At 41.5% G+C, this 72,089-nt stretch overlaps 1 protein-coding gene across 2 annotated transcripts; it reads left to right on the top strand.

Moving 5' to 3' along the window:
- Positions 1-40,405: 40,405 nt before the first annotated feature.
- On the top strand, positions 40,406-60,583 carry LOC147446681 (secretory carrier-associated membrane protein 1-like). 2 transcript variants are annotated; one of them, XM_086525872.1, is made up of 13 exons: positions 40,407-40,828; positions 41,330-41,395; positions 56,079-56,180; positions 56,302-56,364; positions 56,962-56,995; positions 57,081-57,203; positions 59,027-59,089; positions 59,262-59,355; positions 59,429-59,474; positions 59,657-59,724; positions 59,850-59,898; positions 60,031-60,096; positions 60,183-60,583. In XM_086525872.1, exons 1-13 carry the CDS (start codon positions 40,754-40,756, stop codon positions 60,255-60,257), a joined length of 924 nt encoding a protein of 307 aa, XP_086381998.1. In that variant the 5' UTR covers positions 40,407-40,753; the 3' UTR covers positions 60,258-60,583. The 2 variants fall into 2 exon arrangements, with proteins under 2 accessions (XP_086381999.1, XP_086381998.1); XM_086525873.1 differs by lacking the exon at positions 41,330-41,395 and having other exon boundaries at positions 40,406-40,828.
- Positions 60,584-72,089: the final 11,506 nt, after the last annotated feature.

Genomic DNA, 72,089 nt, shown 5'->3' on the forward strand with positions numbered 1-72,089 from the left:
AGACTATTGTAGACGAAAAACCATTTACAGAAATTAAAAGTACACAGTAAAGAGAAGTCATTAAAAACTCATTGGCAATTGAAGAAGAGAAGGAAATACTGACAATAGTTAATTTCTTCAATTTAAGCCAAAAAGGATTACAAGGGAGGCAGGAAGTAATTACGAAGAGGCAAGAAAGTTTACAACTCATGAAGATCCTCTAATATATCGTCACATAACCAAGTATCACAGGCGCCGCACATGTTAGGACGCTCACCCTCTGGAATGGTTCTATGAGAAACAGCTTGAGCAATTTCTTGGGTATGAGCTGAGAAGAGAAAAGGACCTCTAAGAGGAAGACTCCAGATGCTATCGTCTCGTTGTCCGCATGGCTTCTTTGTCCGTCTTGCTTTTTCTAAATTATTTTTCTAGGCTGGAAAAGTTCCGAATGGCTCTAGGGTTTAGGGAGGGACCTTACAAACTCCCCAACAAAAAGAAAGAGCTCTCCTCAGCTCGGGACATGCTTTAGAGAGTAGACAGACTCAATCTTTTGTCAACTTATGATCGAAGATTGTTAGTAGCTTTAGGGTATTTAGATTAAAGAACAGTGAAGCTAGTATGGACCTTGAATGATACACTTTTCTTCCATTTTTAGTGCTGACTCAAAAGTCCGAATCATAAAGAAGACTTAATGACTCGGGGTTACTTTAATTACTGAGTGTGATCTTACTCAACTAGGTATTTTTCCTTTGGTGTGATCAGATTGTGTTTCTCTTGTGAGGTTTGAAGATCATTTCTTCACTTCGCTCTCTATCTAGTTTCAATATTCTTTGTAAAAATCTTACCATTCTTACCTTGACTTTAACTTTTTTTGTTTTAAGCGTTGACTCGTTTCACTATTAATATCATCCAGCTGATACCATGTTCTTGACAGTTAAAGGATTTCATATTGATCTTTCAATTAATCTTACAATATCTCCTCCCATGTGTTTCCAATTTTTATATCCTCCATCCTTTTTTTTCTCTTTTTTCTATAGCTTATTGTCTCATCTTTCACTTGGTAATCATATATTTCACGTATCATAACAATTAAACTTGTAAAACACCATAGACAATTTGAATCTCAAAAGAATTGACTGACTTGAGATACTTGAATTCCATAATATGACAACTGATTTCATCCACATAAAAATTATATCAAAAGTGTCATCTATATCTTGAAGAATAATTCTAAGTTGTTCCGAAGAACCAACCAAAATATGATCAAGGGTTTGGACAAAAAGGGAGATATTGATTTGATTGCAAAAGGTCCACAATATCTGAATGCAAGCTTATGGAATTTCCCTAGCTTTAAGGAGTTGTGTTTGGGTTTAACTCTGAGGAAAACTTGTTCGTCTTTGCTATAGCCTCTAGCGGAGTGGTGAAGATCAGAGTAGCTCTTCTGCCTAACACTAGCTCTCTTCAGGTTGTCTCTAATGACTAAAAGTTGATGATCTATCTCTTCTAGGGTAGACGTAGCGGCAGGAACATGAAGAGCTGGGTCGGCTAATCAAAGAGGGACAAAACATTCCTGACCATACAAGACTTTAAAGGGTAACATTCTGAGGCTGTGATGGTGAGAAGAGTTACAAGCAAACTCAATTGGGAAAGAAACTTGATCCATCATTGGGGCTGTTGGTTGCAATATGCTCGAAGCATATCTTCAATGACTTGATTCACTCACTCAGTTTGACCATCAGTCTCCGGATGATATGTTGAGCTGAGATTCAGTTAGGTACCCAGAGATGGAAACATGGCTTGCCAAAACTTAGAAGTAAATTTGGTATCCCGATCGCTGATGATTCTTGCAGGGATTCCATGTAATCTTACTACCTCTTTGACAAATACTTGGGCTATGTCGATGGTGGCGGTTGTCTGCTTGACTGGAATTAGATGATCCACCTTAGTGAGCTTATCTATTATGACAAAAATAGAATCATAGTTTCCAATTGTCTTTGGAAGACGAGTGACAAAGTCCATACTCAGACAATTCCCACTTCATCTGAGGAATATCTAGGGGCTGAAGCTTTCCAGGTAGTAAAGAAACCATCTGCTAAGGTATAGTTAGTTAAGAGTTCCCATGGGTTCTGAGCTTGAATCTCTTGCAGAAGAGGCCTAAAATAGGGGTCTACCTGAATTTCTTGTCGAACTTCCTCGGCTAAAGAAGAGCTAAGGAGTGAATTTTTCAGGGTTGATGAGGACAGGACTGCTGGTCAAGAGGTCTTTGAGTCTATTGAAGGCAGCATCCATTGATACCACTTGTGAGGGCCATACCCAGACTCGACCCTACTCACCTCCCTCAGTCCTCCAGACCGTTCCAGGGAATGATGTAGATCTATCTGCAAGTATCCCTCCCAGTTGGGATCGACATTCAGACAGGACTCCGGCCTATCTCGAATGCCAACCCAAGAGGGTACATCCCTTCATTCAATGATTCTATCCAATTCTCATAATCAATCTGTCCTTGACAACTTTCCGCACCCAAAATCGTGGTCCTTAGTCTTAATTCTCTTGATCTTTAACTTGAGTATTTTCTCTTGATTTCTTGTTCATAGTGATAACCCCTTTTTCCTGACAAGCAGGCACGGTAGTTATCACTTTCCCCTAAGAAGAGGGATCTTGCAATCCTACCTGGTCTCGCTCGTCCCTGGTTACCCATTTTTTTCTCGCGTAGTCTTAGCGTTTAACATAAAAGTTTTAAATCAACATCCGGCCATCTGACCCTCCGGATCCGCCCACCCACCGAACCATTTCATGAAAATCCCTTCCCAAGGTAGTACTTAACTACTAAAAAATGAGGAAGACAGTAGTCTATCAAACATCATCAAACAACAAGCAGCATGCAATCTGTTGCATACCCTCGTTTAGGGAAATTCATTTGGTTGTTCTCACCATATCTTTATTTAGAAACTTTTAATCCATTTCCTTCATTTATCTGCTATAATTAGCTTGTAACTAGTTTCCTAACTAATCATGCAACACATTTAGTTTCAACCAATTCATCTTACCTCCCCATTCAGGCCAAGATAATCGGTTACAAGCCATCAATATGGCATCACCTTCACAATATTTCCCAGAATTAAGTGTTTGGGAAAGGCTCATCAAGTAATTTAATCATTCCTTCCAAAGCATTTTATTTCAAGAGGTATAGCCCCATCTGGTGACAGATGCACAGGATAGCCCCTAAATTCCTAGCCTTTCCAGTTCCTTTTTAAGCAACCAAGTCCAACAAATTTCCTTAATTAGATTCACATCATCCTCCCTGAGTATAACATTCTCATCCAACTATTGGCATCAAGCCATACCCGGATTATGGCCAATTTCCAATAAGATACCGCAGGTACTTCACCCTGCCGGGCAAAAATAAAACAAACCCATTCATCCCTTATCCCTCGGGCATGAATGACCTAGGTATAACAACTTGCCGGTTACGCTGCCCTAGCCAAAAAGGGCCAATCTCCGACAAGTTTCCCAAGAGAATCCTCTCAATGGGCCGGCCTTTCAATCAAATTGACCCCAAGAAGATCCATCTTGGTTCCCAGTCATTTTCAGACACTCTTCAAAACTCCTAGTTAAATGTATGTTTTGCAATGGGCTATCCCTATCACCTCTCAAGATTCCTTTTTAACTCCTAGTTGGTAATTTTCAGGTTCATTCATTTCTCAACCTTAATTCCTACTTTCATTAATTATCTACCAGCCAAGTTTATTTAGAAAATACAAGCGAGTTTTTGCCATAGGCATTTGATGGTTAATGTCTCTTCGAAAATGCCAACTTTTTAAGTTCAATCCTCGTTTTTGTCGATTCCCAGGTTTTTTGCAATCCTTTGCCATCCATGGGGCATCTCCATGGAAGCTTGTAGAGTTTTCGGTTCAAACAACACGGAGATCAATTCCGTGAAGTTATCCCCTATCTCCCCCATCCCGTATTTGCAAACAAACTTGAAATTGAAAACTTTATAATTACTCTTCAATACCAAAATTTTGAACTACTTCTATCGAGCTTAGGCAACTACTCTCTCTTATAGACTATGCAGAAATTACATTGTACATACTTCTATGGGGAAATCACCTTTTGAGGTTAAAGAGGGAAGATCCAAAAGACACTTACTACTTAAAGTACATGGGAAGATCTTCAAGTGCTGATGAATATAGCCAAGACTCACAAGAATCTTTCCAAAGATTGAAGAGGTTATATCCATCTCAAAGCAAAGGCAAAAAGGGTTGCTGCTACTAAGCACAAAAGAGCCTTAGCCTTTAAGTACAATGATTGGGTCTTGCTAAAGTTTCTCAAGGCTCATCTAAGGCATACTACAAGCAAAAATCCTATGGGACACCAAGATTATTATGCTAAACTAGCAAAAAGATACTATGTTCCTTTTTAAATTCTTAAGCCAATCAATGAGATGGCTTATCAACTAAAGTTTCCCCAGCCATTGGCTCATGCACAATGTTTTCCATGAGAACCTACATAAACCTTACAAAGGAGCACCACCAAAAGAAGCAATAAGTTGTTGTAGACCCTCCAAAAATCAAAGATCAAGAAGAAGTACTTCAACCTGAGTCCATCCTATGACATGAAGACAAGGTATTAAGAAATGGTAAGATTATCTGACAATATCTTATTAAGTTTAAGAATTATTCTTTTAAAGATGCTAGATGGATGCAAGGAACCTAGCTTAAGGATAATATGAACCTTGCCAATGCTTACAATGCTACACTAGAGTAAGCATATGAAAGTGTATTTTAAATGAAAAGTGTTTTTGTCTTATAAGACTAGTTCTCTCTTTATTGTGCACAAATTTAAGTAGTATGCATACTAAGAATCATGTTTGTGATGACGACGTCTCTCAAACACCATGTAGAATTTGTCACTCTACTTGGGAGGATGAAATGGACTAAAGAGCAGACATGCTTGCGGCAGCTATGTCTCCCAAGCACCAAATGGACCAGTCATCCATCTTGGAATGATGTCGTAGGGTAAAAAGGGATCCTCTACCCGCTAAGAAACATGGACTAATGACCAGACTTTATCTTCTCTACCTCATAGTTGAGACCAACTATGACTTCAAGAGAGAGGTAATGTCATAAAATATAATATCTAACTTTACCAAATGGTTTTTCATATTAAATTGATCATTTAATGTGGGAGAATAAACGGGAACAACAGTTAGAATAGAGACATGTGCTTATAGACCTATCTCAATACGGGACCAAAAGGAGAGATGGTTGCATCTCAATAGGGGTCCGGTCTATCAAAGAGCAATGTGCAATAAGTGCTTCTAAACTTACCTCAGCAGGGGACCAAGAGGAGAGATGGTTACATCTCAATAGGGGTCCAAAAGGAGGTAGTCTATCAAAGAGCAATGTGCATTTAATGGAGCTTAAAGGACCTTAGGGTTAGCTTCATTAGAGACCTCCAATGGTTAGTGTTAAAAGTCCTTTGACCTTAGGCAAGCTAGGGATGAGCTTGAGGTGGGAACCCGACCTAATCTTGAGATGCTTGTCGTGCTTGATGACTAAGGTGCATGCGTGATGACTAAGGTGCTTGAGGTGCTTGTCATGCTTGATGACTAAGGTACTTGAGGTGCTTGTCATACTTAATGAGTAAGGTGCTTGAGAAGCTTCCCTGCATGGGGGGTAAGGTGTTTGAGTCAAAAAGACCCTACAAATTTAATGAGGAAGGTGCTTGAGAAGCTTCCCATGCATGGGGGGGTAAGGTGCTTGAGTCAAAAAGAGACCCTACAAACTTAATGAGGAAGGTTCTTGAGAAGCTTCCTATGCATGAAAGTCCCAAAGTTAGGGGAATCTTTGACTTAACCTTCCACTCACCCAAAGGGAACCCCTTTTCTCAAAGGGCATATGAGACACATGTCAGACTCTCCCTATGCTTAACCACATGGTGTGCTTGAATGCTATTGGCTGGGCTAAAGAGGGTCCAATGAGCTTCTAGTTCCATCCAACAAATATCTAGATATTTTCAAGCTCTCTTTCTCTAAGGGGTAAGGAGGACACTTGTCCAAAGACTACCCATGTACTTGAATGCATGCTGCATGTGATTCGCTAGGGGGGAGAGGGGTCCAATGAGCTTGAAAGATGTGTAAAAGCTACAACTCGCCCCAAGCAAGAAAGGGGGGTGTTGGGGGGGTATACACCACACACACACTCATTTTGTGGATTCATTCTCACTTGGTGAAAGTTGAGGAACTCCACCTCCTTTTCCAAGCTTGTGAGAAGTGAGAGCCTACACCAACACTCTTGGCTATGGAATGCAAATCCAACCAAGAGCCATGCTTCAATGCTTAACCTCGCCATCTTCTCCATTCATTACTAAGCTATTATGTATGCTAGCAAGAAGAGTGATGATAAGTGAGGAACTATTTCTTTCTCCTATGGAATGTTTCTTCTTCCTCTTCCCTACCCTCATTCCCCGCTAGCTCTCTCCACCTTCGAAGGTGTTTGAGGCCTTGGGACTAAGTCTTGGGATAGTTAATGCTTTCTACAAAGGTTATGTTATGTTTGTGATTCATGAAGCTTTCCATCTTCATTGCATCACCTAGGTCACAAGGAACACAAAGATTGTATTGTACCAAGTCTCTCTTGATGGGAGAAACTATAATACAAATGCCTATTGGAGGGGGGACCGGCTCCGTATGAATCCGGTCCTCAACTATTGTCATGTTCTCTAAACTCTCTCTCTTGCAAGAGTATTGTTCATACCAAGTTAACTAAGTACCATGTTTATGTTGCTACCATCGATTAAGTTCACCCACTATTCACACAAAGTAATCTCACAAAAGTGCTTCATCTAATTTCCTAATTCCGCTACTCTCAAAGTTCATAGGCCATTTCCATTACATGTTGAAAAGCTATTTTCAAAAGTCCTACATCCGGACGAAGACCTCGCACTCGAGCTTCAAAGGCTACCTATTTCAAACTCTTTGCATGTTGCCTACTCAAGTGCTCTTAATATTTTGAAGGTATGTGAGCTGCCTCCAATCTACAATGGGTATGTGTTATTTGAGCTTCCCCCTGCAGCTTCAGGATCACCAATGCAAGACATGGATCAAAGGTTTGATGGGCATGCTTGGGTGGAATACACGACATGTACTCAAGAAAGCTTTCATGGCACTGTCAGATTAAGCCGATGTGCAGGTTACTTAAGATGCTATAATGTGAACTGTTCATTCCTTGAACGAGTAGGCTATGTTAACGAAATGTAGTGGAAATGTAAAGCAAAGAAAGTTCTAAGTGTGGGTCCATTTACTGAGTAGAGTGGGTATTTGAGCTACAAGCATTGTGGTGAGTGACCAGAGTGTCTTGTAGGGTGTGGAGCCTTCATTTACTATTGCCTTCCTTACAATAGAGAGCACATATTAGATGTGCTATTCATATGGGAGAACATGATCACCCTATTGAAAGTGGTATTTCAAGATTAAATAAACAAAGCATAGAAAGCATCATCAATATGAAAGCAAAGAGTGCCCCTTATGCGTCATGTAAAAATATTGAAGTCTCAGTGAAAAAGGATATGTTGATGTTTCTTGCTAAGGATGGAGCGGAAACGGAAGACCTTGATAACAAAAAGTTGAATGAGTTTCTGCAATCTTCGACTCTTCATGCCGAAGAAGACGCCTTCAACAATATGTTCAATATGCAAGAAAGGAGGTTGCAAATGGAGATGGAGGGCTAGATGCAATTTTGTCATTGAAAAGAAAATGTAATTATCCATATATTCAAAGCATCCTCTTTCGTGGATAACTAGTAGAGGACATTCAACTTCATGTTTTTAAGATATCTACAGTTGGCCCTGGTTCTGGTTTAGATCTGGCAAACAAAACGAGACAAAGTGGAAGTCTTGGTGATATGTGGGTACATTTTGACCACATTAAATGCATAAAAGGTTAGGTTACAATGGGAGCTCACGTGTATGTTCCTTTTATTAGAGAGTTTCTCACTAGCAGTAAGTGACTTTAATGTTCAAAACACTCATGCGCTCAAGTGCAGTTTTGGACAATGTTAAATGGCCAAATGCTAAAAAATGGATACGAGAAGCCTGAATTTAGAGGCTTTATGGCAGAAAAGGCAAGAGCAAATTGGTTGGCCATTAGGATAGTGTATAATGGAGGCCCAAAAAACAAGATGGAGAGTAGCAAGAATCTTGCATCTTTCATTGGGATAAAATCATGGTGGAACATATAAAACGTTGTATAAAGTCTCAGTTTCAAGAACATAAATTTTGTGTCGAAGATGGAGAGATTCAACAACAGATAGTGCGACTAGTGAGTGGAAGGCCAAATTGATAAATTTTTTGACTTCAATACATGTCAAGGATGGTGGACTGCCTGCTTTGCAAATGTGGTTAGCTTTCTTTGAGATAAGAGTTAGTCAATGGAGTGCTCTCTTTTTTACTGAGCAAGAGGATGTGGGTTTTGTTCCAACAGTTAATTTGTCATAAAAAACAAGCATTTAAGCATGAGAGCAAGTCAAGGTGTTTGAAAGTATTGCGCTTTGTATGAGGCAATTGCAACAGATTTGGCAATGAGTGCTTTGCAAAGTGCACACTATTTTGCATACATGTCAGGTAGGCACATAGGCAATGGCCTTGATTTAGATATTTTACAAAATTGACTATTAGTTGGATGCTCTGGTAAGGTTGAGCAGAAGGAGGTGGTGCACCTAATTAAATCTATCTTGGAGTAGGTAGGTTTGAACACTCCAAAAATGCATGCAACAATGACAGAGCCCATAATAGTGAAATGAAATAAGGGGAAGGGTTTACCTTGCGAGGAGAATGACCTTGATACCCATCGACCCAAATTTGTGTCAGTGACAACAAATAGAGTCCTTGGAAAGAAGAGGGATAAAATTAAGGTTGTGGATCATTCAATTGAGGTGGAAGTTCATGATGTTAATTGGGCTATTTGCAAGATTGAGCCACGTAGCATTGTCACCTGCTTTGGATACCTTGCAAAAAATGGTGGCCGGTGTGGTCTTCTTATAAACCCTTTGGGCACATAATCTACATGTGGGGTCCGTGCTCCATGCTTTCGTGGGAGAAGAAAATATGCAAAAGGCATCAATGAGCAATTGTGTGGTTCTGTAATAACACTGTCACACACAGTTAGATGTACATAACAGTGTTGACTGGCAATGCACCGGGGGTATGGAAGGTAGCGCTAAGCAGAGATGAGGTTGCAAACTTGCCAAGAGCAGGATTTGTGCTTGAAGGAGTGGGCCACAACGTCATGCCTTCTCTTGCTAGAAAAATTCAACATACTATTCCCTTGAGTAACACAAGGCTCGCAATGGAAAGGTTGTGAAGTGGCGTTCAAAGCTAACAAAGAAATTTTTAGCAACGATAGAAAGTGCAAGGATAGAGCAAATACATGTCATGAAAGAGCATATAATTATTGTTAATGAGGTACATGTATTCCATGTTAGAACACATGGCTCTAAGGAAAAGGGTATCACTTACTCAGTGACCCTTTGTGACTTTCTCAAATGTTCACGCATGGATTTTTCACAGAGAGAAGCATGTAAGAAACCATTCATTCCTTGCAAACATATGTACTACATCTACATTATTGTGCTTGGGTTGAGCGATGTGGTTCATACTTTTATACACCAAGCTTCACTTAGCAAGGTTGAACTATTTCAAGCATTGAAAGGGAGAAGAAACATCACATAAATGGTACGTACAAGATTTCATTTTGGTTATGTAGACCTAGCTACGGGGGTTTTCTTTAGACGATCTATTATATAGTATGTCAAAAGCTGTATTCGCTGAAAAGTTTGCCTTGGATTCATTTTGCACATCAGAATGTGTTTTGTAATTGGTGAAAGTTCAAATTATGCTTCAAGGAGAATTATACTTATGATTTGCTTTGTGTTTCATTTTGGCTTCTATTAAAATCTTATCAAATAACTGCTATTTGTGTTATATCCTTAATAATTAACCATTGAGGAATTTCTTAATTTTGGTATAGTTTTCTTAACACTTTATCAATGAAGAAATACATGTTGGAGAAGTTGGGGTCCTCATGAAATTGTTGCTTCTATGTGTGATATTAAGGTTGTACAACTAATTTATCATGAAACTCCCATCAAATAAGACTAATAATTTTGTTTTGTGTTTATTGGATAGGTAACAATAATATAAAAACAAAATCAATTAATTTTGACATATGCTATTATTGACATGGATTCATTTTGAGCCTTTACTCTTAGTTTGCTCATATTCTTTTGCTCGCTTTATTACATTGCTCGGTATGTGATGCTCGGTATTTGGTAATCCTCCCTTATAAAGATAACTTGGGTGTCAAAATCACAAAACTCATTTCTGGTGAGAAAATTATCTTCGACGTGCCTAAGATAATTTTTCCCTTATTTCAATCTATTTTTGCCCAATGTGACTTGTGTAGGTTCCTACATGTGATTCCAAGCTTGTCCAATGAATTTCACAAAGTTTGGATTGTTTACCAGTGTTTTGTAACCCTTTTTGGTCTCGTGGCAAAGGTTTCGGGCTTTCTTGGTGTTTTTTGCCCTTGTACAACTCCAAACCTGTTCAAACTTTCTCAAGAGAGGTAATGGTTTAAGCATTGTGAGTTGGAAATTTGACAAAATTCACCCTCTGGACGGAATTCTATCTTCGGCACGCCTAAGATAAATCTTCACCAGAACTTGATCTTTTGCAATTTTTACTTCACAGATTGATTTTCCCACAAGTTTTAGGATTTATCCATACCCTAATTTCAATATTTAGCCAAAATTGACTTTACTTTTGTTAATTTTCTCATAAGTTGGCGGTTTTGTTCAGATTTGGGCTTGACCAGGCCTTTTAGTGATCCAAATATTTCCAAAATCAATGGGAATGGTCTAAAAAATGTTGGTCTACCACCTTGCAAGTTCAATTTCTCAATTTCAATCCCAGAGACCCCATGTCTATCTTAGGCGAGCTTAAGATAGATTTGGCAATTTTTTTATTTTCTTTAATGCACCCTAGATCAGATGCAATCCTTATGGCTTTCTACTTACCCTACGCCTACTGAACATGAAAAAAGAGTGCAAAAAGTGGAAAATTCAATTTTCAATCTCAAATCTCTACTTTCTACTTGGGTGATACCCTTACCGACAACTAGCCAATCTCAAGGACCCTTCACCTAATCCGTCCTACTAAACTAATGATAACGAGGTCCTTACTGAGTATCTCTATTCTTAAGCACCTCTCAGTCATGATAAAGTCAAAAAATGTGTTACTCTTGCCAAAACTAGAGGAAGTAAATGAAGATTCAAGTGAATGCTTTGGGTTTTTCCCTAGTCTAGGTTGCCTCGTCCCCAGCAGCGGTGCTAAAATGTCGGCTGGCTACCAAGCCTCACCATATCGATGATAGCAAAGCGAGAACCACAGACATAAAATGTCGATCCGTGGGACATAGCTGACCTGACTCGCGCATGGAGGCTACAAGAGATATCTAATCTCTTGGAAAACCCAAGTCTAGTGTGATCTCATCTAGATTGGTCTTCGATGTGTGTCAAATATCAAAAGACACTTTCCTTATCGCAAGCTTAACTCGATGAATTTGTATAGCTACAATGCTCTGAATGCAATGAAACTTACTACCTAGAATGTGCAGAATCCTCATCATCCCCATGCTCAAAAGTCATTTCTGACACTCATGCAAAATCACGTCTAAGATACACTGCATAATTTGTGTAGGTCAATTTCATCCTCCAAAGCACTCTACAACTTCCTTAGGACGTGTTCTATCTATCCCTATAGTCAAATATTGTCTTTTATACGTTAGCCAAGGTTTAAGAAATGGATTCCTAGCTAATTGGGCTCGATAATAAGGCTTATGAATTGCATTTACACCTTTGGAAGCCCTCAGTCCCTTTACACTCTTTGACAATCAATAATAATACAATAGCTTTGGACTTTTACATGATTTCTCATTAATACATGAGGTTGTGATACAATCAGTGGGGATAAAAATAAGAATGATGTCCTTTTAATGTTTGTATTAGCTGAGCAACTAACATTGACCCTCGTGATAATATCCTTATGCCGCAAGTAGAGGTAGTTGTAGCCCCAATCTTGCACCATTTTAAGTTGACACATAAATGGTCACCCCAAAATGACGTCAAAGTTGTTGCTCTTTCCAAATTCTACTATGGCAAAGGTATGCTCGTACTCAATTCTGCATGAGGATACTATGATCCGCTCTAGCATACCCAAAGGTCTTTCCACAAATCCATCTGCAAGTTGCAACTTCATTAGTATTTTCTTAAGAGCTGGTCTCCCCCACTGGTCTTCCCCTCTTTTCCCATATTATTTTTGTAGCTATGGCCACTCTAGCCGTGCTATCAAGTATCACTATGGTTTTCTCTCCTTGATACACTAGCAACAAGGTGGCGTTCCCCTCTTCTCCTTCGTAGTAATCACCCACCTTGTTTACAGGCACAGGTTTTTCCTTTGGTTCCTCTGATGAACTTTAGCGCCATCTCCAAGTTTTGGCCCACCTCATCCCATAAATGCGGTCTAATTTACAGAAGTTTTGAGAGAGTTATGCATATTGTATAGGCATTGAAGTCAATTCATGGAGGCTCTTTTTGTCCATCATCCTTGGAGCTGGCTTCCATTGAGATGACACAATCTTGACCTCTAATCTTTTTTTGTGATCTCCTACAAAAGATGGTAGAGTCTTTAACGTTTTAGGCTTGTTCTTTGCAAATACTTTAGTTCCTGCACCGTATAGCGATTATATGTCCCTAGGATAAAACTCATGATCCATGTTGGTCTTTGTGATAGGTGCAAACTTAAAAGTTGCACTACCATCTTTGCAATTCCAAATCGTTTCCCATAAGGCTTGTGACCATGGCTCTTCTACTTCTGGAATAGGCATCACTCCTTATGACTTGGCATCATTAGTGGTGTTTGCCACTACCATTGTGTCCAATGGTGTTCTGATTTTAGGTCTCTTTTGGTCAATCACTTCATTTTCTTTGTGCTCACGTTCCCTATATTTTTGGTGTATCATCACTTCTTGGATGAGGATGTTTGATTTTTTTGGCTACATTAGAGCTTGAGCAGTCTCTATGAGCCGTTTGTACATTTCCAATCTTTTTGTTTCAAATTCAGGATGTGGGTATGTGAACCATCTTTGCTCTAAAGTCTGGTTGGTCTTTAGTCTCACTTTGTATGCTTGCAACAAAGCCACCAAGGGTTCTAGCACCTTGTCCACTAGGACAAAACCACCTGATGAAATTTTGAAAGACATCACTTTGTCTGTCCTTTCCTTGTTTTCCTTTTCACGTTTAAGCTGCTCCTAGTTTGTTGCAGCTCTGTCTCCAAGACCGTCTTTTCTTTCAACCTTTTAGCTCTCATTTTGACTCTTTTCGTTTCTAGGATTTTTCCTGAGTCTTGACAGTTAGGCTCTCATATTCAGTTTGATATAGTAGTTTTGGCTTGTCCTTGACCGGTGCGTTTCTTGCGGCTTCCTAAGCCTGAGCTCTAGTTACCACATTGATAAGAATGTTGGCTCGATTTCAAATCCACTCAAACAAATCAAAACTCCAATGACATTTGAGTGGATTTTTCTTTGTTTTCAGGATTCTTGGGGTAGTTTGGTAGTACATGGTCTATAGTACAACCCTCACAAAACCCAAAAATCTTTGTTTGTTGGCACCATTTTAAATCCACTCGAACAAGCAAAACTCCAATGACATTCATCATCGCTTTTCCTTTGTTTTTAGGATTCTTGGGGCAACTTGGTAGTACATGTTCTATAGTACAACCCTCACAAAATCCAAAAATCTTTGTTCGCTCACCCTTCTGTGGCACAAACTCTTGCCTAGTGATTACCTCCACATTCATAGCAGGGATCTTCCGGCTGAGTGGCTTGTTGTGCCCCATTTGACTATCTAGTCCTAGGAGGATATCCTCTAGGTTTGTAGTTCTGGTTCGCTATGAACATGAGCGAATTTTTATCCAATGTATAATGATTTTTTGTTGGCTAAGCAATAGGTGAAGGTTTTGTTGTCTCATCTGCGCTTACCCAGGAAGGATAGTTCTTGTCCGCATATGCAATTCCTTCTGGTTCTCTCCCATAGGTTTCCAATGGCTCTTCATAATACGAGGTTGGTGAAAATGTTTTTTGACTCGTGAGTGCTTCTACCGACTGTGTATATTGAACAATTTCCCTGTTGTCTTGAGGTAAAGGAGGGTGTTGGCCCAACACATCGAATGAGGCTTGTCTCCCCCTTGTGATGTGTTATTTGGGTCTATTTGGTATCTCGGTGGTGGCGGAAAAGTTTGCACCCCAGGAGGTCCATATAACATTTTCCTCATGTAATTTATGTTGTACAGACATTGGCTTGCCTCACGATTGGTATAATTCTACTCAATCACACACCACTTCAAGGCTCGTGGTACATTTGTTGCTAGTGGCGGTTGTTGTTGTATTTAGATTTTGTCGATAGCTCTGGTTCATTCTTCTGATCACTTCCTCAACCATTTGATCAACATTTGGTGCATTTGAAGTAGGAGCACTATGCATAGTTGATGGTTCGCCTATGGTTGAATAGGCACTACTAGTAGTTTTGTCTGCATCTTCTGATACCTCTCCATAAACCCTGCAATTGCCAACTAGATACAACGCTTCTCTGTTAAAATGTTGTGCACACTTTCATGTGTAAGTCCTTTTTAAGAGTTTTGTTTCTTGAGCCCTCTATGAAGAGAACTGACAGTCTTTTGTCTTGCGGTATCTCTCTAACATGACATCTCTCGATATACAGCTTGAAGACAAGTGAAGCTTCCTTCACCTTTTTCTTCTCTTTCTGCTTAAAAGCGTAGATTTGGGAAACCATGTTATGCTTGATTCCCCTCTTTGAGAATTCCTCTATAAACTCTTGCAAGAGTTTCTTGATATTTGAAAAATATTTACTATTAAATGGTTGGAACCATGTCAATGTTGTTCCTTCCAAAGCTAATCCAAATTCCTCGTATTGAGTGTGGAAATCCGCTAGTTGTTCAACTCTCAAGACTTGCTTAAAGAGTGAAATATGTGCATAGGGATCCCCCATCCCATTGTATTTTTTGTCCAAACACTTTGCCACTTGAGATGGTCGCATCCATTGATTCTTAGCTACCAATCTCATCACTCTAGGTTCTCCCAAATGACATCTCTCGTTTCATACCCAGCATTAGGAACTTTTTTTGGAGTTCTTTTGGTGGTCTCTCATCTTGTCACACACCTCTTGCTTCAGTCCAAGTATTTGGAACTCGGATTGTGCTTGGAGCTTCATTGACCTCGTGTGTGGTCATTGGAACCCTTGAACTCAAGGACCCGTTGGTCTTGGTACTGAAAATTATAGTCGACTGAAGGAGTCTTCCAACTTGGTTCTAACAATACTCACTCTTTCTGTTTCTGGCCTTGCCTCTGAGAGAGTAGGTATCAACGTGCTAGGAGATACATAATATTGATGGAGTGGTCCTCCAAATTATGTATATCTCTCCAGATCTTTACAATTTACAATAGAGTATCTTTGTCCATACTTATCAAGCATGATTACATGAGTATCTCTACCTTCTATGTATGTAATGTAATGGAATTTGCCTATTCAATTTGAGAGTAGAGGAATTTAATTAGAGTACTTTCAAGAAATGATTTTGTGAGCATAGCGGGTAGACATAATTGAAGATAGCAACATAATTATAGCAATTAGTTAACTTGGCATGGACAATACTTTTGCAAGAGAGAGAATTTAGAGAACATGACAACAGTTGAGGACCGGATTTATGTGGAGCCGGTCCCCCCTCCAATAGGCATTGGTATTATGATTTCTCCCATAAAGAGAGACTTGTTACAATACATTCTTTGTGTTCCTTGTGACCTAGGTGAAGCAATGAAGATGGAAAGCTTCATGCATCACCATCATAGCATAACCTAAACTTGAAGAAAGCTTTAACTATACCAAGCCTCAGTCCCAAGACCTCAAACACCTTGGAAGGTGGAGAGAGCTAGCAGGGAATGAGGGTAGGGAAGAGGAAGAAGAAACATTTCATACGAGAAAGAGCTAGTTCCTCACTTATCTTAACTCTTGTGCTAGCATACATAATAGCATAGTAATGAAGAAGAAATAGATGGCAAGCTCAAGCATTGAAGCATGGCTCTTGGATGGATTTGCACTCCATAGCCAAGAGTGTTGGTGTAGGCTCTCAACCTCTACTTGCTTGGAGAAGGAGAGGGAGCTCTTGCACTTTGCATAGTACACAATGAGAGTGTTTGTGAGTGTGTGTGGGTGAGTATACCCCCTAAGCACCCCCCTAGCTTGCTTGGGTCGACCCCCCCTTGTAGCTCATGCTTGAAGCTCATTGGACCCCTCCAGGCCTAGCCAATCACAAGCAGGAGCCATTACAAGCAACATGGGTAGCCTTGGGACAAGTGTCCCCCTTTCCCCTTTGAGAGAGAGGACTTGATAAATGCAAAATCAATTAATTAAATATCCTAAATTATCATTGGACCCCTTGGGTGGCCAACCAATAGGCTTCAAGCACACCATGAGGGCAACATGGGGAGGAACTTGACAAGTGTCCTTGCTGCCTCTTCAAGCTGGGGCTTCCCTTGTGTGTGTGTGTGTGTGTGTGTGTGTGTGTGTGTGTGTGTTCTCTCTCATCCCCCCCCCTTGTAGGCTCGCCCCCCTCCTTGTAGGGATATTTTTGACTTTGGATGAGCAAGCCCCTTATTCATCAAGCATGACTAAGAACTTGAAGTAGGGGGTGTTCCCACAAGCATCTCAGGCAAGCTTCTCAAGGCACCTCAAGCACCTTAATCATGTAGCAAGTCAAGCACCTCAAGCATGGAGCCAGTCAAGCACCTCAAGCATCTTAATCAAGCACCTCAAGCATGACAAGCACCTCGAGCTTAGGCAGGGTTCCCACCTCAAGCTCAGCCCTAGCTTGCCTAAGGTCAAAGGACTTTTACACACATTATTGGAGGTCTTCAATGAAGCTAACTCTAAGGTCTTATGCTCCATTGGTTAGCCTTGCTCTTGATAGACCATCTCCCATTTGGGCCCCTTTACTATTGGCCCCGTGTTGAGATAGATCTATAAGCACATATCTATATCTTAACACTTGTTCCCATTTATTCTCCCACATTAAGTGATCAATTTAATATGAGAAAATCATTTGGGTTGGTTAGATATTAGATTTTATGACATTACCTCTCTCTTGAAATCATAGTCGTCCTCGACTATGAGGTAGAAGAGATAAAGCCTTAGTCATTAGTCAATCGTACTTAGCGGGTAGAGGATCCCTTTTTTACCCTACGACATCTTTCCAAGATGGATGACTAATCCATTTGGTGCTTGGGAGACATAGCTGCCGCAAGCATGTCTGCTCTTTAGTCCATTTCATTCTCCCAAAGTAGAGTGACAAATTCTACTTGGTGTTTGAGAGACGTCGTCATCACAAACATGATTCTAAGCATGCATACTAGTTAAATTTGTGCACAATTAAAAAGAGGATTAGTCTTATAAGACAAAAACATGAGTCATTTAAAAGAGAGTTGTACATTTGCTTACTCTAATGTAGCATTGTAAGCATTGACAAGGTTCATACTATCCTTAAGTTGTACTCCTTGCATCCATTTAGCATCTTCAAAAGGATAATTTTTGAACTTAATAAGATACCGTCGGATTATCTTACCATTTCGTAGTACCTTGTCTTCATGCCAAAGGACAACTTCGGGTTGTAGCACCTCTTCTTGGTCTTCAACTTCGGGAGGGTCATCAATAATTGGTTCAGTTGGTGGCTCTCCTTTGTAGGGCTTAAGTAGGCTTACATGAAAGGCATTGTGTATAAGCCAATGGTTGGGCAACTTGAGTTGATAAGCCGTCTCATTGATGGGCTTCAAGATTTGGAAAGGACCATAGTATCTTTTTGCTAGTTTAGCATAATACTTTTGATGGCCCGTAGGATTTTTGCCCGTCGTTTGCCTTAATCGAGCCTTAGGAAACTTGAGTAAGACCCAATCATTTTCTTTGAACATTAAGGCTCTTCTGTGCTTATCAGCAGCAGCTTTTTGCCTTTGTTGAGAGATGGCTATAGCCTCCCTAATCTTTTGAAAAGATTCTTGTAGGTCACGGCTATACTCATCGGCGGTGAAGATCTTTCCATGTACTTTGAGTAGCAAGGGACTTTTAGGTCTTCCCTCTATGATCTCGAAAGGTGCTTTCCCCGTAGAAGTATGTACAGTATTATTGTAGGCATACTCTACTAGAGGTAAATACTTTTCCCATTGTGAGCGTTGATCTACTTTGGTAACATAAGTCTTGAGAAGATCGAGTTTCGTAAGATTGGCTACCTCACTTTGGCCATCCGTTTGTGGGTGATAGGCCGAAGAGAAATTCAATCTTGTTCCTAGATTTTCAAAGAGACCTTTCCAGAAATTACTGGTCATTCTAGGATCTCTATCTGACACGATGGATGTGGATAATCCATGGTGCTTGAAAATCTGAGATATGAACAGAGTTGCCATTTGATGTGCCTTAATAGTCTTTTTGACAGGAATAAAATGTGCTTGCTTGCTAAACCTGTCGACTATTGTCCATATTCCTGTATTCCCATGGATAGACTTGGGTAATCCAAAGATGAAATCCATGGATATACTCTCCCATGGTGAATTTGGAATAGGCAATGGCTGGAGTAATCCAGGTTGCTTCCCTCTATCATACTTGGTCTTTTGGCATACTACACATTTTGAAACATACTCTTGTATGTCCACTTTCATGGTAGGCCAATAGAAATACGTCTCTACTCCTCGGAGAGTAGGTTGAATACCTCTATGCCCTGCATATGGAGGAGCATGGGATTCATACATAACCTTCTCACGAAGGGAATGGGTAACACATAGCCTATTGCCGTGGAGAAGATAACCATCCTGCAAGGTGAATGGTTCCTCTTTCTTCCCCAAAGCAAGGACTGACATTATGTCTCTAAAGTCAGGGTCAATAGCATACTCATCTATCATAGAGGATAGATCATTGTGAGTAGCTATAGCCACCGCATTAACTTTTGTTCGTCGTGAAAGTGCATCGGCAACTTGATTGTGCTTACCAGCTATGTGAGCAATATGGAAATTAAATTGCGAAAGAAAATTTGCCCACCTCGTTTGTTTGTCGGAAAGTTTGGTTTGCATCATGAAATACTTGAGACTTTGGTGGTCGGTTCGTAGGATAAATGGAGTCCCCAATAGGTAGTGCTTCCATGTATCTAAGGCATGTAGAACAGCTAAAAGCTCTTTCTCATAAATGCCCACGACTCGTTCATCACTATTGAGCCTTTGGCTCTCATATGCTATGGCATGCCCTTCTTGAAGCAAAACCGCTCCAAGGCAATCACCACAAGCATCACATTGGACCTCAAATGGTTTTGAGAGATCCGAAAGCACGAGGACTGGTTGGGAAGTAAGCTTCTCTTTGAGTTTTTCAAAAGCATTTTGCTCCTTAGCAGTCCATACAAACTTAACGTTCTTCTTTGTTAAGTCGTGTAGTGGTCCTGCTACTTGAGAGAATTTTGCTATGAAGCGTCTATAGTATGCACACATACCAATAAAGCTTCTTAGCTCATGTAGATTCCTTGGGTTAGGCCATGATTTTATTACCTCTAACTTTGATGGATCCATACGAATACCATCGTGAGAGATAATATGACCTAGATATTGAATCTCTTGAAGGAAGAATTCACTTTTCTTTTGGTTGAGAAGAAGTTTGTTTTCCCTCAAGGCTTGAAAAATCACTTGGAGATGTTGCTTATGTTCCTCCAAAGATTTGGAGTAGATGATGATATCATCAAAGAACACTCCAGTGAATTTACGATATGGTCTAAAAATTTTCTCCATGAGACGATTGAAAGTAGCTGGTGCATTAGTCAAGCCAAAAGGCATGACTAGATATTCATAAAGACCAAATGTTGTGCGAAACGCGGTCTTTAGGATATCTTCATCCACTATCCTTATTTGATGATAGCCACTCTTAAGGGCAATCCTACTGAAGTAGGTAGAGCCTTGTAGCTTATCAAACAGATCTTCTACCCGAGGCACGGGAAATATGTTTTTGATAGTGATATGGTTTAGTGCTCGATAGTCCACACACATACGGTATGTACCATCTTTCTTTTGCACTAAAAGGACTGGAGAACAAAAGGGAGAGGAACTAGGCCTCACCATCCCTTTGTCTACCAATTCCTGTACTTGCCTCATAATCTCCTCTTGTTGAGCTTGTGAGACTCAATAAGGAGGTTTGTTAGGCAGTGAGCTTCCTGGAAGGAGCTCAATACGATGGTCATCATCCCCTCGTTTTGGAGGTAGGTCCATAGGGATATCATCGATGAACACATCTTGGAATCCTTTTAGAAAAGTAGACAAGTCTAACTCTTCTTGATTCCTATCATTTTAATTTGATGAAACATTATTAGCTTTTAGAGACTCTTTGACATAAATCATGTACGCAGAAACTGAGCTCTTCATTGATTTATCAAAAGAAGGAGGATTTACAAGTGGAATAGTGCGACCACGCTCACTAGCATCTATATACATGTTCTTTCCCCTGTAGGTGAAGTAAATTCTCCTTTCAGGGAACTTCATGTTGGCAGCCATGCGATCAAACCATGGTGCCCCTAGGATAACATCCTGATGTTGGAGAGGAGAGATGAAGAAGTCTTCTTTGTCGACATAGCTTTGGACATGAAGCCTCAACTTCCCAATCAAGGGAGTAACGGAGGCTTGTTGTCCCTTGAAATCTGCATCAGCTGTTACTATATCTCCCATCTCAAAAGCTTGAATGCCCAACTTGGTGGCCAACTCTATTGATATGAAGTTGAGAGTAGAGCCAAGGTCAAACAAGATGAAGGCATCATGCTCTCTTACCTTTCCCCAAGCATAGGAGAGTGATGATCCTTTGCAATGAGCATCCTCTTTTGGAGCTTCGATGGTGGAAGCCCTAGGAGTCTCATTGCGAGTATTCTTCTTGGGGCAAGAACGATAGCCATGTCCTTGCTCCCCACACTTGAAACATTTATGGTCCTTGCGAAAAGCTTCAAGCTCTTTAGGAGAGAGTTTGTTTTTACCTTTGTAAACTCCCTTCTCCTTGGACCGATTGTTGTTGTTGTTGTTGTTGTTGTTGGAAGTGCCTTGGGAATTATTTTGAGCATTGGATTTCCCCTTTGCATCATTTTTATCTTTGTTTTCCATGGGCTTGACATTACGTCTAGCCCCTTGATGGAAATTGATGCGTGAAGCAACCATGGTGTGATGGATTACTTCGGTAATAGTACCAGGCCGTTGAGAGTTGATGTATTCGACCATCTCTTCAGGTAATCCCGCACAGAATTGCTGTCTTTGCTCGGCAAAGTCTATCTTTTGAAAGACAGTAGCTTTGAGATGTAAATCCCAAAACTTGTCTACATACTTGTTGATAGACTCATGAGAGAGAAGCTTCAAGCCGCGCCATTCGGTAAGAACTTTATCTTTAGTATCACTTGGAAAAAATTGCTTCATGATGGAAACTCGTAGAGTTTTCCATGTCTTTGGGGCTTCTCCATTGCCACGAAGGCTAGCCCACCATTGACGAGCTAATTTTTGGAAGTGCATAGCTACATGGCGTAGCTTGGAGGACTCTGTGAAGCCCTCGTCCCCAAAGGCCGCATCAAATTGCTGGATGAAGGTCAACACTTTGTCGGTAGCACCAAAGGTGCCATCGTAGGTGAGAAAAGAGATACTCTTTCCTCCCTCCTTGAACTTCTTTAGCTTTTGTGACCTTCGCCATGCAGGAAATGATTTGCGATGTCCTCCCCTCTTCTATTCTCTAGGAGAATAGCCATAACTTTCATCGGAAGAGGAGGAAGGTGAAGAAGAAGGAGAAGAGGGTGACCTCTTCCTAGCCCTTTTCTTCCTTTGTTTCCTCTCTTGCCTTTCAGAGTGATGAGGAGAAGGACTATAGGTTGCTCTTTTCCTCTTGGGAGGAGTAGGCGATCGTCTAGACCGCCGTCTTCGTGGAGCCACATCTTCAGAAGAACTTAGACTGTCATTGCTTTCCTTCTCTTTGGATTCCTCCTCTCGAATGGGAGAGAGTCTTTTTTTGGGGGTCTCTTCAAGAGGCCTCCTAAGCTCTCTCTCCTCTGGGAGAGGAAGGGAAATTCCATAAGCACGAAGTTGTTGAGTAACTTCGGCTTGCAAAACAGGGTTTCCCATAGCTTGTTGCAACCTAGTGATGAGATAATTCACAAACATGGGAGCATCATCATTAGCACCTTCATGTGCAAAATCAAAGCTATCAATGTTCATTCTACTCTCTTGATTATTGTCAGCCATGTTAACAAAATTTATGTTTATACTTAGTGTATGCTTTGGCAATACAAAACCTTAGTTGCCACTCCTCTTAGCCGTTGAAAATCGGCTCTTAAGTATCTACACCCACGGCTCAAAGTGGTTAATTATAGAGAGTAGAGGAGTGGGTCTAACATAGCAGAGTTGCCAAGGGCTAGCTCCTTTCGGACTTCTTATGGCTCAATAATGGTAAAGCCGTAGGCAAGTCTAAAAAGACTCCATTATTAAGTCCAAAGCTCCCGAGGTGTGCACCATCCCCCACATAGTGGGCTTAACAAAACCGATATTAGATCACATTTCCACTTACTCTATTATAATTAACAACATCAACCATTTATAGGCTACTTAAGGACCTCTCTTCTTAAGCAAGAAAAGAGAAACCAAATGCTCTGATACCAATGTAATGGAATTTGCCTATTCAATTTGAGAGTAGCGGAATTTAATGAGAGTACTTTCAAGAAATGATTTTGTGAGCATAGCGGGTAGACATAATTGAAGATAGCAACATAATTATAGCAATTAGTTAACTTGGCATGGACAATACTTTTGCAAGAGAGAGAATTTAGAGAACATGACAACAGTTGAGGACCGGATTTATGTGGAGCCGATCCCCCCTCCAATAGGCATTGGTATTATGATTTCTCCCATAAAGAGAGACTTGTTACAATACATTCTTTGTGTTCCTTGTGACCTAGGTGAAGCAATGAAGATGGAAAGCTTCATTCATCACCATCATAGCATAACCTAAACTTGAAGAAAGCTTTAACTATACCAAGCCTCAGTCCCAAGACCTCAAACACCTTCGAAGGTGGAGAGAGCTAGCAGGGAATGAGGGTAGGGAAGAGGAAGAAGAAACATTTCATACGAGAAAGAGCTAGTTCCTCACTTATCATAACTCTTGTGCTAGCATACATAATAGCATAGTAATGAAGAAGAAATAGATGGCAAGCTCAAGCATTGAAGCATGGCTCTTGGATGGATTTGCACTCCATAGCCAAGAGTGTTGGTGTAGTCTCTCAACCTCTGCTTGCTTGGAGAAGGAGAGGGAGCTCTTGCACTTTGCATAGTACACAATGAGAGTGTTTGTGAGTGTGTGTGGGTGAGTATACCCCCTAAGCACCCCCCTAGCTTGCTTGGGTCGACCCCCCCTTGTAGCTCATGCTTGAAGCTCATTGGACCCCTCCAGGCCTAGCCAATCACAAGCAGGAGCCATTACAAGCAACATGGGTAGCCTTGGGACAAGTGTCCCCCTTTCCCCTTTGAGAGAGAGGACTTGATAAATGCAAAATCAATTAATTAAATATCCTAAATTATCATTGGACCCCTTGGGTGGCCAACCAATAGGCTTCAGGCACACCATGAGGGCAACATGGGGAGGAACTTGACAAGTGTCCTGGTTGCCTCTTCAAGCTGGGGCTTCCCTTGTGTGTGTGTGTGTGTGTGTTCTCTCTCATCCCCCCCCCCCCCCCCCCTTGTAGGCTCGCCCCCCTCCTTGTAGGGATATTTTTGACTTTGGATGAGCAAGCCCCTTAGTCATCAAGCATGACTAAGCACTTGAAGTAGGGGGTATTCCCACAAGCATCTCAGGCAAGCTTCTCAAGGCACCTCAAGCACCTTAATCATGTAGCAAGTCTTGCAAGCACCTCAAGCACGACAAGCACCTCAAGCAGGACAAGCACCTCGAGCTTAGGCCGGGTTCCCACCTCAAGCTCAGCCCTAGCTTGCCTAAGGTCAAAGGACTTTTACACACATTATTGGAGGTCTTCAATGAAGCTAACCCTAAGGTCTTATGCTCCATTGGTTAGCCTTGCTCTTGATAGACCATCTCCCATTTGGGCCCCTTTACTATTGGCCCCGTGTTGAGATAGATCTATAAGCACATATCTATATCTTAACACTTGTTCCCATTTATTCTCCCACATTAAGTGATCAATTTAATATGAGAAAATCATTTGGGTTGGTTAGATATTAGATTTTATGACATGTAAAAACATACAAGCTTTTTTGCTTCGATAACTCTCCAATGTAGGGCTTGTCACACTTATAATAGAGAATTTGCTCTTCATTATCATACTTGTATAACCCCACATGAGTGTTATTTGTGTTGATTTGGGTCGTCTCATTCACTCACCTTAGCTCACATTAGGAATATCTAGCTTTGGTGGCTTGTCTTTAGGCTGGAGATTAACTTTATCTTTGGTGTTTGTCAATCCCCATTTGTCCACAATGTAGGGATTTTGCACAAAAAAATACATTGTACCCTCATCATCAAAGTATCAATCACCATTGTAGTCCATAGACACTATATCCTTGAGCTCACTAGGTCTTTCTTCTAACTTTACACAGTAGCGATCCATACCGTCTTTGTAAATTTTTGCACTGTTCATTTTCAAACTGATATTTGAAGTGCAATAATTTCATGGATGGTGCAGGTTGGGATGGTCCTGCTCCCATATTGGTTCCTCTTTGAAACTCACACTTTTAAAACCCTCAACCATGTAAGTATAAGATCTCTCTGAAGAAGTATCAGAAAGACTTTACTCAAGAATTGGCTCTAAGGTTAGCAACGACCCCTGATTCACACTTTCTTCCGTGGAAATGTGACTAATCTGGTCTCCTACAACATGGTTTCTATTATATAATCTACTTGATCGCAAATACATCAAGCAAAACACTATTGCAAAACCTTGAGCTTCCAAACCCTCAAATTGAATTCACCTTAAGCCGAACACCCTAGTTGTCACAAACTAGTGATGTGGCAATGCTCTTGGATACACACACAGTGATGCTGACGTGGTAGCTATGAAAAATGTACCGCAAATACCGTCGTAGAACGCACTAACATGCTGATGTGGCAGGCCGTATAGACAGCAATACGGACACTCTACTTTTTTGCGCTGGCAGGCCGTACGGATTTTTGAAAATTATGATGGCCAGCTTTTGGGCATTGTGCTTTAATTTTTTAGAAGCTTTTGGAGTTTCAAAATCTTTTGAGTTTGAGATTTTGGGGCTCTGCTTTTGGGCATCCCTATAAATTAGTTTGTTGGGCCTCTTTACTCAGAGCATCTGGACGTAAAGTCTGAGTGTGAGTCCCCGTAGACTCTCTTGTACTTTGCACACAGATTAATATAAAAAGAAATACCGAAAAGGGAGCCAGTCTTTGGGGCCAGTACCTCTGGGCACGGAATGACACCGGGCTATGTCGTCTTTTGTGAATTGTTTCAAAGTGAATCTCTGATGTGTCACGGTAGAATCTAGACTTGGGGTGTCCAAGTTTGTTACAGTGGTATCAGAGCGTGGCCGATTTCTCTTCTACCAAGAAATCCGATCCTTTTCTCGCCACACTTATGGATTCCAACAAGAGTTAATCGACTTCTTTTGCATCTGCTAACGCAAGAGGAGATCACGAAGAAGATTTTGAGATTTAATAGCGGAAGAGTATGGGCCACCTCGGCCTACTTAGTAGGAACTTCAAGAGATGGAACGTCGATAACAGGTTGACGACTGCACAAAGCTAATGATTAAATTTGTGAAGGATCCTCACTCTGCAAAATTTTTGTCTCAGGAATCCATCACAGAAGTGCACACAATGGCAGAAAGCCACAAAACCACCCATCAAACCGGCAATCAAGAAACCTCCTTCTCCGAGGATGTTTGTAGAGCAAGAATTATAGGAGGTGGTTCAGACACACATCAATTGGATTTTGGATGTGAACAATCAATCCAAAAAGCAAGTGAAAAAGCACAAGAAGGGGACTGACTACCCTGGTTATATGGGCCGTCAATCTTCTTTTGCATCTACAAGAAAGAAGAAGAAGCGTGTATGATTTGAAGGACTATCCAGTTCTTCTTCTTCATCATCATCTTCTAATCGTTCTCTAGCTCTTCTAACTCGAGCCTTCTAACTCGAACAAGGAGGACAGAAAAGGCAAAAAGCAAAGCTTCAAAAAGGGCAAAAAAACCTAGATTTTTCCCAGTTTCTGACATTTCTATAGAGGAGTCATCCTCTAACAGTTCGGACTCCGATGGCCATATGTTTTATTCAAAAAAGAAGCATTTTTATAGAGCCAACCAATATGACTTCCTTGAAGACAAAAGCAAGAACGTAAAAGAATTCAAAGAAGGTGGACAGTCGATTAAATTTGAATCCTTTTCTGGCTTCCGAGTTTCTTCGAGGGCTTTGGCCTTCATTCAGCAGTTTGACATAGCCTTCTCTGGAGGGCACTACTCAGAGCACTCCAAGATTAGGAGGGCTACATCTTTCTTCCAAGGAAATGCTCGAACATGGTGGTCCACTCTTCTTCTAAGGAAGGAAGCTCCAATCAAGTGGTTGAAATTCAAAAGGCTCTTTATTTCTTCTTGGCTGACTTGGGAGTATCAATGAGATATATGAACCGCTTGGAATCATCTTTGGATGACCAAGGGAGATTCCTTGGACGCTTATTGCAAGAGATTTTGGAACTCTTTTCTACCAACCTCTTCATTTAAGAAGGTCTCTTTTAAGGAACAGATTGAGTGGTTTTGATGCGGACTCCCTACAAAGATCCGAGACTACTACCTGGAACAAAAGTCAACTTCTATGCAAGAATTGATGGGTCATGTGAAACGGGGTTTCAGATACATTTCGAAAATTTGACTTACCCCATTGATGAGATCTTGACTCAGAGAACCCAATAGACCTCTAACAATGAAAGTAAGAGAAAGAGTTCCCAAGAAAAGAAAGATAAGGATACACGACCCGGCTTACTCTTCGAGAGGCTTTAGCAAAATCTGAGGAACAACACAAGAAGGCAGCAGATCGACACCGTCAAAATTTGAAATTAAAGGAAGATGATTGGGTGCTCTTACGTTTTGAGAAGGCATGCCTAAGAAAGAAAAAGGGAAAGGAGCGACTTTTTCCAAAGCTTAGCATGAGGTACTATGGCCCTTTCCAGATAAAAGAAAATATAAATGATGTCTCTTTTAGATTGAAGTTGCCTGATACTTGGAAGATTCACAATGCATTTCATGTGAGTCCATTGAAGCCTTTTAAAGGCGATGTGCCCGATGATGGGGAGCCAGATGAACAACCCAAAGTGGAGGAAAGCGAGGAAATAGTCGTTCCAGAACAGATATAGGCACACAAGGACATAAAGATTAAAGGTAAAGTGATTAGGTGGTTCTTGGTTAAGTTCAAGAACTATCCTACATTGGATGCGAAGTGGATGGAGGAGGAGGACCTAGCAAATACTCCTCATATTTTGGAACTTTACCTTGAAGCATTCGGTTTAGCATAGTCTACTCCGATAGAACCCCGATTTCAGCATGGGTGAATCTAGTGCAGCGGGTTTACACAAGAAGAGAGTCACTCTGCTCCTTCTTCAACGGATTACTCCGATTTTGAATAGAGTCAACGATGTCCCCTTTTGGGTTTCAGGGATACTGATGGTCTAACAGCATTCTACTGTATGACTTTATGAACTAGAATTCCTGAAAATGAAAATGAAAATGATTGATTTGTACTTGACTTGTTTGAGTGCAAGAACTGAAAGATGAAATGACTACAGCATTTCGGTCTCATAAATCTCTATAGACATGATTGCAATAAGAATTAGTTAATCAGGCATCTGTGAGGTCCCGATTGGATCTAGATGCGCTTACTAAATACGTTGCCGATTAATCATGGTCTGAGATTTATAATGAATTTGTATGTGATTTGTCATGTGATGTCAAGTGATGTTCAGTGATGTGACTGTCGATTTGTACAAGTGCTAGATGTGTTGTGTCTATTGCATTGGTACTAACTGTCAATGTCTACTAAGACAAATTATGGCCTCTATCTGTTTTGAAGGCGTAATCGAGGGCGATTACAATTCTTTGAAGGGAGGGGGGTATGTCACAAACTGGTGACATGGCAGTGCTCCTGGATACACACAAAGCTCTGCTGACATGGCAACTGAGGAAATGTGCCACAAATCCTATCGTAGAACGTGCTAACATGCTGATGTGGTAGGTCGTACGGACAATAGTACGAACGCTCCGCTTTTTGCGTTGACAAGCCATACGGAATTTTGAAAATTACGATGGCCAGCTTTTGGGCATTATGCTTTGATTTTTGAGAAGCTTTTGGAGTTTCAAAATTTTTTGAGTTTGAGATTTTGTTTTGGGCATCCCTTGTAACAATAAATAAGTTTGTTGGGCCTCATTACTCAGAGCAACTGGATAAAGAGTCTGAATGTGAGTCCTCGCAAACTCCCTTGTACTTTGCACACAAATTAATATAAAAAGAAATACCGAAAGGGGCGCCACTCTTTGGGGCCAATACCTCTGGATACGAACTATGCTGGGCCATCTCATCTTTTGTGAATTGTTTTAAAGCGAATCTCTACCGTGTTGTGGTATAATCTAGACTTGGGCTGTCCAAGTTTGTTACACTAACCCTTGAAATCTGTAAAAAATACACTTGGTGGCTATGAATTTACAACCACTTTGTTAGTCAAACATCTAGAATCAACAAAATTTATCGCACTTTTGGTTAAAAAAATCAATTTTGCTTGCAGAACCCTCAAATCAAATCCAAATTCAATTTTGAAAATACCACTAGGCTCCTTGTGACTAGCTCTAGCTATGGTGCAACTCTGGCCTTAGTTTGTGACTAAGGAACATGGATCGCGATCCATGTACCTTTATGGCAGAATGTGATGAAACTGAAGGAGTACGAGCGGAAGTGTGACGCGAGAGAGAGTGCGAGAAGAAGAGCACGACGATATGGTGAACTCGCTCTACTGTAATGTGTAGAGCATAGTGAGTTCTTATTAGGTTTTTACAAAAGAATATGTGTACATACTTGGCGGCCCGCCCACTTACCTGGGCAACCACATTGGGCTTTATACCCCAACAACCTCCCACTTAAATACAATGTGGTACTTTAAGTGTGAGAGAAGCTAATATACAAGAGATGTAGAGAAGTGATGTACTACCCTACACCTAACTGCTTGCGAAAATGCGCAAAGCTCTCTGAGGGAAGTCCTTTTGTAATTAGATCAACAGGATTTTCTGTGGTGTGAACTTTGACAAGCTGAAGTTGCTTATCCTCGAGCATTTCCCTGATGAAATGATACTTCACATCCACATGCTTTGTCTTTGAGTGATAAACTGGATTGCGAGCCAATTGTATAGCACTTTGACTATCACAATATAACACATGCATCTCTTATTTGATTCCCAAATCTGTTACTAGTCGATTAAGCCAAATTGATTCTTTGCATGCCTCTGATGCTGCAACATATTCAGCCTCTGTAGTAGACTGAGTAACACAATCTTGTAATCTAGAACGCCATGATACTGCTCCACCAGCCAATGTAAAGACATACCCTGACGTAGACCTTCGGTTGTCTAAGTCACCTGCATAATCTGAGTCTGTAAAACCCTTTACACTTAGCTCCTGACTCCCATAGCATATACGCATACTCTTTGTATCTTTCAGGTATCTCAATATTCCTTTCACTGCCTCCCAATGTTTCTTGCCTAGGTTTGACATGTATCGACCTACTACTCCCACTGCAAATGCAATGTCTGGGCGAGTAGCAATCATTGCATACATTAAACTACCCACTGCAGACGCATATGGAATCTTATCCATTTCAGCCTGTTCTTCCTCAGACACAGGACAATCTTGTTTGCTAAGTTTCACATATGGTGGCAATGGAACACTCAATGCCTTTCCCTTCTCCATATTGAAACGTTGCAAAACCTTGTCAATATACTCTGTTTGAGATAACCAAATCAACTTCTTTGATCTGTCTCTCTCAATGCGCATACCAAGTATATGACTTGCCTCACCCATGTCTTTCATGTCAAATGATTTTGCCATCTTTGACTTCAAAGCTGAAATTTCTTCCAAGTGCTTGCCAGCAATCAACATGTCATCCACATACAAAATAAGGATCAACCAACTGCCATCCTTAGCCTTCTTTGTATATAGACAGTGATCGAACTCGCTACGTTTGTAGCCTTGAGAAAGCATAAACTTGTGGAACTTATGGTACCATGCCCTCGGTGATTGTTTTAAGCCATAAAGACTCTTTAACAACTGGCATACCAAATCTTCCTTGCCTTTCTCAACAAACCCTTCTGGCTGCTGCATGTAAATTTCCACATCTAAATCACCATGCAAGAACGTTGTCTTGACATCCATTTGGTGCAACACCAAATCTAATATGGCAACCAATGCAAGAAAGCATCTCAATGTAGTCATCTTGACCACCGGAGAGAAGACTTCATCAAAGTCAATGCCTTGTTCTTGCTTAAAGCCCTTGGCAACAAGCCTTGCTTTGTACTTTGGCTGACTATCATGAGCAGTGATCTTATACCTGTAAACCCATTTACAAGGTAGAGCCTTTTTGCCCTGTGGTAATTTAACTAGCTTCCATGTCTGGTTTTTATGCAGAGCTGTCATCTCTGACTGCATGGCCAATTGCCAATTCCCGGAGTCCTTCATTTGCACTGCTTCCTTGTAACATGAACGCTCATTGCAATCAGTCAACATGACATAGTTCATAGATGGAACAAACCTATCAGGAGGTCGCGTGATACGTTCAGATCTACGCACAATAGGTGGCTCAGGCTCAGCCACAACCTGTGGTTCCAATCTATCATGTCCTTGCTCCTCTTGAGCCCTGACATTTTGTCTTGCACGTGCAGGTCCATCTTCTTGGAAGACAACTCTTCTAATCTCCTCAACCCTCTCTGGTTTAGAATGATATTTGGATTCATTAAAGTGAACATCATTGCTGTGGACAACCTTTCTGGATTCGGGATCCCAAAGTCTGTACCCCATCTCACCAGAATTACCATAGCCTAGAAAGATGCACTTTCTACTCTTTGGCTCAAGTTTGTTCCTAAAATCCTTTGGAACGTGAGTATATGCCTCACAGCCAAAGACTCTGAGATGCTTGTATGAGGGCATTTTGCCTGACCATACCATCTCTGGCACTGAGTCCTTCTGCAAAACCTTGCTAGGAGATCTATTTACAAGATGAACAGCTGTTGATATAGCTTCAGCCCAAAACCCATTTGGCAGCTGTGCATTAGACAACATACTTCTGACCTTCTCTTGTATGGTCCTATTCATCCTCTCAGCAACGCCATTTTGAGGAGGATTGTAAGGAGCAGCAAGTTCACGTTTTATACCTTTTGACTCACAAAAGTCTTGAAAGGCCTTTGAAACATACTCTCCACCATTGTCAATGAGTAAGCATTTAAGCTTCTTGCCACTCTGATTCTCCACAAGTGTCACAAACGTTTTAAAAACACTAAACGCTTCATCCTTGTGCTTGAGAAAGTAAACCCATACTTTCCTCGAGTAATCATCTATAAATGTCATAAAGTAAGAAGCTCCCCCTAGAGATAGGTTAGGCATAGGTCCACACAAATCACTATGAACAAGTGCCAACTATGTATCTCTTCTACTGCTTCTATGCTTATGTGGCTGCTGTGTTTGCTTACCATACAGACAATGTTCACAGAATTCAAAATCATTAAATGAAAAGCCAGGCAAATTACCAGAACGAGACAAGATTTCCATTCCCTTCTTGGACATATGTCCTAACCGGCTATGCCACAAAGAAACGTTCGGCTGCTCAGTTACATTGATTACATTTTTAGAGACATTTGATACATAAATCATGTAAAGTCCTCCAGAATTTACTCCATGTGCTATTGTCATAGAACCCTTGGATATCTTCCACATGTTCTGTCCAAAAGTGGTGACGTAGCCAGCATCATCAAGTAAACCTATGCTGATCAAGCTCTTTGTAATTGCGGGAACATGCCTCACATTCTTCAGTGTGAAAGAAGAGCCATTCTGAAACTTCAATTGAACATCTCCAACACCTAAGATCTCACATGTCTGCCCATTGCCCAGCCGAACATGATCTTTAGTGGTCACATAAGAGGTAAACCACTCCAAGTTTGGAGACACATGAAGTGATGCCCCTGAGTCTATAATCCAGTCACTTAGTGCATTTCCATCATATGTTGTAAGAAGAGCTGAGTCCATTGTATTCTTCAAGAAGTAGATGTCTCCTGACACTAGACTGTCATCCTCTGCAACAGTGTTTGTCACATTTATTTCTTGAATCTTCACTGAGGACTTGTTCTTCTCACCATGGTCTTCAGCTTTCTCTTTGCCTTTTTCTGCTTTCCATTCTCTGCAGTCTCTTTTCATGTGACCCTTCTTGCCACAATGGTAGCATTCTATGTCACTCTTGCCTTTAGCACTGCGGGACTTTCTACGAGACTGATTCCTCTTTCCACCTTTGTACTTTTCTTTGGTCCTTCCCCTGACAACTAAGGCTGTTCCTTTGCCTTTGTCCATTGTCTTTCTATTGGTTTCTTCAGTAAGCAGACTTCCTTCTACACCTGCTATGTTCAAACCATCTGGAGGTGCAGAATTACTCAAAGCTGTGCGAAAAGTGTCCCAACTTTTCGGCAATGTGATCAACAGGAACATAGCTCTAACAGGTTCATCAAACTTGACACCTTGAGCTGACAATTGACTGTAGATTGTGTTGAATTCATTCAAATGATTGGACATAGGTGTCCCTTCTTTCATCTTCAAGTCAACAAGCTTCTTAAGCCAGTATACCTGTGAAGATGCACTCTGCTTCTCATAAAGATCACTCAGCTTTAACCATGCTTGATAAGCCGACATCTCGTCTGCTTCATTGAAGTAAACGCTTTCTGCCAAAGTCAGCATAATGGTAGAAAGTGCCAATTCATCCATTTCGCTCCATTCATCTTCGTCCATATCTTTTGGTTTTATCCCCTTGAGCTTTATAGGTTTTATCTGCTTCTTTTGTACCAACACATGCCAAATCTGCTTCTTCCACAATGGGAAATTGGTTCCATCCAGCTTCTTGATATTGTAAAGAGAAGTGTCCTGCGATCCAGCCATAGCTACGCTTCACAGTAGTTTACTTTCCTGGGAAAAATTTGGCAGAGTTTCCCCTGTAAACTGACCTCTGAACCAATATCAACCTGTCAAATGAACCAAGAAAGCTTCAGATTTTGCATAAATTTCGGCAGAGTCTCCTTCGTAAAATGGCTCTGGTGTACTCAAAAACAGACCAAAAAACAACTCAAAAAACCACTGTCTCTCTAACACTGTAAGCTGTGGGTAAACCTGTCCTGCACCTGTACTGTCTCTCACTGTCCTGTCACTGTCCTGTAAGCATAGACTGCGACAATGCCTCAACGGTAATAAAGCAAAGATGCAATCCCAACTATCTAACTCACAATCAATACATCCTAGCTGTCTATCTAAGGGTGCTCGAGGGATCGCTCCAAGACCTGTATCACCGAAAGGATCTCAACATTCGAGAATCCCCCAGCTCAATAAAACCTCACTCGACCCTCAACAAAGGCTGTAGTGAATCTGACAGTACATAGACTTCCCACAAAGTCATACATCCACAAATTTCCCACTGTATGCTGTAACCGCTGCGGCGGTTGTTTGCTGCGTGACTCACAGCCAGCAAACCCTCAACAGACATACATCATCTCTGACAATACATCCCATGTGGAAGTACCTGCAATGTCAGGATGAAATCTGGAATATCAAGCAGCAAACACGAGCTACCTGATGAACTAGTGAATGTCGCCTACAATCTGTGTGTAGATGCACTCGTGTCGTATGTGACACGCCTCCAAGAATTGTAAGCCGTTCTTCGTTGTGTAGATATCCACAAATCAGCACTCTGGAAGTGCAGATATCCTCAACACTTGTAGTCGTAGACCGAAACCCCAAAATTGCAGAGTCGGATCTGCACCCGCCGAGACCACGTAGTCGAAAATGACCTGCGCAGATCTTTGTCGAAGCCGAACGGTGGCCGAGATGACGATGGCCGAACAGTGGGGCCGAGAGAGAGAACGGTGGCCAAACGGTGGGGCCGTGTCTTCGCCTGTCGAATCTCACTCCAATCTGAGCAAGTGACTCTGGCTACCTGCAAATGCTGCCCCGAGCCTCGATCTGAGCTCTGATACCAGTTGAAGGAGTACGAGCGGAAGTGTGATGCGAGAGAGAGTGCGAGAAGAAGAGCACGACGATATGGTGAACTCGCTCTACTGTAATGTGTAGAGCATAGTGAGTTCTTATTAGGTTTTTACAAAAGAATATGTGTACATACCTGGCGGCCCGCCCACTTACCTGGGCGACCACATTGGGCTTTATACCCCAACAGAAACTCGACACATAGCTTGCCCTTGGTACCTGACCCTAGATATATGCTTTTTGTGTGATTTGGACTAGTTTAGGTCAATCAAAAGTCAAACCCTGGGTCTATCTTGGTGGTTTTTGGCTTTGAAGTGTTTTTGCCCCTTTCGACCCTCTTCTTGAACTCTTTTGACTACCTAGCTTTGGGAAGTATTGATCACAACGACCTCTGCTATAGGCTGGTATAGTTTCCGTCCCAAAACTTAGAAAAGGTACGTGGATCATGATTCATGCTCCATCAGATTTGAACCTAAAAATTGGCATGCTGGTTACTTATGTTGTTAATAGTCTACTCCCAAAAAAAAATTGGACTTGGATAACTCTTAGCCAATCAAAAGTCAAATTTTGTGTCTACTCTGCGATTTTTGACTAGTTTTTTAATTTTTGCTCTTTTGGCCAACTTTTTTCTAATGTGGCTTTTGGAAAAATTGTTCAAATGGTCTCAACTACCTGCTACTCAAATCTCATTCAAAAATCATGAAAAGGTACATGTATCGCAATCCATGTTTGACAACATTTTGGCATGAAACTTGGTCAATTGGTTGTCTGTGCCCTGTAGATACTAATTCCCAAACCTTTTTGAATTTGGATTACTAAATGTTGAAGAATCCCAAATTTGATAAATTTCCCAAGCTTATGAAGATTCTGATCAATTTCTTTGTTTTGAGTGTGTTTTTTATGTCAATTTGACCCCAGCTTGGAAGCAATCTCTATCAAATGATGTCAATTTTTGGTCAAACAACCTCAGGGATACATGGATTACAATCCATGTTCCTCCATAAAACTGGATGAAAATCTCAGTTTGCTTCTTGTGAGTTTGTTGACACCCTTTGGCACCAAATTTCTAGGTTTATTAGTTGTAATAAACCTAGAAATTTGTGGAGGGTGAACTTAATTAGCGGTAGCAACATAACCATAATACTTAATTAACTTGGCATGAACAATACTTTTGCACGAGAGAGAATAAGAGAACTGACAACAATTGAGAACATAGAGGGTGAACTTAATTAGCGGTAGCAACATAACCATAATACTTAATTAACTTGGCATGAACAATACTTTTGCACGAGAGAGAATAAGAGAACTGACAACAATTGAGGACCGGATTTATGTGGAGCCGGTCGCCCCCTCCAATAGGCTTTTGTATTATAGATTCTCCTATAAAAGGAGACTTGGTACAATACAATCTTTGTGTTCCTTGTGACCTAGGTGATGCAATGAAGATGGAAAGATTCATGCATCACAATCATAACATAAATTTTGTAAAAGCATTAACCATCCCCGACCTCAGTCCCAAGGCACCTTCGAAGGTGGAGAGAGCTAGCGGGGAATGAGGGTAGGGAAGAGGAATTTGTGAAGCCCTCGTTTCCAAAGGCTGCATCAAATTGTTGGATGAAGGCCAATGCTTTGTCGGTAGCACCAAAGGTGCCATCATAGGTGAGAAAAGAGATACTCTTTCCTCCCTCTTTGAATTTCTTGAGCTTTTGGGACCTTCTCCATGCAGGGTAGGATTTGTGATGTCCTCTCCTCTTGTGTTCTCTAGGAGAATAGTTGTTGCTTTCATCGAAAGAGGAGGAAGGTGAAGAAGAAGGAGAAGAGGGTGACCTCTTTCTTGCCTTTTTCTTCCTTTGTTTCCTCTCTTTCCTTTCGCAGTGACGAGGAGAAGGACTATGGGTTGACCGTTTCCTCTTGGGAAGAGTTGGCGAATGTCTAGACCACCGTCTTTGTGGAGCCACATCTTCAGAGGAACTTAGGGATTTGCTTCTTTCTCGTTCTTTGGATTCCTCCCCTCTTATAGAAGAGAGTCTTCTTTTGGGAGTCTCATCAAGAGGCCTCCTAAGCTCTCTCTTCTCTTGGAGAGGAAGGGAAATCCCATAAGCACGAAGTTATTGAGTAACTTCGGCTTGCAAAGCAAGGTTGCCCATAGCTTGTTCCAACCTAGTAACAAGGTAATTAACAAACATGGGGGCATCATCATTAGCACCTTCATGTGCGAAATCAAAGTTGACAATATTCATTCTACTCTCTTGGTTGTCAGCCATGCTAATTAAACTTAGGTATAAATTACTTTGTGGTTTGGTACCCTCAAAAACCTTAATCAATACTCTTCTTTAGCTTTGAAAATTAGTTCTCAAGCAGCCACACCCGTGGTTTAGACACTGTTGATTGCAAAGACTAGTGGAGAGGGTCTAACATTGCTCGATTGATTATGGTTCTTGTTGAGCTTGATAGTAGCTCAATAATGGTTAAGCCAAAGGAAAGCCCTGAGAGACTCTATTATTAAGACTATAGTTCCCAACGGTGTACCTCGAACTAAATCCTTCTCAACCAAGATAATTAGATCCCTGTCCCACTTACCCTATTGTAATGAACACGTCCAACCTTTCATGGACAACTTAAGGACCTCTCTTCTTAAGTAAGAAAAGAGAAACCAGTAGCTCTGATACCAATGTAATGGAACTAGCCTAAGAACTTTGAGGATAGCGAAATTAAGAGAATTAGAGTAAGCATTTTCATGAGACTACTTTGAGAACATAGAGGGTGAACTTAATTAGCAGAGCAACATAACCATAATACTTAATTAACTTGGCATGAAAAATAATTTTGCACGAGAGAATAAGAGAACATGACAACAATTGAGGACCAGATTTATGTGGAGCCAGTCCCCCCTCCAATAGGCTTCTGTATTATAAATTCTCCCATAAAGGAAGACTTGGTACAATACAATCTTTGTGTTCCTTGTGACCTAGGTGATGCAATGAAGATGGAAAGCTTCATGCATCACGAGCATAACATAAACTTTGTAAAAGCATTAACCATCCTCGGCCTCAGTCCCAACGCCTCAATCACCTTCAAAGGTGGAGAGAGCTAGCGGGGAATGAGGGTAGGGAAGAGGAAGAGGAAGAAGAAGTAAGCCTAGCCAATCACATGTAGAGTGCATATCAAGCAACGATGCTAGCCTTGGGACAAGTGTCCCCCTTTCCCCTTTGAGAGAGAGGACTTGATAAATGCATAAACAATTAATTAAATTAGCTAAATTATCATTGGAACCCTTGAGAGGCCAACCAATAGGCTTTAGGCACCTTATGAGGGCAACATGGAAAGGAACTTGACATGTGTCCCTATTGCTTCTTTAGGCAAGGCTTGACTTGTGTGAGTGTCTGTGTGTTCTCTCTCATGCTCCTACAATGAGAGCTCGCCCCCATGAGTAGGGATGCTTGTTGACTTTTGGAAAACCTTGAGCCCCTCAAGCACCTTAGTCATGGATCACCTTAGCACCTTAGTCATTAAGCACCTCAAGCACCTTAGTCAGAAAGCACGACAAGCACCTCAAGCACCTTAGTCAGCAAGCACGACAAGCACCTCAAGCTTGAGCCGGGTTCCCACCTCAAGCACAACCCTAGCTTTCCTAAGGTCAAAGGACTTTTAACACTAACCTTTGGAGGTCTTTAATGAAGGACCCTAAGGTCTTTAAGCTCCATTAGCTAGCCTTGCTCTTTGATAGACCATCTCTCATTTGGACCCCTTTAACCTTGGCTCTGTATTGAGATAGATCCATAAGAACGTGTCTATATTCTAACCCTTCTTCCCATTTATTCTCCCACATTAAATGATCAATTTAATATGAGAAAATCATTTGGGTTGGTTAGATATTAGATTTTATGACTTCAGCTTTTATACTCTAGCCACCAAATTTTCTATTTTTTAGAGTTGCAGTCTCTTTTGCCAAAATATGGTTTTCGACAGTTTTTTGCCCTGAACTTTTAGCCCAAATTTGATGGTGGTAGTTGCTACTTTTCCTACTCCTAGGTATTGAAATGAGTCTATGAACAAAAAAACAATGCAAATTGAAGGTGAAATAAATTTTGAAATAATACTTTCAAAGCAGCGAGAACTAAAGAATGAAATTCCTTTTGTATCTCACTCACAACTCTCTTTGCCTATCAAGAGTAGACCTAGCAAGTCCTCGACATCTAGCGTCTACCAAGCACTAAAGCCCATGTTTAGATACTTCAATGCTAGGTGGAAATGGAACGGGTAAAAAAATCTCTAGAAAAGAAGGCTATGAATATGATTAGGTCACTCACCACCTAAGGATCACATCCCCAGCAACAATGCCAATGTTAGAGGTCATCATGATCGGACGTCTGCATCATAGTTGTCTGGCATTAACATAATGTCAATACTCAGGGAAGTGACTCAGATTGGGCACAAAGACTCTTTGAGGTTGTCAATCTCAAGAAGTGAACCTAGTGAACTAAGCTATCATCACCACAAGCAAACTATCAGTCTCTAGTTTGGAAAATGAGCCTATGCCCTATCTCACCGCTCCAGGTCATCACACCATTTCGTCGACCAAATGAACTCGAAATTCAATGAAACTTTAGGAGAAGCTATAATGTAAGGGCAAAAATCCCAATCCATCATGGTCCAAGTCGTGAAAACTACAATAGAACAGTCTAGGTAGGTCGTCCTCAGGTCTAGGAACACTCTCCTATGGTCAAAATGTTAAAAAAAAACCATTTTTGCACTCAAAATTGCAGATTTAGGTCACAGATAGGTAGCACGAACAATTGAAAAACTGAGAATGATTACTTAAATAAAAGAGCATGCGATAAGAAATACAATGCAATTCTCAAAACAGAATTTTGATCACCAGATTAAGAGAAAAATCAGTTGTAAGGTGTTGCGGAGTAGCCGCTCACAGTCATGCGTACAAAAGCTCTTCCAAATCTTTCAAATAATGTTACAATGTCCTTTCAAACTAAGGTTTATGAGCTTTATACTTAGGGATTTTCATATGGCCATTGGCCAGTTTACAAGGCTTTTGGGCTCAGGATAAAAGAATTCATCTCTATATATCATACAGAATGCAGCTCAAAAAATTATAATGTCTCTTTAACAAGGCTTTTTGGAAAAATGCTATAGATTACACCAAAATCGTGGGCTTGGGAAAGGTATGGTCATCTAGGAGGGTGCCTGTTCGCACCATCTGCCAACATCCGTCCACTACATGCTTCTACTTCACAAGAAGACCTTGAGATTTTTTGGTGTATTTACTTTTACCTTGTAGTTATGTTGACTTTCGAGAGTAGAATGTTGATATTTCACCCACTCTAAAAATTCGGATAGTTCCAATTTTACAATTAAGACGATGAAGTTCATGGTTAGCTTATGGACCCCAACAACATAATTTTCCTACTATTTCGGCTTCCTCAACTAGTGCTTCTACTTCTATAATTCCTACTTTCGCAGGTGGCTTATTGTTTACTAGATTTGATACTTTATTGTTAGTTGTTACGCAAGCTATGGTTGATACCTGGAACGAGACCAATGGCAAAGTGTTTTCATACCTTTGCATCAATTATGTAGATTCTGCAATTTCCCTTCTTATATGACACATAAGCTTTGGGATTACCTTTGCAACCTGTATGAGGCGGTTACCTTGGTCGGATCCTCGCTCTTGAGAACACTATGCTCATAATTGAGTTAGAGGTGAGCAATTGTAGAGTTGTCCATAAGGGAGTTTCCAAGGAGGGGTGCCAACAATGTTGTGGCAAGTTTGCTTGTGCTCTCCAAATTAATGGGTTTCTTAACCTCCACAAAATAAAACGCCAAGCGTCTGACGGCTACGTGCGAAACCGCTCTTAGTAGTTACCATAATCTAACGAGCTTCAATGTTCAAACAATAGCCGGTTTCCAGAATTTGCACATATTTTCTTGGACGTGGGGTAGGCTCTTAGCACAGACAGTCGTGACAAGGAATTCGCCTCGTCTAAAAAGTAGAAAAATGGAAGGAGAGCTCAATAGCGCTCACTTTCAACGAAGCCCCCATCAGATCCAGCTCTCGGAAGGACCAGAAGTGAAGCAGCAAGCGCTTCCATTCTCTGCTCCCCACTATCGCGCCTCCAGCTATCACCAGCTTCACCATCATCTTCGTGGATAACAGACAGATTCGCAAAGCTCTCAGTTCCTTCAGGCCCAACTGCTTCATTTCACGTGGGAAAGCATATCACAATTGGCTGGCAGCACTTCATTAGCATCTATAATAGTTTACTGACTCACCTCAGAGATCTGATTCCTGAGGTAGCAGCATGTCTTACCAACCCAATCCTTTTGACGAAGAGGACGTAAATCCTTTTGCTTCCAAGGACGTCAACCCTTTTGCTGTAAGTGCACCCCCTTTGCTTCGAACTCCATCTGTAGATAAATATGTCACTCTGCGTGGCCATGCTGTTTGCATCTTGAATGCCAAGGTTGCGTGAGATCTATGCTTGTTTCAGAAGCTAAAAGTATTTGGCATTTTATCTTTGAAGTGAAGTTCTGTACAATTTGTCTTTTCAGGTATAGTTATCGGCACAATGCTTGTTGTATAGCTTTTCTTGTTGTGAAGCTCTTCGTATCAATTCTTGTGCATACCTGTGAGACTGATGACTAATTGACAAAAAAGAAAACGGTTTTGGGCTAGGACTACATGATTAACTGTAAAATAGGTACTTTGACCTGCGGACCCACATTGTGTAGTCTGAATATAACTATCAGCTGCTGAGTTGGCTTGTGGAGATTTAATTGGTGTTTTAGATGTTGCTCTCATGTTTACTAAGAGACTGAAAAGATAGCAAGCGGTCTTTCAATTGTTTCACTAAAAGGGGTTCTTCTTTTCAAAATAGGATCCGGCTGTACGTGCACAGGCATCAGGGAAACCAAGTAGTACTGGAGGGGCTTTTTTCAATCCGGTTACTCTCACTCCCTAAGATCACTTAGTTTCTTATTGTTACAATAAAACTTTTGCCAGTCATGTTGTGTTTCAAGCTCTTTTGGAGAAGGCAATCATTATCAAAATAGATTGATTGTAAGCTTGTGTGCTTGAAATTCAAAGCAAAACATGTTTAGCACGTATTTCAAGGCTTGGGCGTAATTATTGTTGTGCGAGATTGGTGTAGCTGATGGTTATATTGTCTTGTTCAATGTGGAAGACATCTCTTGGATGCGTGTGGCTGTGTTTGGGGGGTTGATTATGTAGGCCTTTGGTTGTGGGGTCGGCCACCTAGGGGTGTGAGTACCTGTCTTATTAGGTGTTGCAAAATTAAATTTATCTAAACGAAACTACAATTCTAAATGAATTAGTGGAAATAACTATATCCATAAGTGAGAGGGTTTCTCTCGCTTGAGACATCTGAGTATGGATATTCCTAGTGCATCACTCAAAGGAATGATGAGAGCACTATGAACGGGAATATCCGTCTGGCCACCAAGAACATATACTTTTGCCGTGTCACATCAGATGGGTGACATAGAGCATCGAGAACAAGTATTTGACCATCCGGAACGGATATCTCTAATGGGCACTTAGGTTTTTAATTCCTAGATCCCGTTAGGCCTCTCGCCTATTTCTTCTGTTCTTCTGGGTTCAGTTTCTCTTTTCTTCTCTGCCATTTCTTCTAGTTGGGTACGCCACGTCATCACTTTGTGACATTGTTTGCCTTCTTAAGAGGTTGGTTATTCCTCATCATTAAGCTTAATTTCAGGCTCTTCTTTAGCGCCTTCGTCTTTATACAAAAGTCCAGATCTATCAGCATCATAGTTGGGGTAATTCCCCACATCCAAGACCGTTAAGTTTTAACGCTATTAGCTGCTTAGCTTTCCATCTCTCAAGTGAACTCATTCTCTTTAGGTGATTGGCTAGGAGAGCCATTTTGATCCTCCTCCGCCTTGATAACCCATAAAGCCCTTTTACGATCTATTGAAGATTGATTCATACTAGAGGGATTAGATATCTCATCCAAAGATCAGCTTCTTGTCATCAATAGAAGATGTTGCCGTGTCTTTTGGTCCACATCCATCATGGAAAGGCTAATTTTATTCCTAGTCATGGAAACAACCTTAACTCATACCTTTTGATCTGTGTTCACAACATCTTTTGTATTAGAATCATACGTATAGCAATTTGTGACACATGCTCAATCCCTTCCTTTTGATCATGGAAGTCTGCAAGCTCCACAAAGGAGCCATGACCCATGACATGCGAAACCCTACCTCGATGAACATTGAACAACTTAAGTTTCTGCGATTGATTGCCTTTTGAAGAGCTAGGGTTTCTATCATTAGCTCAATCCCTCATGTTCTAGTCTCTACATTCATCATTGTGGTTGTAACAAACTTGGACACCCCAAGTCAAGATTGTGCCGCGACACAACAAAGATTCACTTTAAAACAATTCACAAAAGACGATACAGCCCTGCGTAGTTCCGTGCCAAGATGTATTGGCCCCAAAGACTAGCACCCCTTTCAGTATTTCTTTTTATATTAATCTTTGAGCAAAGTACAACTTTCGCGGGTGCTCACTCTCAGACTCTGCGTCCAGATGCTTTGCAGAGTGAGCCCCCTTGGGTTCATTATAAAGGTTACAAGGGATGCTAGAAACTGAGTCCCAAAAGCTTTAAAATCAAAAGCTGTAGTTTCCAAAAGCAGCTATTCCCAAAAGCTTGGCTTCAAAATCAGCCAACGTGATTTACGCAATCCCGTACATTCTGCCACGTCAGCAATCAATGGGAATTGCGGCGTCCGTACAGTTGCCACATGTCAGCGCGATTTACGGCGCTTTTTCCGGGACTGTCACGTCAGCCTTTCGGCGCATTTTCGAGGTCCTGCAGGCTGCCACGTCATTAGTTTGTGACATACCCCCCAAAGAATTGTAATGGTCCTCGATTACGCTTGGAAAACAGACAGAGGCCATAAACTGTCTTAGCAGACACTGACTGTTAGTACCGACGCACTAGGGACAACACATCTAGCACATGTACCACAATCACATCACCGGACATCACAGGACATCACATGACAAATCACATTCATATTCATTCCAAATCTCAGACCATGATTAATCGGCAACGTATTTGGTAATCGCATCTAGATCCAATCGGGACCTCACAGCTGCCCGATTAACTAATCCTTATTGCAATCATGTCTATAGAGATTTCCGAAATGCTGCAGTCATTTTGTCTTTCAGTTCCGACACTCAAACAAGTCAAGTACGAATCAATCAGTATCATTTTCGGGAATTCTAGTTCATAAAGTCATACAGCAAAATGCTGTCAGCCCAACAGTATCCCTGAAACCCAAAGGGACATCAGTGACTCTATATCGAAAATCGGGGTAATCTGTTGACAAAGGAGCGGAGTGACTCCCCTCTTGTGCAAGCCCGCTGCACTAGATTCACCCATGCTGAAATCGGGGTTCTATCGAAGTAGACTATGCTAAACCGAATGCTTCAAGGTAAAGTTCCAAAATCTAAGGAGTCTTTGCTAGGTCCTCCTCCTCCATCCACTTCGCATCCAATGCAGGATAGTTCTTGAATTTAACCAAGAACTGCCTAGTCACTTTACCTTTAATCTTTCTATCTTTATGTGCCAATATCTATTCTGGAACGAGTATCTCCTTGTTTTCCTCCACTTCGGGTTGCTCATCAGGCTCCCTATCATCGGGCACATCGCCTTTAAAAGGCTTCAAGAGACTCACATGAAAAGCATTGTGAATCCTCCTAAGTATCGGGTAGCTTGAGCCTAAAGGAGACATCATTTATCTTTTCTTTTTATTTGGAAAGTTCCATAGTATCTCATGCTAAGTTTTGGAAAAAAAAACGCTCCTTTCCCTTTTTCGTTCGTAGGTGTGCCTTCTCAAAACATAAGAGCACCCAATCTTCTTCCTTTAATTTCAATTCGTGACGGTGTCGATCTGCTGCCTTCTTGTGTCTTTCTTGAGATTTTGCTAAAGCCTCCCGGACCTTGGCAAAAGCAGTGTCCAAGTCCCTCGTGTAATGGTCGGTCTTATCTTCCGTGCTAAGGAAGGGTGGAACCTTCGTAGCACCTTCAATAATCTCAAATGGCGCCTTCCCCATCGAAGAGTGGATCGTGTTATTGTAGGCAAATTCCACCAAGGCAAAAACTTTTGCCATTGAGTCTTTTGATCAGAAATGTAAGACTTCAATAAATCCAGTATGATTGAATTTGCAATCTCAGATTGCCCATCTGTGTGCAGGTAGAAAGATGATGAGAACTGCAACCATGTGCCAATGTTCTCCCAAATAGCCTTCCAAAAGAAACTCATGAATTGGGGATCTCTATCAGAGACTATTATCTCAGGCATGCCATGTAATCTGAATATCTAGGCAATGAACAATCTCGCTAAATGATCCGGCTTGACTGTTTTCTTCACTGGAATGAAATGAGCTTGCTTGCTAAATCTGTCAATAACAGTCTAGATACCATCGTGCCCACTCTCTGTCTTCGGGAGATAAAAAATGAAATCCATTGCAATACTTTCCCAAGTTTTGGTGGGAATGGATAAAGGCTGTAACAATCCCTGTGCTTTATGCCTGTCAAACTTGACCTTTTGGCATACCAAGCAACTGCGTACAAAATCGTCCACATCCTTCTTGAGTCTCGGCCAAAAGAAGTAACGCTCCACACCTTTCAAGGTGGTATCAATGCCGCGGTGACCCGTGAAGGGTGGACAATGGCATTCGGTTAGAACCTTTTCCCTCAACGGCTGTGTAACGCACAACATCGTTTTCTTCATCAAGAAGCCATCCCGTATGGAATATCCCGCTACTACCTCCCATTCTGTATTCAACTGAATACATCATAAAAATCTGGATTTGCCGCGTATTGATTGACCATATCCTCAAAGCTTCTATGATGAATTGCAGAAATAGCCAAGACCAATGGCTTCCGAGACAAACCAGCTGCCACCAAGTTCTTCTGTCCTTGCATATGGACAATCTGGAAGTGAAACTGTGACAAGATGTTAGCCCACTGCATCTGCTTTTCTGAAAGTTTCTTCTGTGACAAGAAGTAGCGTAAACTCTGATGATCAGTGAAGACCGTAAAATCGGCTCCTAGTAGGTAATGTCGCCACTGAGTAAGAGCATGGATAACTGCCAAAAGCTCTTTCTCATAAATCTGTGCTGTCAATTCCGGCCTTGAAAACAATCGGCTCTCATAGGCAATGACATGGCCTTCTTGCATTAAGACCACACCCAGACTACCACCACAAGCATCACAGTCCCGGACTTGACGACGACACCATCTTCGTCATCGTCAAAGTGACCATCGTCGTCGTCGTCGTCGACATAGACCAGCAATACCCGTCATCGACATCATCGTCGTCGACACAGAACCGTCTTCGACATAGAACCGTCTTTGACACAGTACCGTCGTCGACTTCACCGTCATCGACAAAGACCCTTAGTACCTCGTCGTCGACTTCATCATCTTCGACATAGACCTCATCATCGACCTCCCCGTGTCAGGTGCAGCGGAATGATTGTTTGCGCAAGATGAGTGCTCCGAACTGTGCTCAAGGTTCCTTTTGTTCGTATGGAAGGTAGAGACTTCCGTTCCTTTAATGAGAGAATGCTATGATCACAACAAAGTGAATGGACACTGTGCGTGCAAGTGTATGAGACTGAGAGATAGAGAGAGAAGAGAGATACGACACGAGAGACGTAAAACCCTCCTCCGAAGGCCCCACTCGTCGGCTAGAGTGGTCTACTTATGATTGCACAATCTGGTACAAACGGTATGCATGAGACTGATGCAAGTCTAGGCTATGTTGACGATGACGACGGTGATGACGAAGTCGACCTAAGGGCTGAAATCTGCAATCTTTTATCTGCTGAATTCTGACTCTGTGTCGGTGACGATGTCGATGATGACAATGCGACGACGACGCGCTGAAAACGCAGATGCTGAAATCTGCGTTTTCTGGGCTGAAAATGTAAACCTTGCGGAAACTGACTGTGCGGCGAGGAAGTGCTGCGGGAAGGTGAGATCTGTGAGGTTTGGGACTTGATCTGCGGTGTCTAAGGGCTGAAAACTGAAAATGCTGAGGTTTCTTGATGTCCGTCGCGGTGAATCTGCAAAACGCTGGGGCTGATCTGCAAATAAAAAACGCTAGGGCTGAAAATGGTTCTACTGTCGCCGGTGGTTCTGCAAATGCAAAACTCTAGGCTGATCTGCTGTTTCGTGATAATGCCGGGGCTGATCTACTGTGCACAAATCGCCAGGGCTGATCTGATGCAAAAACGCTAGGTCCTCTGTGGAGAAAACGCCAAAGTAGTCGCAGGGGTTGGTCTTGCTGAGAAGTTACCTGTTGAGCAAGGTGCTTGTTAGGTGCAACGGAATGATTGTTTGCGCTTTGCTCAAAATGAGTGCTCCGACCAGTGCTCAAGGTTCCTTTTAGTTCTTATGGAAGGGAGAGCCTTCCGTTCTTAGTGGAAAATGCTATGATCACGAACAAAGTGAATGGACACTGTGCGTGCAAGTGAATGAGACTGAGAGATAGAGAGAGAAGAGAGATACGACACCAGAGACGTTATAAAACCCTCCTCCGAAGGCCCCACTCTCGTCGGCGAGAGTGGTCTACTTATGATTGCACAAAGTGGTACAATGCGTATGCAATAAACTGATGCAACTTGGACTATGCCGATGACGAGGACGGTGATAATGACGACGACTTTAGGGCTGAAATCTGTGGTCTTCTATCTGCTGAATTTCGGGGCTGTTTCGATGGCTGAAAATGACTGTTTTGGCTGCGTTTTCATGGGCTGAAAATGGGGGAACTTCTGCAACCAACGGGGATGAATCTGCTACCTCCTGTGTATGCTGAAAACGCTGAGTATTCTGCTGCAGAGCAGGCTGAAAACAAAAACGCTGGTGTTGCTCTGTCGCTAGCAAAAACGCTAGCTTGATGCATCCAAAAACGCTGATGGGCTGAACTGGAAAGCGCTAGCAAAATTGATGCTTCTGCCGGCGATAGGGTGGATCTACAAACGCTAGGGGACTTGGGAGATGATGGCGATCATGCAAGGAATGAAAACGCCAAGGCTGAAGTGCGGCGAGGATTGGGATCCAAAAACGCTAGGGGTGCTGAGGGGTTCTTGCTGAGAAGGTGCCTGTTGAGCAAGAAGCTCCTGCTGCCTCTTCTCCCATAAAGTGCTAACTTGGGTTTGCTTATATATTAACTTAGCAAAATTGCCCTACCTACTTTTGTTGGAAAGTCACTTAAAAATAATAAGTGAAAATACCAAAAATAGAGAAAATAGGCTAAATGCACTAGAAAATTCCCCTAATTGAATTTGATGGATTCTGAAGGGAATACTGATGATCATGTTGTGTGAAACCAGAGGATATGCATCTACACTAAGTGACTGGGCATGCACGGTCTACGAATAGACTCACAAAAGTGCCAGATCACTTCTAAATCTAGACTTGACTGGACTGACTGAACCCTGATCATGCTGTAGCTTGTCCACGGACACATAGGGCTTGATGTGTCACGTGACATCCCCTCCTTTTCAAAGTGAGGTACTGGTACCGAACTGTATGGCGTCGAGGGAGATCGCTAGTAGCATGAGGAATCCTTGAAGGGACTCTTCGCCTGCCCACTCTGATGTGTGGGTCGTGCGGTACTGGAACTTCATAAAGGTCTGCAATGCTTGCTTCTTTGGGCCGCGCCGAAAGCGACACAAAGTCTTCTGTGGCTCTTTCGATGCTTCAACTTCGTCTAGAGACCTGCTTCTTTCTTTTACAAGAATCTCCATGGCCGAAAATTCCTGAAACCAGTTCCAACACAAAACCATGAACATACCTATTCCATGTAAAGTGAAGGAAAAAAATCTTGTCTTCTCTAAAGACTGTTATGCAATGTAGATTAACATAGAGACGGAGTGACAACCCGTTCATCAAACACATGCAAACAATGAGATCGAACCTCTCTTTTTGTTAGGTGCAGCGGAATGAATGTTGTGTTTTCTCAAGATTAGTGATCTTTATTGCTCAAGGTTCCTTTTAGTTCTTAGGGAAGAAGAGAGTCTTCCGTCTTATGGAGAGTGCTATGATCACGAACAAAGTGAGTGGATATTGTGCGTGCAAGTGAATGAAACTAAGAGAAGGAGAGAGAAGAGATACGACACCGAGAGGTTGTAAAACCCTCCTCTGAAGGCCCCACTCTCGTTGGCGAGAGTGGTTTTCTTTGATTGCACAAATGTGTACAATGCGAATGCAATGGACTGATGCAATGGGACTATGCCGATGACGACGACGATGATGACGACGGCGACTTGGCTGAAATCTGAGATCTTCTAGATGCTGAATTTCTTGGACTGTTTCAAGGCTGAAAATGGACTGTTTTGGCTGCGTTTTCTTGGCTGAAAATGGGGAACCATCTACAACCTACTTTGGGGGAATCTGCTACTGTTCGTAAGGCTGAAAATCTGCGTTTTCTGCTGCGGTATGGCTGAGAATAAAAAATGCTGAGGCTTCTTGCTGCTTAGCAAAACGCTGGTGCTGATCTGGGACAGCAAATCAAAAACGCTATGATGCTTGCAAAAACGCCCATGCTGATCTGGGGAAAAACGCAAGCAAATCTGGGAATTCTGATGGCGATCATGAGCATTTGCTGTCGCTATGATGTTGAGGGTGATGGCGATGGCCTGCTGTGGAAAACGCCAGGGATGGGAACTTGCCCGCGATGATGGAGGTCCAAAAACGCTGGGGGTGCTGAAGGGGGGGGGGGGGGGGGGGTACTGCTGAGAAGTTGCCTGTTGAGCGGGAAGCTCCTGCTGCCTCTTCTGCCAGAAAGTGCTAACTTGGGTTTTCTTATATATTAACTTAGATAAATTGCCCTACCTACTTTTGTTGGAAAGTCACTTAAAAATAATAAGTGAAAATCCCAATAAATAGGAAAATAGGCTAAATGCACTGGAAAATTCCCCTAACTGATGCTAATGGATTCTAATGGGAATTCCGATGATCATGCTGTGTGCAACCGGAGGATATGCATCTATGCTAAGTGACTGGGCATGCACGGTCTATGAATAGACTCACAAAAGTGCCAGATCACTACTAATCTAACTTGATCGGACTGGCTGAACCCTGCTGTGGTATAGCTCGTCCACGGACACATAGGGTTGGGATGTGTCACGTGACACTTTTGATCTAGAGCAATCAATTGTGGCAATCCACAACGGAAATGCGCATGCTTGGTGCTCATACTGTCATGTGCTCTTTCTACAACTGTGTCGTGCCAAGAAAGAGACATGGAATGTGACTTCCTTACATACATACTTTTTAGCTTTTCACGAAAAATCCGCATACATCCGTGCTCATTCATGAGTGAAACGTACTCAACATACAATATGTCATGCCTAGGAAAAGGGATCACATAACGATGCTGACTAAAATACAGGAAACGATCACGAATGAAACATTCGAACAATGCGTGCGTATCAATCATGCTAACACATAATACTTCCTGTGAGGGTTCTTTGGACCAAGGCTCGAGAGCCAACATTGGTTCTTCTTGAATGATCGAATCGTCCTGTGGGTGTTCTTTGGACCTCGATTCGAAAGCCAAGATCGGTTCTTCGTGATTGATCGAATCTACAACGAGGCTAGCTTCACTGATAAAAAGCATCAACTAACACATCATCCTTGTGAACAATCACATCATCTTCATGCAACTCATCATGCTTGTGAGAAATCACATCTTGATCATGCAAATCATCATGCTTATCATTGTCATCCAAATCATTATGCAAATCATTGGCATCCAAATCATCATGCTTATCATTGTCATTCAAATCATCATTCAAGTCATTGTCAATCAAATCATCATCATGCTTCACACAATCATGCAAATCCTGTGTGTCATGCTGTGGAGAAGAAGAGACTGAGAAAGTCTCCTTTTTCCGATCCTGTTGCATCTGTGCCTGCATTCGAGAAAAGAGTCGCAACATCTCTTGCCTTATTGCTTTGTTCTCGCGATCTATGGCTGCCATTCTTTCTGTGTAGTTACGCTCTATGGTTGCCATTCTTTCTTTGTGTTCACGCTCTATTTCTGCTTTTCTTTCTTGGTCCAACTCCTCCATAGGAGTTAGCGCAATCCCTGTTGTAGATGAAAAAGGGAAGGGTCGGAAAAACCTCCTGGTGGGGAAAATTCTTCTTTGCCTCTCTCATGCTCATCACCTCCAAGCGAAGTATCCATTCCGCTTCGAGTGATGATCATTTTGAAGTCGTGGGTTCTTGTGGGTTCTTGGGGTCTTGAGGTTCTTAAGTTCACGAGGAACTTGGGTTCTTGTGGGTCTTGGTTCTTGGGTTCTTGAGGTTTCCTTTTGCTTGCAAATCGCGTTTGAGAAGGATCTTCTCTTCACCCGAGTTCTACTCCTTTCTGCGGGCGCACCCCTTGGCGGCCTTGCGCTCACACCAAGGTTGCTTTTTCCCACCTCACGTCGATTGGCCGGCCGCTAAGTGCACGGTCCGTTCTCAATGAGTGAAAAGAGACACAAGGGGAGGCTGGACAAGCCCTTCTTTCTTGGGATTCTTGTCACTCTTCAACAATACACGATTAGGAATCGACACGCCCAAGCGAACTTGGGTTCGTGCGACCTCAACAAGCAAAAAAAATTTCTTGTGGTTCTTTTGGTTCTTTCCTTGAGTGATACAGAACAATGCCAAAGCTCTGATACCAATGTTAGGTGCAGCGGAATGATTGTTTGCGCTTTGCTCAAAATGAGTGCTCCGAACTGTGCTCAAGGTTCCTTTTAGTTCTTATGGAAGGGAGAGCCTTCCGTTCTTAGTGGAAAATGCTATGATCACGAACAAAGTGAATGGACACTGTGCGTGCAAGTGAATGAGACTAAGAGATAGAGAGAGAAGAGAGATACGACACCAGCGACGTTGTAAAACCCTCCTCCGAAGGCCCCACTCTCGTCGGCGAGAGTGGTCTACTTATGAATGCACAAAGTGGTACAATGCTATGCAATGGACTGATGCAACTTGGACTATGCCGATGACGAGGACGGTGATAACGACTACGACTTTAGGGCTGAAATCTGTGGTCTTCTATCTGCTGAATTTCAGGGATGTTTCGGTGGCTGAAAATGACTGTTTTGGCTGCATTTTCATGGGCTGAAAATGGGGGAACTTCTGCAACCAATGGGGATGAATCTGCTACCTCCTGTGTATGCTGAAAACGCTGAGTATTCTGCTGCAGAGTAGGCTGAAAACAAAAACGCTGGTGTTGCTCTGTCGCTAGCAAAAACGCTAGCTTGATGCATCCAAAAACGCTGATGGGCTGAACTGGAAAGCGCTAGCAAAACTGATGCTTCTGCTGGCAATTGGGTGGGATCTGCAAACGCTAGGGGACTTGGGAGATGATGGCGATCATGCAAGGAATGAAAACGCCAAGGCTGAAGTGCGGCGAGGATGGGGATCCAAAAATGCTAGGGGTGCTGAGGGGTTTCTGCTGAGAAGGTGCCCGTTGAGCGGGAAGCTCTTGCTGCCTCTTCTCCCAGAAAGTGCTAACTTGGGTTTGCTTATATATTAACTTAGCAAAATTACCCTACCTACTTTTGTTGGAAAGTCACTTAAAAATAATAAGTGAAAATACCAAAAATAGGAAAATAGGCTAAATGCACTGGATAATTCTCCTAACTGAATTTGATGGATTTTGAAGGGAATACTGATGATCATGCTGTGTGCAACCAGAGGATATGCATCTACGCTAAGTGATTGGGCATGCACGGTCTACGAATAGACTCACAAAAGTGCCAGATCGCTTCTAAATCTAGACTTGACTGGATTGACTGAACCCTGATCATGCTGTAGCTTGTCAACGGACACATAGGGCTGGATGTGTCACGTGACAGTGCTCCTGCTGCCTCTTGTGCCAGAAAGTGCTAACTTGGGTTTGTTTATATATTTTCTTAGCAAAATTGCCCTACCTACTTTTGTTGGAAAGTCACTTAAAAATAATAAGTGAAAATACCAAAAATAGGAAAAATAGGCTAAATGCATTGGAAAATTCCCATGACTGAATCTGATGGATCCTGAAGGGAATATTGATGATCATGCTTTGTGCAACCAGAGGATATGCATCTATGCTAAGTGACTGGGCATGCACGGTCTACGAATAGACTCACAAAAGTGCCAGATCACTTCTAAATCTAGATTGACTGGACTGACTGAACCCTGATCATGCTGTAGCTTGTCCACAGACACATAGGGTTGGATGTGTCACTTGACATCCCCTCCTTTTCAAAGTGAGGTACTGGTACCGAACTGTACGGCGTCGAGGGAGATCGCCGTAGCATCCGGAATCCTGGAAGGGACTCTTCGCCGCCCACTCTGATGTGTGGGTTGTGCGGTACTTGAACTTCATAAAGGTCTGCAAGGCTTGCTTCTTTGGGCCGCGCCGAAAGCGACACAAAGTCTTCTGTGGCTCCTTCGATGCGTCAACTTTGTCGAGAGCCATGCTTCTTTCTTCTTCAAGAATCTCCATGGCTGAAAATTCCTAAAACCATTTCCAACACAAAACCATGAACATACCTATTCCATATAAAGTGATTGGAAAAAATCGTGTGTTCCTCAAAGATTGTGCATGCAATGTAGATGAACCAGTAGACATAGTGCTAAACTGTTCACCACATACACGCAAACAATGAGATCGAATCTTTCTCTTATGATCTAGAGCAATCAACTGTGGCAAAACAATGGAAATGCCCATGCTTGGTGCTCATACTTGCTTGTGCTCGTTCTACGAATGTGTCATGCCAAGGAAGAGACATGCAATGTGACTTCCTTGAATGCATACTTTTCAGCTTTTCATGAACAATCCGCATACATTCATGCTCATCCATGAGTGAAACGTGCTCAACGTACAATATGTCATGCCTAATAAAAGGGATCACATAAAGACGCTGACTAAAATACAGGAAACGATCACGAATGAAACACTCGAACAATGCGTGCGTATCAACCATGCGAACACATAATACTTCCTGTGAGGGTTCTTTGGACCTAGGCTCGAGAGCCAAGATCGGTTCTTCTTGAATGATCGAATCGTCCTGTGGGGGTTCTTTGGACCTCGACTTGAAAGCCAAGATGGGTTCTTCGTGAATGATCGAATCTACAACGAGGTTAGCTGTGCTAGAAAAAGCATCAACTAACACATCTTCCTTGTGAACAATCACATCTTCTTCATGCAAGTCATCATGCTTGTGAGAAATCACATCTTGATCATGCAAATCATCATGCTCGTCATTGGCATCCAAATCATCATGCTCATCATTATCATTCAAATCATCATGCTTATCATCATCATTCAAATCATCATGCAAGTCATTGTCAATCAAATCATCAGCATGCTTCACACAATCATGCAAATCCTGTGTGTCATGCTTGGGAGAAGAAGAGTCTGAGAGAGTCTCCTTTTCCCGATCCTGTTGAATCTGTGCTTGCATTTGAAAAAAGAGTCGCAACATCTCTTGCATTCTTGCTTTGGTTTCTCGCGGTCATATTCTGCTTGTCTTGCTTTGGCTTCCAAGCGTGCTTGCTCGCTCTCATACGCTATGGCTGCCATTCTTTCTTGGTACTGGCGCTCGATGGCTGCCATCTTTTCTTCGTGGTCACGTCTATTTCTGCATTTCGTTATGGATCTCTTGCTTTGTCTTCTAACTTCTTGTCCATCATCCTCTTGTCGAAAGCCTCCATAGGAGTTAGTGCAATCGATGTCGTAGATGGGGAAGGGTAAGAAAAACCTCCCGGTGGGGAAAATTTTTCTTCGCCTCTCTCATGCTCATCACCTCCAAGCGAAGTATCCATTCCGCTTCGAGTGATGATCATTCTGAAGTCTTGGGTTCTTGTGGGTTCTTAAGTTCACGAGGAACTTTGGTTCTTTGGAGTCTTGGTTCTTAAGTTCACGAGGAACTTGGGTTCTTGCGGGTCTTGGTTCTTGAGGTTTTCTTGAGGGTCTTGGGTTCTTGAGGATCTTGAGGTCATGAGGGGGGTGCAGAGCATGTGTCTGGATATTACGGAGGCTATAGCCTGTTGAGTGGCATACCCCTCTTGAGATAGCAGTTCCCAGTTGGATGGGGGCTTTCACGCGATTGGAGGTCCTCATTGTAGTCAGGGCTTGCAGAGTCAGGATCCTGCATGTTTTTTGAAATTTAGGGAGAGGGTCATCTTCACATAGTCTCAGTAGAGGCACCTACCACATGCTACAAAGTGCTGTTTTCAGAGGATCCGAGTCGTGGGCATCTGTGGGAGGACTTGTGTTATAGATCCCGACCTGGTAGATCTCGAGTTAGGACACTGGCGGCTTTGGGCTTGGGAGAGCCGCCCTTTGTTACGAGTGCAGTGGGATCTGGGAGGGTGGTTTTGGCGAGATCCTTTCCCTTCAACCGATCACCCAAGGTCCCCTTTCTTCCAGTACACAGCTCGTTTGGGGCGCCACATACTGGCAGCACAGAATGGGGCTCGTCCTGCTGCAGCACTTCACTAGCAGGAGGAGGGTCTCATAGCCGTGTTCCTTTCAAGGTTATGGGAATGCTTGTGGGACAACAGACAATTCAGGAGAGCTACCATGTTTCAGTGGCTAGTTGCGCATAGAGCTATTGCAGTTTGGAGTTGGTTGGTACAAAGCGGCTTCTCGGTAGCATGTGCAACGTGTGGCCATGCTGTGGAGACTCAGCGTCACTGTCTGTGGGACTGCCCCATGGCACAGCAGGTGCCAGGTTTGGCTTTGGATTCTTCGGCTGACCAGCACTTTCCACGGCCAGCCAATACACTTGGGGTGCTGCAGCCTGGTCCACACTCATGGGCCCAACGCTCTGATTTGAGATGGCTTCCATTAGCAGGATGATAGTGATTCAGGGGGGCCAGCCTACACTCCAGCTTGCCACAGAGTTCTTCCCCCAGGAGTGGTGCAGTGATAGAGAGGGCTCATCTGCGGCCTGACACTCTGGTCCATCTGGCGAGCCCGCTGCTTTCGCATCTGCGAGGCTTGTCCTATTCCGCCGGCAGAGATTGTTTGTGACATTTAGCTGGAGCTGATCCATACACTGAGGGGCCAATCTGAGAGACTTCAGGGAAGCTCCGACCGCATGCGGGAGCGCTGCGAGGCTTTCTTGCAACTTTGGCGCCTAGAGCCCTTCTTCACCATGGTTCAGGGCGTGTCTAGATGGCATTATCAGCCACCAATGTGGTTGTTTCCTCCTCCCATCTCGTGATTTAGCCCTCATTGTGCATATATTTTCTTTTCATTGGGAGAGCCTCCCCATGTTTCTGATGTAGCCCTCTCTAGTAGAGGCCAATTGTAGCCCTTAGGGCAGGGGGGGAGAAGAACTTGCATTCACTTTCCTCATCTGTATCTCTAGTGTTTTGTGCCAGTATATGTGCGTGCTTGATAGAGCTCAAGCTCTCTTCTTTCCTGCATTTTTTCACAATAAGTGGTGTACCAATTGTCATAAGCACTGGTTATTTTTCACGTGGGTGCTGACGCATAACTCTAGATAAAGCAGCCTTGTATACTTGTTGCTCTTCAGTTTGTCAGCTAACAGACAATTATTTGCTTGTGCAGCATCCTGGTAGTGTACCACAAGCGGCAAGACTTAACCCTCTTCCACATGAACCACCAGCAGACCGTGATATAGCTCGCAATGCCCCTTTTGGAAATGGAAAAGTAAAGAACTTAGTCTGTCTCATTGGCATCTACATGAGTATTTTTATCTTTCTTGTTGGGTGGGCAGATGATTTTTCAATGCTTGATCGACATTAGCTAACAACAATTCTATCTCTTGCAGGACTTAAACAGAAGAGAGAAAGAACTAGAAGCTAGAGAGGCAGAACTCAGAAGAAGAGAGCAGGTACAGAGAAGCGCATTGCATGTACATTGGCGGAAAAACTAGAAAGGAAGCCTTCAGCCCTGTGGTGGATTAGAGAGTGGGATTCCTGCACAAAACATGTAGATCATACTCAATAAAAAGCCTATGTGCAGATTGTGATATGTCCATCCTGTGTTGGGGGGTTATTGGCGGGAGTAAATATAGCATGAAGATCATAGAAAACTAAAGAGGCAATGATCATGTACATGATACCAAAGACTGCTTCTGAAATTATTCCACCAAACCAATGGGGTTCAACTGTTATGCCTTAATCTGATTTTATGGCTGAAGAAGAGCTTGGTTATGCCAACTTGCTCAGAGGAGGCCAGCATCTTAGAGGGGCCATAGATCTTCAAGGCAACTGACAACCGTCCCCTTGTTGATATCATCTTGAGGGCTGTACTCATTTTGCATTTGGTTTGTCTCTGATTTCCGGATAGCAAAGAGTTTCTGCTTTGCTTCAACTTTTTTTGCTGTTCTTTTTAAAATTTCAAGAGGTCTTAAGAGGCAGTTTGGATAATTTGCAAATTGTGGGGTTAAATTCAAAATTAGCATTGATTGACCCCCCCGTTTTTCCAGGAACTTAAAAGGAGAGAGGATGCAGCTGCCAAAGGTGGCGCATTATTTCAGTGTGACTCTCTTTTTCTTTTTTGCTTGCTTCTTGTTTACTAATGGATCAAGGAACTTGATTATTTTAGCTGGAATTGTCATCGAGGAAAGAAATTGGCCTCCTTTTTTCCCCATCATTCACCATGACATAGTGCGGGAAATTCCTTCCCATCTTCAGCGAATACAGTACTTTGCATTTGCTAGCTGGCTAGGTGAGCATTGACAGCTATTTTTTCAATTTGTGTTTTTTAGCGTAACTGTGATTGAAGAGGCTCAGTGCTGTTCCCTGTGTTCTAATGTACTGCATTTAATGTATATGTGAGCCTTGAGGAAGCAGTTAATGCTCTTGGTGGAAGACTTACAAGTAAATGCATAGAGAATGCTATTGCTGGATGGCAGTTTGTCAACTTGATTTCTCTTTTGTATGGGATCTTGGAGCTTTTAGTTCTTATCAATCTTTCGGTCTGCAATATTTTTGGAAGCAAACCTGCATGTCTGTGCCCCGAAAGAAGTACAATGTGCTTGTAACTCTTTGTTAAGTGGGAATATTGTGCTGTGGGCGGCGACTTTAGTGATGGTGTTTGGCGTTAGATATGATTTGTGACAGGTTACTTTTCTTTGGGTTGTTTTTTGAAGGCTGAGCTTTTGTAAATTGCCACGTACTTTCACAAGGCAAGACTGTCTGGCAGGTTGTACTATGGATCACTTCAAAAGAGAAGGCATAGAAAATTTCATATATATGTAAGTAACATGCAAAGCCTCCAAGCATGATGAATCTATAATCTCAAGGAGAGAGATTGTTTGCTGCCATCACTTGACAAGCTTGTTGTATCAACAGTGAGGCGGCCCAGTAAGAGCATGCAACTGTGAAATTAACACTGAAAAAGTACTAAGCAGATGCAAGGAAAATCTGGTCAACAATGAGGGTGCAATGACCACCTGCTAGAGTAGGGATAGACAACCAACCAATCAAACTTTTCCAATGGAGAAAATTGGCGGAAATAAGGGGAAGTTTAGCCACATTGAAAGCGAGTGAAATTAAAACTGATTATCTTACTATCACAAGAGCTTTGAAAGTAATTAACATGGAAGCCATGATTGTGTTCCTTGAGACACTGGCAAGGATAGTCAACATAAGAATGGTGACAGACGCTCAGTACATAGGCCTTTGCATAAATGTATGTGTGTGTGTATGCGCTTGGGGGAAGGAGGGGGGGGGGGGGGGGGGGGGTGGTTTCCAAATATAATTGATAACTAGTTTTACCCACACCATTTGGCACCGATGACATTAGTGGGGATGTCGTAGTGTTATAGTCATCACTATGCTTGATGAGCTGATGGTCAGATTCTCTTGTAGATGACTACCACGAGTCTACAACTTGGACTATCCTTCAAAGGTAAAGCCGGCTCTTTCTCAATTAATCTTGTTGTATATGAGAGCTGTCTCGTGAGCATGATATGCGCATCAAGGCTGCTGGTTATCTTCGAAGAGCCTACACCTACAAGGAAAACACTCTTAGAAACTGACGTGTTACCAAAATTCATGACATCCATGAGTTGCTCGGCAGTGAGCTGTGAATTTTGTGGGGGCTATCCCTGATGACTTGTTGGGTTTCTTTGACAATGCGGACTAATCTACTCAGTAAGATCTTGCTATTTGTTGGGGATTGTTTGATGGTTCTGGCTCCCGTCCAAAATTGTGTGCCTCTTGTAGATGTCAGGGTTTGAGAGTTCGTCCAAGAATTGGAAGCAAAATGATAGGAGGAATAGTACATGCTTGCTCTGTGGGGAAGTTCTTCTTTGATAGAAGCTGAAAGGTTGTAGGCATCTGAATTCTTGTGTGATATTCTCCTCTCCTATTTTCTTAGCTGATGTAGCTCCTTTCCGGATTTTTCAGTAGTGCGTTGTTCTGTGGCCTGAAAAACCTGCTGATTGGTCGTTAAGTTCTTTTGTTGTAACAGTCCGTTAACTTTACTCGTGCTTAATATTGACACTGTAGTTTACTAATAGTGATGGAGTTCATGTTAATTTTCAGGATTGATAGTTTGCTTGCTTTGGAACCTGGTTGCTGTCTCTGCAGCTTGGATCAAGCACAATGGTAAGGTTATCTCCTGCATCATGACATATGTATTAGTAATATTCTTTTGTCAATCTTCCCATCTTTGCGGTTCACATGAATGAAGCCTGAAGCGGTATCATGCATTTGAATGCCCTAAAGGTAGAATTTTGGTCAGAGGAAATTTTGACTCAACTTAATGTTATCATTGCAGGGGTGAACATATTTCTTCTTGCCATCATCTACTTGGTTGCAGGGGTTCCTGGCTCTTATGTCCTGTGGTATAGGCCTTTATATAGGGCAATGAGGTACGCTCGAAAGCTTTGGTCTCCATCACAGGTGGAATACTTTGTCATTTATAACTTGCTTCTCTCTTTTCAGGACTGAAAGTGCGTTGAAATTTGGATGGTTCTTCTTGTTTTACTTGGTAATACTGATGCACGTATGCATGTATGTGTGTATGGTGGAGTTTGCTGACATGTGTAATCACGTTTTTTTTTTTTTTCTAGCTCTTTCTTCATGCATGCATACATGTGCATGTAGGCATCAAATTTTCGCACACATTTTCCATCCGGCTGCTTACTATGATGATGTTCAAAATTTTGGCAGCTTCACTTGTGCTTTATCATCTTTGCTGCGGTAGCACCTCCGGTTGTGTTCAAAGGAAAATCTCTTGCGTAAGAATCGTGTCCTCTCTTTAAGGCAGCTGTTTTCTTGGGTCTTGGAGATTTTACGGACAAGAGTTCTGATTTTTTTTGTCCACTCTGATTCTGATATCTCTTGTGTATCATCTATATTTCAGGGGTATTCTCCCTGCGATTGATTTGTTTTCGGATTCGACATTGGTCGGGGTAAGCTTTGTATTTACACTTTTGAAATCATTGCAGCACACATGCCTGCCCAATTTTAAGTTTTTTTTTTGGGGATGGCAAACTGCCCGGTGCATGGCTATGATACTCATCGAGCTCAGCAACTGTCTGCAGATATTCTACATTGTCGGTACAGTTTGCTTTGTTTTGGAAGCCCTGCTCAGCTTGTGGGTTCTAAAGGTAATATAAATAGCTTGCTTTTGGTTGTGTCAATTGATGTGTTTGTTTGCTGTGAAGCATGGCTACTCTGTTCATTTGTTTTGCAGCAAGTATATATGTACTTCCGAGGTTCTGGTAAGGCTGCTCAAATCAGAAGAGAAGCAGTGAGGGCTGCCATATGATAAGGGATACTTTTTCGAGGGGGCGTCTTTTCCATCGAATACTTTGCTACTTAGCTTAGACCAATGTTAGGCTTTGTAACTTTTGGAATGGAAGAAAGAGTTCTGTCACTCTCATGCCAATTGGCTTTAGCATAATGGACTAGTCGTTGGATTGCAATCTGTATATTCACTTATTTTTAGCTCGAGGATACAAGGCTCTTGCAGATGCCTTTCCACCAAAATAAACCAGCATGCCCTGCTTTTTAAGTTTGTACAGCATTTTTTTCGAACATAACGAATAGACAGTTCTCTTCAAAATTGATGTAGTGAGGAAATGTTTAGATTGACTCTGCTCTCTGTATATATGGTGATTGCTATAGATGAGTTCTATATGTACGTACCCAAACATGCACACTCATGTCGTGCACCAATGCAGGCACCTACATACCCGCGCACACATTGTCTTCTTAATTTAAGGTTATTTGTAAATGTCACAGGGCACAAAAGATGTGGAAGAAAGGTCTTACAACTAGCCACATGGGCAAAATTTGAAAAACTGAATTAGTGAAAAGATTGGGGGAAAAACCTCTCGTAAGAAGAGTCGGAAGTACCCTGGCCAGCTAAGGAAGAGAGAGGATGATAGCTGACTTTGAAAGATATGCACTACCTCCATGAGCGTTCTCAATAACTGCACTCCTACGTCCAAGAGAACGAGAAAACCATCACTAGTGTCATGGAGTAAGGAGAGTGCTGCCATGGCAGTTGCTTGGTGTCGAGCGAAGCTTGCCAAGGAGTACCATCTGAAACCATAGAGCTGAGGAAGCACAGATAGGGGGAGCATGGATGATGAAGATGATAGATAAGAAGTAACTTGCATCACCGAGAGATCTATTGAAGGAGATCAAAGGGAAACCAGCAAGAGCACTCAATTGGAGAGGAAACTCCGGGACCTGCCTGTTGATGTGCATGAATAGAGTGTAGAGGCCCATTCAGGTCTACCGCAGCTCTGGGTTCTCACATCCAACTAGGCATCATTTACAAATCCCCAAGTGCATGCTCCCAAGCTTACCATCCTTGCCAGCCATCTTCTGCATTGTTGTCGCTAGTGTAGCCTAGCCCATCAGTGCTCGATGAAAACTTTCAGGTACTTACTAAGTTTAAATGAGTTGAATTTAGCTCGAAGGGAACGACCTCTTCATTAAGCTTTGCTATCATTTAGTACAAATCTTCCTGACTCTCAAATGCTAGCAAAATGACCACCTAGGATGCTAATAACCTGAGTAGAGTGATCAAGTATTTTCATCCTTTCTGAAGGGGTGGACACAATTAGTTGTTTGCAACCTTTTTGATAGTTAGCTTCTATATTTGCTTTGTTTAAATTTGGATATTGCTATCCATATAAGAAATTTTTCTGGATATACTTTAATGCCATTAAATAGAACGAGATTTTGACTAAACTTGCTTGATTAATAACTGGAGTTTTTTACATTTAATGATTGCAAAGTGATTCTGATTGATTTATAAATCTTGCTTACTAGATTTACAAAAAAATGAATAAATGAAAACCGTCTTCCCTTGTAGAGTTGCACCTTTGGCAAAATCCCATCATTGATTCCCATTTTCTTTCCGCTTTATCCCCCGTCCACATGCTTTTGTGGCAGCGTCACTTGCAGAAAGAATGAACATAGTTATTAGTTCCCCTTGAGAAAAGAATCTCACGCTGTCAATATCCCAAATCTAAAACACTTTTTAAGAGTTTACGAGCTTTTCTACCGTCTCTATCCTTTAGCTTTGGGTATATTAAGAGCCAACCAACAAATTAGTCAAATGTGATGTTATCCCACTTCTACTTATAGTTGATATCCAGTTTCAAGGCTATTTCAAGGCTTCCAAATTCCTTTTATTAATTCAGAGCTTTTCCTTTAATGGGAAAGTGGCCAGTAAAAATACTCAAAACAGTAAGATTTTCCAAGAAAGGGCTTGAGTAGGTATGCTTTTCTCAATATTTCTACAAATCAAATGTGCTGAGTCATTTTTAGGGGTGGAAAAATACCTCACAACCCAGTTTGCAATGTATGTATCCTTTGCAACTCAAATATCTATAATCCCTACTACCCTCCTTGCTCTCTGGGTAATATGCAGAATTCCCAACTGACTTTTGCCATCCCTTTTTTGGAAGGATATGCCTTCTAGAAAGAGGAAGTATCTACACACCTTGTGGCATCACTATTTCTAGAGGCCTCCAACATGAAACATTGAATAACACATGAAGGAACAACAAAATAATTAATGACAAGGACTCTACTAGGTAGTTTGGACAAGAATCCTTACATCATTTGAGATTTGCTTCAAACCAGTTCATCACCCATATCCGTGTTTTTTTGAGCTTATCTCAAATCCATCGGTATTGTAAAAGACGAAAGGGTCAACTTCTGCAAGCTCCTCGAGCCTTAATTCTTTAAGCTAGTCTGGAATGGATTTTGAGCAAGAGCATACCCCCGTTTTGGGGTGGTTGATGACTCCTTCGGGTGCTCTGCAAAACAAGTCAAAGCGTTTCCAAAATTGTGTTATGGATTGGCTATCATTGCGAATGAGCCATGTAGTATCATCATCAAACATCTGCAAGCACAATTGATCCTATTGTGGGAGGATAATCTTGCTATATCCTTTCTTTTACTAGACTACATTAACCTTTAATGCCAGGGACAACCTTTGTCTAATCGAACGCTTGAGCTTTATGTGCTCTACTACCCATTATCTAGGATAAAGGGGCCAGCGCGCGGACATGGAGACCCTAATAAATAAAACTAAAGGGCACAAGAATTAGGACATTCAGTAGCGAGCGCTTTCGCTTTAGGTCAGCTAAAGCTACAGATGCAGGCTCACCTCGTGTTGCTAGCAGCGTTCTTCAACTAGCCAGGGTCACTTGTGCAATCGGTACACAGAACTCTCAAGAACCGAGCCGATCGCGGCATGTGGGGTGTCGACAGCTTTGAGATTTATGTTTATGTTGCATATTGCTCTTGAGGATTGCTATCGAATTCGCCCCTCCACGCTCGGCGCCTGACAACTCGTTAAAGGTCCTTAATATGGCCCCTTTACCCTACTACTTTAGAATTTGCATTTCTTAGTAGGGTTTGAATTCCCACGATCAATTTGGGGCCTAAGCCCACATTTTTTAGAGAGTGAATAATAAAGTCCCATTCCACTCTCTTGCATGCCTTGTCACAAAGTCTATCTTAGCGAAGAGGAAATCCTGGTTAGTTTTCTTGGCATATGTATTCCTTCCCAACGAAAAATGATGGCATCCAAAATGAACCGTCCTTTAATGATTTCCTCCTATTTTTTGCTTATCCAATCCTCCAGATGATACTATAGGCGCAAGGCAATTCTTTTGGCTAATATTTGGTATGCACAAGATAAAAGTGTGATAGGTTGCTTGATTCCGCCCTTGGGGGATGCATCACATGCGATCAAAGGCTAATAAAAGCCCCTCTCTGCATTTTTAAATTTTGAATAAAACTACTCATCTTTCTTCATAAACTTACAAGTTTTTTTGAAAATTGGATTCAAATTTCCCTCCTATAAGTGTAAATCTATAACCATTAGAAAATATAATATACCCTCGTATTGAGCATACATGATCCGCTTACATATTTACAATGTGCAGTCACACCCCCCCAAATTCTATTTATCTTTCTTTCTTGTGTAGGAGTTTGATTACACCAATGTTGATGAAGCTTGGAAGACCTTTGTATTTGAGAGATTCTTCCCAAAGGAGAAGAATTTTTGGAGCCAATAGATCCATGAAATACTGAAAAAGTTCACCCGATAATCAATTTACAACTTTGTCCTTTCTTTAGGGACATCTTGAAATTTCTTTCTAAGCTTTCATTTTTTCCTTTGTAATCAAGGGAGGAGTTGTGAAGATGTTAAATGTTGATGAACTGCTAGGATAATAGCCAAAATGGTCGGTCGGACACCCACACACCCATTTGCTAACACTAACTCTTCTATTATTTATCAACAGAATAAGGAGTTAGTTGGAGATTGCTCACTACTTGATTCACCCACACACTCTCTCTCCTGCTTCTCCACCACACACACTATGCCCACGCTCCCCACTCTTGCACACTCTTCAACTCGTATTAGAGCACTTTATGGATCGAAGCAAGGATCCAAGCACTGGTATCAAGAATTGTACATATGTAAGGTCTTGCATCGTTTCAATATGAATGAGGGAAGGCATTGGGGTACTACATGCCTTCGCCCCCTACATATTAAAATGATGCAAGACCTTATGTATGTACAATTCTTGAGATACCTCAAGAATGCCATTAAATCTATCATGTTCGATACACATACCACGAATGTTTCTCCCAAATCCTTCATAGAAAAATTATGACCCAAAATTTGCTTCGAATTGGAAATGAGAGTTCTTTCAAGAAATTTAGCATGTCATCGACATACAACACAAGAAGAATGAGTGTTCCATTGTTCAACTTCTTCGTGTACAAGCAGTGATCCTCTTGAATCCTTTTATATCCATAAGTGTATAAACATGTGAAACTTTTGATACCATTGTCTGGATCCTTGCTTCAAGGCATAAAGTGCATTTTTGAGTCTACATACAAGCTCTTCTCTCCTTGGCTTAACAAACCCTTCAGGTTGTTGCATGTACACATCCTCTTGGATATCACAATGGAGAAAATCTCTCTTCACATCCATTCGAACCAATTCCAAGTCCTCAGTAGATACAAGTTCAAGCACCATACGAAAGTAGTCACTTTGACCATAGGGAATTTTTTTTTGTTAAAATCTACAACTTTCTGCTGCTTGAAACCTTAAGCTATGAATCTGGCTTTATACTTAGGCGTCAGATTTCTTGATATAAACTTCTTCTTGTAGACCCATTTGCAAGGTAACACTTTCTTTCCCTTGAGCAATTTCACCAATTTCAAAGTCTTATTCTTCACAATCGAGTCATACTTAGATTGCATAGCTTGCTCTCATTGCAGCTTATCATCCATTTTCATGACTTCTTGAAAGCAAGATGGTTTGCCACTATCAATCAACATGACATATTCCATGCCTGGATGGAACTGCTCATGTGGATGTAAGATTTTACCACATCATCTCAAACCTTGACTACTGCTCTCTGCTATCTCTAGAGCATTGCTAGTGGAAGCATCCTCACTAGAATTTTGAGTTCTTACTAGATTTGAGGCAACATTCTCAAACGTGACTCTTTTATACTCAACCTCTTTAATATGATTCTTATGTATCTTCGACTCATTCAAGATCACGTGTGAACTATAAATATTTTTTATGACATTCTAGGTTCCAGAGATGATAGCCCATCTCTCCATCTACACCATCTTAAACAAAGATGCATTTGCATGATTTGGTTCAAGCTTCTTTCTAAGCTCCTTTAGCATATGGGCATATGCATCGCAGCCAAAGACACGTAAATGATCATAGTATTGTTTCTTACCTAACCACAATTCCTCTAGAATCTTCTAATTTAATGGTGTACTAAGCAATCTGTTGATGATGTGAATTGAAGTCAGAACAACTTTAACCCAAAAACTTCGTGTCAAATTTAGCATAGAAAGCATAGCTATAACACGCTCCTAAATCATGTGATTCATATGCTCAACAACTCCATTTTGGGGAGGGGTGTGTGGCACAGGAAACAACCACCAAATCGCTTTCTTGGAAAAGAAGTTTATCATTTATTTAAAGACATATTTCCCATCATTAATCAGTCCTCAAGCCCTTAAGACATTTGCTTAATTGATTCTCAACAAGTGCAAGGAACTTTTGAAACATAGATAATATCTCATCCTTATGTTTCAAAGGGTAAATTTACACCTTTCAAACAGAGTCATCTATAAATGTTACAAAATGCTTTCTTTTGCAAAGTTGTAGACCACGTCAAAATGGAGGGGCATCACAGATAGAAATATTAGATTTGCAGTCTACAAGCAGAAAATTGAATTGCAAAACAATGCTACTATGCACACACAATTTTTAGGGCACCTTCACTTGCACACTCGTTAAAGCTTTCACAAGAGCATACATCTCTCTGAATTGACCTCACAAACTCCAATTGCATTCTCACAAAGCTGTTAAGGTTTTTTGATCCCTCCTCATGACCAAGCCGACAATGATGACATATGTGAAACTTACCAAGGATGATTCTCCTAAATTGGATACTGAGAAGGCGGAGATGGCTAAAATTTTGTATCCCTGAGCTGTGGCTAGTCTCATGTATGCTATGGTGGCTACGAGAGTAGACAATGCATTTGTAGTGGGAGTGGGGAGTTGTTACATGGCTAACCCTAACAAGAAACATTGGGATGAAGTGAATTATATCTCAGGTACTTGAAAGGTACATTGAGCAGGTGAGCAGGTGTTTACACTTCAAAAATAATGATGCATCCGTCATCAGATAGTTAGATGTGGATTATGCAGGGAATGTAGACAATATGAGGTTTATATTTGGCTATGGTTTCATCTTTGTTAGATAGCTATATGTTGGAGATCATGTCTTCAAGATTGTATGTCCTCTTTCACTATAGATGCTGAGTATGTGGCAGTATTAGAGGCCAACAAGGAGGCTTTATGGTTAGCATGTTTAGTGGGAGATCTTGACAAGGGTAAATAGATTTTAGTGCTGCATTGTGATAGTCATAGTGCCATTGATCTTGTAAATAATCTCTTGTTTCATTCCCAGATAAAGCACATTGAGGTGATCTATCACTTCATATGGTATGTGCTGGCAAATAAGCCCATCAAGCTTGTCAAAGTCCATACATGGGACAACCCTGCGGATGCTCTTATGAAGAGCTAGCTTCAAAGTAGTTTTCACATTGTATAGAGATGATGGATGTGGGGTGAAGACCCTCTCATGCTTCACATGTGTACATGTTTTTGTATGTAGTTTTGTTTCACTCCACTTAGGCCACATTGGTAGTTAAGTGGGAGGTGGTTGAGGTAACGGCCAAGTGGGTGGCTAGACACTCCACACACCCTTCTACTAACACTAACTCTATTCTTCCTTATCAATAGAATAAGGATTTAGTGAAATATTTCTCAGTGCACACTACTTGACTCCACCCACACTGTGCATCTCCCATTCCCCATGCACACTAAGGTCTTGTACTTTCTTTTCTCCTCAAAATTTGAAACATCTTAGGTGTGGGCTTGTCAGCTTTGGGTAACCACTAGCTCTTGAAGTAGAATGTTTTTTCTATTGAGCTCATTTATTTGTGCATTTTTGAGCTCACTCCTAAGCCATCTAATCTCCAACTTGACCTTCAAATTCTTCTATCCATTTTGTTAGATTTTTCATTATTCACTTGACCAGCTTGTTGTATCTCTTCTTTTGAGAGTCGTTTATTGCTTGCATCCAAGATTTTGTTGGGGATTGGAGTTGTTTGAATGTTGCCTCCCAAGTATTTTGAATCTGTTGACCCATGGTAGGAATCTCTTGACCGCAAGTGGATAGACAAAAGTACCATTCATATTGAAATGAGCATAATGATTGTATTAAGACTTAGAGAGAGAGTTACATGATTTTCATAGTCGCCTTTTATAGGCTCCAAAAGGGAATATGGAATTTAATGCTAGAAAGTAATTTGGATCACATGTGGGAAAAAGGTCAAAGGTCAAATAGCATGTGGCTATAGTGAATAGCATGTGACTATAAAGAAGCATATGATTAGGGAAATCTATGTAGTGGGATGCATACTTGCATATAATGGTGCATGGTTGGTATGCTTGGCTTTAGGGGTTGGTCACGTATCGAGCGTAAGCTAAAGGTTTACCCTAACAAATGCCCCCTTAAGCTAAAGCTTACACAAAGCGCATGGCTTTGAATCGAGGAGGCTAATATGGGTTACTTAGGGTAGCTGCATATGGATCATAAAATGAATCTAATGCAAGAGAGGATAGGTCTTACCACCAAACTTTTGGTTTGGGACAATGTCTAGAACCCATTACAATACATCCTAATATTGGCAGTGTTGACGTCCCCTTCTTCTTCTTCGTTTTCCACAAAGTGTACTTTACCTTTGAAATCTCTAGGATTCCTTTGGATTCTTAGCATTATCTTTGAAGAAACACCGGTTGGGTGCATGCCCCTTCTTATTGATGGACATAATGCTTGTATGCATGCAATAGATTTCTACAAAATGCAAAAATACTTGTGCGAATGCATGGCTTGGAGCTTCTTGGGTTTTGAAAACCTTGGAATTGGATAATGCATTCATAGTAGTGTGCTTGCAAAAGGACACCAGCATTTTCCCCTACATTGAAATTCTCCTTGAGAGTCGGTATTACATTGGAGAAAAGATATTGGCAATACATTTTCTCTCTCACTGCACCATATGAAAAGTGTTTAGCTCCACCGACCCGAGGTGGTGAGAAGAAGAGATACCTCCCCTTTGAAATTGAGCATTTGGTGTGACTTTGGAAATCAAGGCCTGTAGGTGCATGACAATGCCCATTTCAACAAGGCTTGTAGTCTGAGGTAAGCATGGTCAAAGGGAGATGCATGGGAACTAGGGATTTAACGAACCGATTTTAAATACACAAAATTGGCAATAAGACTCCCTCATGAGTCATCACCCATATTTCAATGCTCTAATCTTGGAACAAATGTATTGCAGCTCTCTAGTTTCCTATAAGCATTCCAACTCAGCATTCATGGTATAATGTTAACTAATCCAGGAAATGAGCCACTCAAAGTGTTGTCGCCATCCTTTCTTTACGTTGCTACCCTTATTGTAGATGACACACTAGCTTTTTGTAAAAATATAGTGGGTTGGTTGTGAAAAATACTGAATCCCTTTGCCCTTGCAAAACACATGAGTAAGAGAAAAAAGAGGTAAAATACTGCAATGATCACCATAACTATTGAATTCCACTTATTGCCTAACCCTTGCCTAATATCAAAGAACTTCTTTGAGATTCAACATACACCCCCATGATTTGCTTCTCCCTCCTAAAATCCTTCTTTTGAGCACACGCTTTTAGTTTGGTCAAAATAGAAAACCTTGTTGCTTTTGACTCCTCATCACACTTTTCTTACTTGTGTAGTGAGAAGAACCCTGCATGAACCTAATGCCACCCCTCTTGTGTACACAATATAGGTTATAGTAAATTCAAATCTATATAGAGGATCTTACGCAATACATAAATTGAGAACCAAAATACTTAACAATTTTGTCTAATTAGTCAACTCTAACAAATATTTAATGACAATTTGATCTAAGTATCATCAAAACATTTTTTTGAGTATGTGAACAATTTGTAAAAATCTAAATATTGGGAAAAAAATGGGGACAAAATCCTCTGATCATCTGCATGCACATGAATGATCGGAGGGCTCCTACCCACCCCTTTCTCAAAAACACTAGATTTATACCTTCCTACCATGCCTAACTGGGGCTTGCACATTATTTGAAAATTTGTATATATACCTTCCAATGGGCCTCAATGGAGCTATGCATCAGAGACAAAGAAGGGGAGGGGCGGGGGGGCTCCCCTTCTTTTTCTGATGCAAATCCGCAAAGCCATGCCGACTATTAAAGTTGCATTTTTTTTTTTAATGTAAAAATTCATTCCTCTATCTATCTATCCATCTATTGATAGCCGTTTTTCGGCTCTCATAAAATAATTTTAAGAAGCCACTTCACCCCACAAAAACACCCTAGCACAATGACTAGGCTCGCTTTTTCATTATAAATAGTGTGCGTGCGTTTAGGTTTTTATCATATTTTTTTACATCAAATCATTGAGCGAGTCATTGGGCTAGGAGACAAAAAAATAATTTATAATATTACGGTCCTCTTTATATGTAAATATTTTTGATCAAATAAAGGACCTAAGTATAAAGGGTTTTTTTTCTCAAATTTTTTGTATAAATATATATTCCTAGGTGTGCGTTATCATACCTAAGTGTGCATTTTTATAAATCTCTTTGCATCCTTTCATGGCATGAAATATTTCTATGTTAGTGTGTACATACCCCATCATATTTATTTTTACAAAATAAACCCATAAATTTCATCCCGCACCCTCGTGGAAGTCGAAATTTGTTTCTACACTGTCACTCACTTTCACTATAGATTTTCTCACTTGAATATTTTACTCTTTCACCCAAAAACAAAATAAAATACTCCTATCATGATTTTCCTTCATGGGTCCTGCACATATTTTTTCCATACACCATGTGCTCATAAAGACAAGGGCTAGGAAAAATCCAAGCACTAGGTCTATCATGTGCAATTGTTTTTTATTCATCAAAATTCATCATCCATGCATGTGGCAAGGGCCACTTGGATTCCTTAGGTCATGGCATGGCTCACCTTTGGATGTATAAGGAGAATTCAACCAAAAAGGGTCCCACATAAGCACCTTTGCAGTCCCACAATACACAGCTTTTTGCTCGAATTTTGACACCTTCTTATGATCCGAATTTGAGGATACTTCCAAAAGACAAAACGTAGCTCGTGAGCTGAAGTATTTTCCATAATTTTTTTAAAAATTTTGAAGTCAAGGGCGATTTTACATGAAATTTATGGCCGAATTCAAAACTGCCACCTCATACACCCAAAAAATCTTCCTATTTCTCTCACCCTTCCACACACCTACTCACTCTTACACACTCCTCCCTCTCCTTCCTACTCCCAAACTTGCAACTCCCATGTCCTAATTCACCCTCTTCACCATTGCCACTTCTGTCACACCTCCATAGCCTTCATCCTCCATTTCTACACCCTATGTGTCCCCCTTTCTCTCTACATATATGTCCATATTACCATACTCTCTTCAGCTTTGTAAAGAACTTAAAAAATCAGCAAAAATCCAAGGATAACCTCTGCAAATGAAGGTTTTATCATGAATTTTCCAAGGTTTGAAGATAACATAGCTTCATCGACACGCGCTACTTCGCCATGCTGACTGCTTCTTCTGCCGGTGCTGTAAAGAGGTGAATGTCAACTTCTCCAAAGCTTCAACCTCTCTTTACAAGCTCATCCCTTCTCTAAATTTTCTCATCATATATCTCACCATTTGGTGAATGATTTTGTAAATATTTTTTAGTGATAATTACTAACTACTAACCACTAACCTTATTGTAAAATACACCCTCTACTAGAGTAGGCACTCCCAAATTATTCACTCAATCCCTCTCTCCTTTCATCCTCAATAATTCTCTTCCCTTGATCCCACATCCATGTGACTCAAAGGACAAGAGAGACCCACCCTTATTTAAAAAAAATAAAAATATGCATAATCTTTTATTCCTTCAAATAAACTTGATTAGGCCTAATCCTAATCGGGGCTTCTAAAACCTATAAATAGAACCTTTCTCTCCCTTGTAAATCATCACATGATCACACTACACCACACCATTCTCAACACATAACACACCACTTTTCAAGCCTAGTTGTGTAGAGTGTGTGCACTGTGAGTGCTCTATTCCATCACTACACATAGGTGCATGGAGAAGCTTGAAGTTAGTTATGCCATCTAGAGGAGTGGAGTGATACCATCCTCTGGATCACACTTGTACCCTACTCTTGTCCATAAATAAGATTCATAGTTTTGGGTGCAATTGTATGCTGCAACTACGACTCTTCTCTCCAAATTGACTTGATAAGTTGGCTCATCAGGTGGTTGAAGGTATATTGTCCTTGAAGTTTGTTGTGCCATTTCATGCTTGGTGGTTTGAGGGCTTGTTGAATTGTTTGCCTAAAAGGTCAATTGTAAGAGGGTTCTCGGTGAGAGGTCTCTCGCGACCCTAAGAAAATTTGTGTATTGGCAACAACAAGGTCAAGTTTT

This window comes from Adiantum capillus-veneris, chromosome 12 (assembly GCF_014529385.1).
Source record: "Adiantum capillus-veneris isolate H3 chromosome 12, ASM1452938v2, whole genome shotgun sequence".
In the NCBI taxonomy this organism is placed as follows: Eukaryota; Viridiplantae; Streptophyta; class Polypodiopsida; order Polypodiales; family Pteridaceae; genus Adiantum; species Adiantum capillus-veneris.

What these genes read in the sequence shown, in the direction of transcription:
- LOC147446681 (XM_086525872.1), top strand. Translation starts at nt 40,754, where the DNA reads ATGTCTTACCAACCCAATCCTTTTGACGAAGAGGACGTAAATCCTTTT. An exon ending in AGAGGATGCAGCTGCCAAAG is followed by an intron (nt 56,996 to 57,080) that starts GTGGCGCATTAT and finishes TGATTATTTTAG; the next exon opens with CTGGAATTGTCATCGAGGAA. An exon ending in TCAGCTTGTGGGTTCTAAAG is followed by an intron (nt 60,097 to 60,182) that starts GTAATATAAATA and finishes TTTGTTTTGCAG; the next exon opens with CAAGTATATATGTACTTCCG.